This window comes from the organism of the source record quoted next, unplaced genomic scaffold, assembly GCF_019419815.1.
Source record: "Pyrus x bretschneideri cultivar Hongxiangsu unplaced genomic scaffold, Pyrus_bretschneideri_v1 Contig10, whole genome shotgun sequence".
Classification (NCBI taxonomy): domain Eukaryota; kingdom Viridiplantae; phylum Streptophyta; class Magnoliopsida; order Rosales; family Rosaceae; genus Pyrus; species Pyrus x bretschneideri.
In genome coordinates, this window is record NW_025999391.1 from 8,237,586 (window position 1) to 8,309,674 (window position 72,089).

General features: G+C 36.6%; 4 protein-coding genes and 2 pseudogenes across 6 annotated transcripts; 4 read left to right on the top strand and 2 right to left on the bottom strand.

The window, feature by feature from the left end:
• Nucleotides 1–9,011: 9,011 nt before the first annotated feature.
• Nucleotides 9,012–10,490, bottom strand: LOC125468384 (annotated as a pseudogene).
• Nucleotides 10,491–13,707: 3,217 nt separating this feature from the next.
• LOC103948738 (aminopeptidase M1) lies at nucleotides 13,708–19,209 on the top strand. Of its 3 annotated transcripts, none has more exons than XM_048568389.1 (19): nucleotides 13,708–14,035; nucleotides 14,383–14,528; nucleotides 14,620–14,722; nucleotides 14,972–15,161; nucleotides 15,249–15,342; nucleotides 15,499–15,649; nucleotides 15,923–16,027; nucleotides 16,105–16,221; nucleotides 16,371–16,484; nucleotides 16,634–16,813; nucleotides 16,950–17,268; nucleotides 17,379–17,500; nucleotides 17,576–17,673; nucleotides 17,797–17,974; nucleotides 18,061–18,175; nucleotides 18,276–18,343; nucleotides 18,457–18,534; nucleotides 18,647–18,724; nucleotides 18,883–19,209. In XM_048568389.1, the coding sequence occupies exons 1-19, from the start codon at nucleotides 13,769–13,771 to the stop codon at nucleotides 19,066–19,068; spliced, it is 2,709 nt and encodes a 902-aa protein (XP_048424346.1). In that variant the 5' UTR covers nucleotides 13,708–13,768; the 3' UTR covers nucleotides 19,069–19,209. The 3 variants fall into 3 exon arrangements, with proteins under 3 accessions (XP_048424346.1, XP_048424338.1, XP_009358070.2); XM_009359795.3 differs by having other exon boundaries at nucleotides 13,709–14,035; nucleotides 16,631–16,813; XM_048568381.1 differs by having other exon boundaries at nucleotides 14,972–15,342; nucleotides 16,631–16,813.
• A 4,667-nt stretch (nucleotides 19,210–23,876) lies between these two features.
• On the top strand, nucleotides 23,877–27,898 carry LOC103948737 (nodulation protein H-like). Its single transcript, XM_009359794.3, has 6 exons — nucleotides 23,877–24,233; nucleotides 24,934–25,169; nucleotides 25,254–25,512; nucleotides 26,848–27,027; nucleotides 27,129–27,284; nucleotides 27,438–27,898. The coding sequence occupies exons 1-6, from the start codon at nucleotides 24,207–24,209 to the stop codon at nucleotides 27,612–27,614; spliced, it is 1,035 nt and encodes a 344-aa protein (XP_009358069.2). The 5' UTR covers nucleotides 23,877–24,206; the 3' UTR covers nucleotides 27,615–27,898.
• Nucleotides 27,899–33,487: 5,589 nt separating this feature from the next.
• Nucleotides 33,488–38,163, top strand: LOC103948736 (polyadenylate-binding protein RBP47). Its single transcript, XM_009359793.3, has 6 exons — nucleotides 33,488–34,050; nucleotides 35,084–35,564; nucleotides 36,848–36,933; nucleotides 37,008–37,138; nucleotides 37,356–37,452; nucleotides 37,845–38,163. Exons 1-6 carry the CDS (start codon nucleotides 33,658–33,660, stop codon nucleotides 37,977–37,979), a joined length of 1,323 nt encoding a protein of 440 aa, XP_009358068.2. The 5' UTR covers nucleotides 33,488–33,657; the 3' UTR covers nucleotides 37,980–38,163.
• An 18,004-nt stretch (nucleotides 38,164–56,167) lies between these two features.
• LOC103948735 lies at nucleotides 56,168–57,748 on the top strand. The gene has a single exon (XM_009359792.3). It carries the CDS (start codon nucleotides 56,318–56,320, stop codon nucleotides 57,506–57,508), a length of 1,191 nt encoding a protein of 396 aa, XP_009358067.2. The 5' UTR covers nucleotides 56,168–56,317; the 3' UTR covers nucleotides 57,509–57,748.
• A 12,324-nt stretch (nucleotides 57,749–70,072) lies between these two features.
• LOC103939090 overlaps nucleotides 70,073–72,089 on the bottom strand; it is a 14,306-nt pseudogene continuing 12,289 nt past the window's right edge.

Sequence of the window (72,089 nt, forward strand, 5' to 3'; positions counted from 1 at the left end):
AGACTTCCAGACTCTGACATCTACAACAAACAGAAATAAACTCTATCACTACATGAAAGATCGAAACAAAAGGAAGTTCCTAGGGCATGAAGAAAAGCTCAACCAGTTCATCATGTTCTTAACCAAATACATGATCACTCAAACAATTCAACAAGAATGAAAGCATGCGATCTAATGGAGAAGACTACCAACCTGAAGATGGTGCAAAGCAATGCCGGAATCCGTCTCAACTAGAGAACACTCTATCTTCAAAAATTACTACAAAATGAGCAAATGAAGGCAAGGTAAAGAGTGGAAACTTATCCTTTCAACAGGACCAAAGAATTTCAAAATCCAAATTCAAATCATGAGAAAGCCCCACATGGAAAGTCTTCAAACTTCCACACAAGCTAGGGAGTTATCTTAAAAAAAAAAAAAAAGAGGGGGAGCACAGCAACTTCGTCAATGGAAGACAACTACAATTCTCAAAAGCTTCACACACTCTTGATCAAGATAGTGTGAAGCAAAACCAATTTATGGTGCCAACAAAAGCCTCAACAAATCAAGGGCAACTACAAATGTCAAAAGCCTCACACACTCTTGATCAAGACAGTGTGAAGCAAAACCAATTTATGGTGACCAACACAAAGCTTCACCTACAAAGCTTCAACCACAAAGCCTCGCCTACAAAGCTTCACCCACAAAGCCTCACCTACAAAGCTTCACCTACAAAGCTTCAACTACCAAGCTTCACCTACAAAGCTTCAACCACAAAGCTTCACCCACAAAAGCTTCACCCACAAAGCAACACCCACAAAGCTTCAACCACAAAGCTTCAACTACAAAGCTTCACCTACAAAGCTTCAACCACAAAGATTCACCTACAAAGCTTCATCCACAAAACTTCAACACTAAAACATTTGAAAGCTTCACACACTCTTGATCAATATAGTATGAAGCTAAATCAACTTTGGTGTTCTAAAATAGCTTCAATCATTCAAGCTATATACCCAACCAAAAACCTACAATCAATAAACCATACCTATTAAACTATTTTCCAAACACAAATCCTTGCTCCAAATAAACAAATTTTGTCCACAAAACCCAAGATTCTCTTGAATCTGTACAAAAACACGTGGGTAAAAATAAACATTTTTTGTTTTACACCCACAAGGTCCCAAGATTCTCTTTCTTATTTATTTATTTCTATATGTTTCCAAACATATTATAACAGAGTAAATAACAAGTCAAAGTTCCAAATTTAATGGTGAACAAAAGTACAAGAAATTCACCAGCAATGAAGGTGCTACAAAAACTGGAACCTCCCCCAAACTAGAAATCCAACCCAAGCGGCCTATTTCTCTCTCTCCCTCTTCCGTCTCCTTTCATCTATCAAATTTCTGCAACTTTTGCTTTTCCCCAGTGGAGCTGAATTTTGAACATCTTGTAGTTCTTCAGCAGATGAATAACTTTCAAGAAGGAACTGTTTCTATTTAAGCAAAGGAAATTAGAGTGTTGAAGCCCCAAACATGACAGTCGGATTCCTGCAGATTTCAAAGTTATTGTGATGTTTTGAAGATCTAGAAGTATTTAACCGTTAGTTCGTTCTGAATTTTTTATATGTTATGGAAGAGATGATGAGGAACAACTTCGATGAAGAAAGTATGCTGATCTGAGCAAGAAAAAATGGAGTTTCGAAACTCACAACAGGTCTGACGGATTGACAGACAAATGATGAACAATCACTCATCATACCTGAATTTCTGGATTTGTATTACTCCGATGGATCTCAAATTCGGATATGTTGTAGTTCACAATTAAGGAACAACTTCGATGAAGAAAGTATGTTGATCTGAGCAAGAGAAAATGGAGTTTCGAAACTCACAACAGGTCTGACGGTTGACAGATAAATGATGCACAGTCACTCATCATGCCTGGATTTCTGAATTTGTACTGCTCCGATGAATCTCAATTTTGGATATGTTGTAGTTCACAAGTTAAGGAACAACTTTCATGAAGATGGCTTTGCGATTTAACCTACAGAGGATGGTGTTATATTGAAGAGTTACAAAGGAGAACAATGGGAGCTGCGCAGAGAAGATAGACAGGCTGAGGAAGAAGCACATGACCTGCTGTGTAGTTAGGGCACAGAAAAACCTAGTCAAAGACTGGGCCTTCTACTTCGGGCCTGGTTACCATTTTCAAAAAAAAAAAGTTGTAAAGGGCTAGGGCTCTCTTTTTCCCTTGGGCTTAACAACCTTCAAAAAAAATATAAAGAAAGGGTTTTGAACTACCACTTAGAAAAGATAAGGGTGAGGTTTTCTTAATTTGGAAACTTAACTACTAGCAAGACACCTCTTTCATCAACTCTCTCGACCGGAGACTTGGGGGACTCCTACCATATGCTATTACACCTCGATACTCGGAAGTTTCACAACTTCTTAGTGACTTGGACATTTCAAGTCCCCAATTAAGAAGCTTTCCTCACTTGGGAAATTAAAGGAGCACTATTTCAATCTACAGGATCCATACACGAAGTTTCAACTTGCAAACTCCAACAAAAGAAAAAATTCAAAGAACTTAGTGAAGGATGCCTTAGTGTATTTAATACATGTTGAATGAAGTAAAGCTTATTTATTGGTATCTTCGATAAATTACAAATACGTGCATACACATGAATCAAAACAAACAAATAGGAAGGGGCCTTCACAAAGTTTGCTCATGAGAAATCTCAGCACTTGGCAATGCCCCAGAAATAGGAAGCATCTGAAGGTGATCATTTGGAGCCTCAGTACTAGGCAGAACCCCAGAAAGATGAGGCACCAGAGGTTGATCATTTGGAGCTTCAGTACGTGGTACAGCCCCAGAGGACGAAGGCAATAAATGCCTTTCGAACAAACTCATAAACCTCTGATGATCATTTAAAATCTAACCCTCGGATCATGTTCGTAGCATAGCTATATGCGAGCCTATGCAACTGTTTATTCTCGTGCTTAAGCTATTTGATCTCTTGTTTGAGACTTATCACTTCAGTTGCCAACGATTCAACTTGGCGGGTTCGAGCAAATAGGCGTTGGGCCATACTAGACACAAAACCTGCACACTGAACACTGAGAGCCAGAGAATCCTTAACGGCCAACTCATCAGACCGTTTGGAAAGTAGTCTGTTGTTTTTAGGAGTGAGAAGATTCTTGACCACCATCGCAGCGATCATGTCATTCTTCATCACAAAGTCCCCAATGGTAAGGGGACCAGTAGACGATAAGAAGGATGGGCGCCATATGTTATCTTGAGGAGACATGGCTACGTCTTCCACAGCATTTAAGTCCAAACGACGGTCAGACGGGCCAGACATTTTCAGAAATGATGAAAGAAAAATAGGTCCAATAAATCTCAGAAGTACGAAAATAAAGAAGGAATTCCTACAAGCAGTAACTCTATGAACGTACTTCTTGAACACAATTAGTGCCCTTATAAAAGAAAGGGTAACATGGCCGTTTGTTCAAAAATCGAAGAGGCATCATTCTCTGAATTTCGAGAAGCGGATTTTCCTGAGTAAAATTTATTAGCAATCTTCACACGTGACATCAGTTCCTCGGATACCAAGGATAACTTTGCCAAAGAACTCTAACAAAGTTAAGACACGTAAATTTTGAAGGTCCAGCTCCCCTACTATTACCCACAAGGGTAAAGAAACAGCACCACTGCTTGATAACTGGAAAATCCCTATATGTGTCAACCTCCATGCTCCGTGGCAAAGCAGACTTGCAAAAATGCCCAACATTTCCTCACATTCGAGAAAGCACTCCCAACAAGATTACTTGCTCATAAATCGAAAAGACACTGCTCTTCGAATCTCAAGAATTACATCCCCAACAAGATTGCTTGCTCAGAAATTGAAGAGGCACCGCTCTCCGAATCTCGAGAACCAGATCCCCAGCAGGATTGTTAGTTCCAGAAATCGAAGGTGCACTGCTCTCCGAACCTCGAGAGCCGGATTTTCTAGGATAAAAATTGTCGACACTTTTCACACGTAACATCAGCTTTCCAGGTAACGTGAACCACTTTGTCAAAGATCTCTGACAAAGTTAAAACACGTGAACCTTGCAGCTCTCATTACATTGTTATGACCGAGAAGGGTAAAGGAACAACATTACTACTTATTGTTGGAAGAATTCCTATATATGTCGACCTTCATCCTCAATAGCCAGGCAGACCTGCAAAAAATGCTTAACCCTTCCTCATATCTGAAAGGGCACTCCTAATATAGCCTCTCGAAATACTTTGTTTTCTTCCCCCTCGATAATATATCTGCCAACCAGCCACACTAGAGCAAGAGTATCTCATATCATCAGGGTCAAAAGCAAGAGTATCCCATATCATGCTTTTTCCCTGTCTTTTCATTTGCCCTTTCTTTTACATGCAAGACAAAGGGAAAGGAAGCAATCAGTCGGAACCTGAAATCAAACTTCTGATCTGGAACTGATTGCCCAGAACCCTTGCATGGTTGCTTGCCTAGCATTGCTCTCGAGTACTCATCCTCAACTGTTATTAAGGTCATGAATTCCTTCGACAAATACCTCAGAACAGTTAGTACGATATTGCCTCTTTACACTGAAGTCGCCAAGCATGGATGAGTCGCCGAGAAGTAATGCTCTGAAGGACCATTTAAATGCAAAGGTTGCACACCACTTCTGCTATACAAAAGTTTAAAGTAGAAGGTTCAACGATGTGCTGGAACAGATCAGTACAGCACGACGCCCTTCCTGTAAAACCGCACAATCCAGACGAAGGAGTCTAAGTCAAATTCAAGCTCAACATCGTTACTCTAATTGAAGAGATCAAGAAGCTTTAACAGCCTTTTGCTAGCACCGTCGCCGAAGAACAAAGCATCGCCATACCACATCTACTACTTTGTCAACAGCAGAAGTATCCCATATCATCAGGATCGAACCTACTCCAGATTTGACGGACTTGTTTTAACCCTCAAATTCTTGAGTCTGCTCGCTCATTTGGAGGAAATCGGAAAACCTTCCAACCCAGTTCAAGAATAAGCCTATTGAAAGTCAACAAGTACAATAACACGTGTTGATTCATCCGTTACTTCTTCAAAAAAAAAAGTATCTCATATCATCTCTTATCCATGTCCTTTTCTTTGTCCTTGTTGCGGTCTGCAAAACAAGGAGAATGAGAACAATCAGCCAAAACCCGAAATAAAACTTCCAATCTAAGACTGATTGCTTAGAACTTTGATTGCTTACTTTGTTTGTTACCTCTTTGGGCAAATCTCCTCGCTCAGAAACTTGGGGGACTCCTACTATAGGGTTTGTATCGCACTTGACCAAGCCCGAAACTACAAGTAAGCTTTAAATGAAAGTGATACATTACCTTGTGCGTCAACATCAGCTAAAGATATCATTCCTGGATGGAGGAAAAGTACTTCCAGAGAATAGGCCACATCTACCTATAGGGCAGAGGCAAATGCAAATGATATCACGCTTCAATACTTAGAAGTTTCATGATTACTTAATGGCTTGGATCTTACAAGTCCTCAACCAAGGAGCTTCCTGAAGGAAAAATTTTGTCCTAGCTAAGAACATGTAAGAACATTTGAATACATATGCAAACTAATAACACTTTAAAGTAGGCATGCATTCAAAAACAATTCATAAAACCCATGACTTTCAAAGCCTAGTATATGGTGAACCATAAGACTCTTTAACAATATTAAAGAGAATAAGAATTTAGAGATTATTTACCCTTGAAGCTCATCCTTGATTGCACAAGGGATTCACCCAAGTGGAGGGCCTTCAAGTCACCTCCTTGCTCCTTGGATCTTCCTTGTGATTTCCTCCCTTTTAGTGCTCCTTTTTCTTCTTTGAGGATTTGTTCTCCAAAACACCAAAGGTTTGGTGTCTCTAAGTCTCCCCACCAAAGATGTAGTGTGAAGATGAAATGGATGACTTAGGGAAGAAAAGATTGCTAGATGTTCCTCCCCTAAGTGGCTGGCCTCTATGTAGAAAATGAGAGAAAATGTTTCACCCAAATTCAATTAGAAAACCCTAATGAGAAACAAAGCTATAAAGATGACTTTATACTTCATCTCTTAGGTTAGTGGCAAACTTGCAATTAAGCAAAAGTTCCCACTACCCTTGATATGGCCGGCCTCCATTTGTTATTGGGCTTAATTTCCCATTTTGTTTTAGTTGTCATACAACTTAAACATAATGGGCCTTGTGGACCAAAACGTTTTTGTGCCCCGAAGCCCAAAACTAACTTAAACGCCCAATACGAACGTTTCGTATAATTAATTAACTATTTAATTAATCTTGACCATTCTTCAATTAAACCATTTAATTGCTTATCCATTTCATATAATTTCTTCACTTATATCCTTACTCGGTGTACGATCCATTAGGTTCCAATTAGCGAGGTAGTGGGCGATGTTACTCTTAACGATCGATTGTGAATTGAAACCACATTTCAATTCTCCCTTAAAATTAGTGTTTGCTAATCTTTAGGGCTTCCACAAACCATGGGTGACGCCTAGCAGCATGTCATGGTTACCCAAGCTAAGTAGAAGTGGTTGGAGAACCTATCCAGTTACAACTACAATGCAATACGGTCCTTCTCTAATACAATACTCTTAATCACATTGTTTAAGTGATAGTTTGTTTCATGTCTACTATCCAATGTGATACTTCTCTATATGATTCAATTGAATAAGATTTGGAACAAACTTCCTTAGTCATATTCATATGCTTTGGCCAAAGACTCTCGAATCATATCTTAGAGTATTCTCCTTCCACCATGGAAGGTTAGAGATCCCTTGTTGTGCATTCATATGCCTACATGACTAGATAGCTTGACCCCAACAATGTTGTGGACACTCCAATGGAATGTCGTTGACATAATCAAAGATCAAGGACCTAACCATTAGACATCAATGATGCCTCAGGTCAAATGACTACTTTGCATATTGCAACTATCGAGTTCTCACATGACATGTATGTTTGAACTCTCGTTTGATCGTTGTTCAGTGTACTCGATTACTCTTTCGAGCACCTATGTGTTTGCCTTAGTGTCCAACACCAAATGACTTGAGACTAGTTCATACTCACGCTTGAGTCGACATAACACATACTAACCTTAGCGGATTGTCAATGCCCAATTGGCAATCCTATGGCTAGGAACGTTTTAGGAATGAACATAAGAGAAAGGTCTCGTTAATTTAACTAACTTAAATCACTTGTCTCTTAGATCAAATACATTCCTTGGATTCCCTTATTGCTTAAACACAAGATACTATAAATAGTGATTAACAATAAGCTTTGCCCTCTATTAAACATATAAAAGTTTAACACAATAAGTATTCCAAAAAGCTATTACATCAAATGAGTGGCTTTGTGGGCATACTTCCAACACTTCCCTAATTCGGGAACTTAGGAGAGCACTGTTTGTACCATACTTGACCAATCCCGAAACTACTGAGCACCAATCAACAATATACCGTCAAAGACCCACAAGAGTTTCCCTCCAACCAGAAGGCCAATCACAACGTGACAAATGTCGATATTAGAGGCCAATCACAGCACAACTCGTGTCAAAATCAGAGGCCAATCATAGCATGACACGTGTTAATGTCAAAACAAAGCTAGAAACTCTCTTCTATAAAAATTAATCATTCTCCCACAATAATCCCTAATGGCATTTGTACTAAACTATTCACTAGAACTCACTAAATGAGAGCTTGAACTTATGTATTTGTGTAAACCCTTCACAATTAATGAGAACTCCTCTACTCTATAGATGTAGCCAATCTGGGTGAACCACGTACATCTTGTGTTTGTTTCCCTGTCCCTATCTCTTTACATACTTATCCACACTGGTGACCGGAGCAATTTAGTGAAGGTCAAAAACTTGACACTTTCTGTTGTACCAAAGTCCTCACTGATTTTGTGCATCAACATAAATAATTATACCCCTGCCATCACCATAACACGACATATTCTCCATCATCTTGCAACCTAAATTCTGATCAGACAAATTCCCAAGAAGAGGAAAACATATAGCTCCATCATCCTTGAACCAACACTTAACGATCCGCCACCAAAGCACGAAAAAAACTGATAGGGAAGCCGATGGGAAAACCACATGCATCCATGCCAACAAAGTCACACAAGTAAAAGGTGGTGGTGGTGTAAACACCCGAATCGGAGCTGTATGCACCTTCCGGCAAATCCACATCAAAACGTGTTTAAGAGATGTAGTTGCATATCAAGATTGGTGTGAAAACAAGGGGGGATGAAGCAATTTTAAGGGATGAGAAAAAAAAAAAAAAAAAAAAGAAACGAGAACATAATGGAAAGAAATAGGAGAAGTGGGAGAAATTAGTTGTCTGAAACATGGATGAAGGGGAGGAAGGATAGATAATTTGAAGATCAGGGTTTAGAATTGCAAGGTAAAACAACAACAGATGGGATGGAGGATCAAAATATAGCATGGGAAATATAAACAAAATAGATGAGAATTGAACTAGAGGTTGTCGCCGATGCTGATCACAGCTAGGGACGACAGCTGAACTAAAATCAGATTGGGAAAGCCCACACACAAACAATGCAAAAAGTTCTCATGGAGAGAAAAGAACTCTCACCAGAACGAGAGAAAATAAGGTTATGATTGCTTATCAATGAAAGTATAATTTCTCAGTATTCTTGTTTGTAAACAAATGGATCACTTAACATAACACTTGATAGGAAAAATAACAGAAGTATATGAAAGTGAGACAAAAAAATAAGTATAGTAAAGTGCGATTTTGGCAAAACTTAAGGATAGTAAAGTAAAAATTATCAAAAAAATAAAAATAAAAATAAAAATCTATAGCGTCCAAATTATGGATGTCGTTAATGAAAGACTACCAATGGCATGCAATTTTGGTGCCCTAAAAAATATCGGGAATTTTTCGTTGAAGTTCTCTTTAATAAAACTGAAACTTTGATGAAAATAATATATGCTTGTATATCTATAGTCTATAATACAATGGATAATTCTTATTATAACACATAAAAATTACAACATCTAACCGTTATTGTGTGATTAATTCAAGAAGCTGTCACCACAGCATCCAATATCTTCTCGATCGCTACGGCAGTGGCGGGTAGTTTAGTCCTGATTTACGAAAGAAACCACCTTTTTCACTAAGTCCACAAAATTGTCACAACTTGGGTTGAACAAATGAAACACGTGGTCCTCCCCTTCACTCTCCACAATCTCAACCACCCCACCATACCCACTCTTCTTCAACGCCTCGTAGTATGCCCAACCCCTGTCCCTTAAGAAATCCTTCTCAGCCACAAAAACCAACACCCTCCCGCACCCAATCTCTCCCAATTTCGGATCGTTGCCCGGCCTCACCCTCGGGTCATCCGACCCACCACATGTCGGATAAATAACCTCCAACAACTTATCGGGCTCGTCATCCATGAAGTAGGGGTGAAACAAAATCATCCCCACTATCCTTGCCCCGGTCAACCCATCGAGCCCGGCCTGGCGCACCACGTTGTGCGTCAGAGTGGCGCCAGCGCTGTCACCACCTATAAAAACACGGTCAAAGTCAACGTGATCGTTGAGCCAGGCCTCAGGCCCGTTACCAGAGGAATAGGCCGCGGCCCATTGGACTGCATCTTAGGAGTCTTCAAAAGCAACGGGGAGTGGGTGCTCCGGGGCACGCCTGTAGTGCAACGACAAAGCCACGACGTTGGCTTCGGAAGCCAGTAACCCGACGTGGTTGTGGTAGAGAGGAGAGTAGGGGGACTCGATGACGAAAGCACCGCCGTGGATGAAAATAAGGAGAGGGAGTTTGCGGGTCGGGTCGGGAAGCTTGGGGAGGAAGACACGGGCAGAGAGCCCGGATTGTGGCGAGAGGACGATGTCTTTGGATTGGACCCCGGTTGTTGGGTCGGTGGAGGGTGGGACGGTTTCGGTGCCCTTGAGTCTCTCGGTTCGGCCGTCGTTATAGATTCGGAAAACGGTCGGGAACTCGAATGATACTTCGCTGGAGGGTTTAGAGTCCATCGGAGTCGTCGGAGATATTTTGTTTTGGTTTTTTCTTTTGGGTAAACTATTTTGTTTTTTTTTTTTTTTTGGGTAAACTATTTTGTTTTGTCTTGTATTTGGGACCGGGTTTTCGGGGTTTTTATGGAAGACAATGAAGTGAATGCTTTGTGACTTGTTGCGTAAGATAATAAAATGGAACAATACGTGGTTGGTTGAGAAGGTCTACAAATGGCGTTTTGCCAGCATATGGATGCAAATTTCGAAGAAGGATTGTCGGTTGGATTTTTTTTTGGGATCTTAGAAATCTAGTGACTATGATTGTTCATCGTATATCGTGCGGTCATAAAATTTTTTAAAATTTAAAATTTAAAATTAAATATAAATAGTACATAACCAAAACTAACCGCACGATATATAATGAACGATCATGATCTGGTTCCTTTTCTGCGAATTTCAACAATTTGCTTCTGTCGACCAATGATTTTCTGCCACATACACAAAGACAACGTTAGCTAGAATGAGGATCCTCTCCTGATCCTCTTTGTGAGCATCTTGGAGATTCTTAAATCGTGTCCGTTCATCGTACATCATGCGGTCAGTTTTTATTAGATACTATTCATATTTAATTTTAAATAAAAGTATTTAAAATGATTTATGGTCGCACGAAATACAATGAACGGACACGATTTGAAGATTCCCAGTGAGGATCCTCACTACATTAGTTGTACCACCTTTCTGCTCTGTATGCATTGTTGTTCGAAAATTAAGAGGAGCATGTGAGAAGTAGAAATTGACAAGTTGAAAGCACTATCTTGTTTTCTATTGCATTTGCATGTAATGTTTCTAATATGTTGGGTTTGGCTTAAGATCAACTTGAACCCAAAGCTCCACCAAAAATGAAAGGCCAAGACCAATGAGTAAATATGGAGGATGGTGATTGACATTTTTTTATAAACAATTTTTTTTTTTTTTAAGTTTAGGCTAGAGTTGTGTTTGGTAAATGAAAAAAAAAAAAAAAAAGTGTTTTTTTTTTTTTATCAAAATCATAAATTCAAAAAAGTATAAAGCAGAAGCAGCTAAAGTTGTGCTTGGTAAATGAAAAAAAAAAAAACAAGTGTTATTTTTTATCAACATCATAAATTCAAAAAAGTATAAAGCAGAAGCAGCTCTGCTTTTGAAAACAACACTTTTTGCACATCACACCAATTCCAAACTAACCCTTAAACTCTGGAAATGTTGAAAGGGTGTATGAATGACTCTTTATTTTGGGTTTAGAAAGAAATTAATTGTGAAGTAAGCCCTTTCTTTCTAATCAAATCGTCTATACCAGACGAGGCCTAAAAGGTTGAGAATATAATTTGCTATTGCTGATGGTTTTTTGGAGCTTGTGGAAGGTGCGGAACGACTTGATATGGAGAGGAGTTTAGGGTGCATTGAGGTGGTGCTGCGAGCAGAGGAGTGGATGGTTTCTTTCCAGCAGTTTCATAAACAACCAAAGGTATCGCGGTCTCATGACCGACAAAAATTGAGTCAATCACCCTCGGAGTGGTTAAAGTGTAATTTCGATGGTGCTTGGTCAAAAAACTCGAGTGTGGAGCCAAAAATAATCAAGAAAATTATAGAGGCGACACGCGAATTTTTGGGTAAAAAAGACAAGATTACTCTCGAGGCACACCAAGATTTCTACCCGCAAGGAAGGAAGGAGAAGAAGGGGTTTTGAGCAGTGACTTGCATCCAAGGATTGTGCAATCTGCCATTGGATTGTTGGAGCGTCTTGGGTTTTTTCTATCCTTAGTTTTAGTTTCAATGTTTATTTTAGATTGTTTTTTAACTATGACAAACATGTGGAACTAATTTCTTTTTAGCTAGAGGTGAATTCGAAGCCATGGACATATGTTTTATATGAATTGATTTCCTCCAATTATTGTTTCGTCAAACATGAATGCGATTTACTTATCTATTTGATTGATAACTTATTCTTGTATGTTGATTAAGGAGGCCTACTTAGTTTGCATGCATGAATTTGATGCTAAAATATAAGGGAATTTCACCTAATTGTTATGAACTTATATTTATAAGTAGTGGAAGTCACTAGTCATGATTATGTTAAGTAAATCCATGGCAGGACTATCATATTTTTCATAGTTACGAATGCTTTGTCAATGCTTATGATTTTCATAGAACTTAATGATCTGTGATATGTATCTCTATCATGCAGTTCATATAGGGAACTTGATAAGAATAATTTGATTGCGTCGCTGAGTCCAATTCAATGAAATTAGGAAACTCTTAAGAATTAATTTGTGCAGTTCACAATTAATTTGGGGCATTGTCATTCATGGTTTATTGGAATAATAATTGAAAATCAATTTGTGTGCATATGTGTCATGTGTGGAGAATGACCCTCTAGCTAGCCTATCACCCATCAATTCACCCAAATTCGTATCAATTTACTTTGTTTCTGTAACTTGTTTGTTTTAGTTTAAATTCGTCAAACAAACCCGCCATTTAGTATTTTGAGTCTACTTAGTTTAATTTTTGTCCAAATCACTCCTTAGTTCTTGTTTTGAGTCAATTTGCTTGGTTTGTGCTGTTTGAGTTAGTTTAGCTTGTTTTGAGTTATTTGAGTCAGTTTAAGTTTAGTTTTCTGTTTTTGAGTCTAGTTTAGTGATTTAGAGTTTAATTTGTGTAGATTAGCAGTCCCTCCTAATCCCCGGCCTAGAACGATCTCAACTTTCACATACTACAACTATCAAAAAGAGGGTTTAATTTGTGTGCTATTTTATATCACATCAGGTTCTTCAGCCAAAGTCCCCCCCTAATTCATCATGGGCGTGTGAGACTCTTGGCCTTAACCTAAGATGTTATTTGTTTTGTAGGTGCAATTTTGTCCAATAAGAAGAAGACAAAAATTTGCATCCACATCGAGCATGGGTGGTGTTAGAGCCGTCATTCGGATCACAACGGAAATTTTTTTAGTTGGGCTCTCGGCTTCTGTTGATCACGCTACATCTCCTTTTCAGGTGGAATTCTTGGCAGCTGGAAGGGCTGTAATGTTCGTGTTGGAACTATTTCTAGATGGGAGGCCTTTTTGTTTTGAAGATTCTGCAATAGCTTTGGCAGCTATGCAACGTCGAGGTGTAGATACATCAAACATGGGGCCTCTAATTAATGACATCAATAATTTTCTAGGTTCCTTTCATCTAACAATGTTATTGCATGTTTGTCGGGATGCAAATCGGGTAGCAGATAGACTAACGCGTGCTGGACTTGGATGTGCGGCTGAGATGGTTTGGTGTGGATACCCACCAATTCTAGTCTAAGATGCTTTAACTGAGGATGTTTCTTAATTAATTTTTTATGATTGTATTGTTTGGAGGATGGTTATATTGTTAATTATGCGGGGCATTCTTTTTCTTTTGTCCAAATTGAAAATTTCGGCAAGGTTTTATCAAGGTTTATAATGCATTCCAACTTTCATATTGATGTACGTATTTCTCTTATTTTAATAAATATCGTATTTCTTTTCAAAAAAAAGAAAAAGAGGTAAAGATTACGTATTTCTCTTATTTTAATAAATATCATACTTCTTTTCAAAAAATAAATAAAATAAAATAAAGATTAGACTTTACCTCCTATTTTTGTATCTTTCTTTGATTTTTTTAAACATTGATTACACTTTCAATGCATTACCTTTGACGTTTAACTTGCGCGGACGACGTTAATCTCTCCTATGATCATTCTGCTTCTTACAGAACAGAGGAGCAACTATCGTGACACGAAGACCGAGATGGAGCAGTTCAAAGGCCATTCGCGGCTTCCGAAATTCGCCGTGCCAAAGCGATACTCCATACGGCTGAAACCCGACCTCATCGCTTGCAAATTCGCCGGCTCCGTCGCCATCGACCTCGATATCGTCTCCGATACTCGATTCATCGCCCTCAACGCTGCCGAGCTCGCCGTCGATGCCGCTTCCGTCTCTTTCACTCACTCTTCCAAGGTACTACCACTGATCATCGGTGCACTTATTATTTGCCTCAATTCAGACAATTTTTTTTATCGTTTTTAGCTTGGATGATTTGGTACTTGACACTCATCGATTTTTAAGGTGATTTTTCTCGGAAGCACTTATCCCATAAGTGATTAATCAATCCTTGATTAGTGATTTTGCTGCCTTGTTTGGTTGCTGCTTAATTAGAAACCTGTAGGAAAAGGAAAGATGGATTGGAAAATAGCTATCTCATTTAATTTAATTTGAAAGTCCTAATAAGTTTATCTGATTGTTTCAGCTGTACCAAAATAGTGTTAAAAGTAACTCATACAATGAGTAAATGACTGTTTGAGCAGGTCTTTAAGCCTTCAAAAGTTGAGATATTCAACGAAGACGGGGTTTTGGTTTTGGAGTTTGGAGAGACACTTCCGATTGGTTTGGGAGTTTTGGCTATTGGGTTTGAAGGTATTTTGAATGACAAGATTAAGGGATTTTTTAGAAGGTAAGGACGTTCTTTGAATTCCGGATTTGTTATACAGTCTGTATAGCTTCTTTTCATCTATTAATGTGCCTATTATACTTCAATGGTGCAGTACATATGAGCATAACAGTGAGAAGAAAAATATGGCAGCTACGCAGTTTGAACCAGTTGATGCCAGGCGGTGCTTTCCATGTTGGGATGAACCTGCTTGGAAGGTCTCTCACTTGCGTACACAGTAGAATAAAAATATTGATTTACATTTGTATATAGTTACTTTGTTAAATCGATTCTGGATACTAAACATGGCTTCTAACTGCAGCTTTGAGTTTAGGAGGAAACAGATATGTTGTTTATGTGATGGTAGTATGGATAAGAAATCAATCCTTTAGTTCTGGTTAAATTGTTTAACTTTGAGGGTCTGCTGCATTCACCCCATTTATTCTTACTGGAACTTTGATTGACAGGCTACATTCAAGATTATATTGGATGATGTTCCGTCCGAATTAGTAGCTCTTTCCAACATGCCGGTTTTAGAAGAAAAAGTGGATGGACATATGAAGACAGTTACATATCAAGAATCACCAATCATGTCTACATATTTGGTGGCCATAGTTGTTGGGTTGTTTGATTATATTGAAGATCATACTTCTGATGGTAAAATCATTGACAATCTCTTGTTGTGTGTGTATTTAGTGCAACCGCAACCCTTTCTTGATGGTGCCACATTTTATCTCGTTGTAGGGGTCATAGTGCGGGTATATTGTCAAGTTGGCAAGGCAGACCAAGGGAAGTTTGCTTTGGACCTTGCTGTCAGGACTCTTGAATTTTACAAAGAGTATGTTTATTGATCACAAAATTACTAATCATTCATATTCGAATTTGCAATTACACTTAATGCCTGTTATGGACTATATCTAGTTTCTTTCCCTCCCATTCCTACGATGTGTTGTTTAACACTCAATATGAAATCAATAACGAAAAAGTTTTACAGTTATTTTTCTATGCCGTACTCTTTGCCCAAATTGGATATGGTTGCAATTCCTGATTTTCATGGGGCCATGGAGAATTATGGTTTAGTTACGTACCAAGAATCAGCTTTGCTCTTTGATGAACAAAATTCTGCAGCTGCCAACAAGCAAATGGTAACTCTAACTTTCAGCATTTAGCTTGGTTCATATGATATGTAGTTATTTATTTATTGGACAGTTCTATTCACACACCTGGTTTTACCTCCCACACACCCTTGTTAATTTTTGGCCATCAATCTTCGTCAATTCATTTGATCCGAAGGCCGAAAGTTGAAAGGTGTGTGTGAGAAGTAAAAATGGGCCCGTTGATAGCCCTACCCTATTGATTTATTTAAAACCCAAATGAAATGTATATATGAATATACATTTCTTTTTTGCTTTTGAAAGGTTTCAACTGTTGTGACACATGAATTGGCACACCAGTGGTTTGGCAATCTTGTAACGATGGAATGGTGGACACACTTATGGCTGAACGAGGGATTTGCAACATGGGTATTACTTAACTTCATTTGTTGTACTTGTTATTTTACATGCTTTGGACTTTAATTAAGTATTTTAAACGTCATTAGGTGAGCTATTTAGTTACTGATAGCTTGTTCCCAGAGTGGAAAGTATGGACTCAGTTTGTTGATGAAAGTGCTGGGGGTCTTAAGCTGGATGGGCTTGAAGAATCTCACCCCATCGAGGTACTTTTACGTATGTCTTTCGTGCATGACAGGCTTTAAATAGTAGTATTCATCACCATACTTTCAGCACACTATTTAATGAAGGGTATAAGCATACATGTGTTCAGGTAACTGGTATATTATGTTTTAATCTTGGGTCTTTTGGCCAGGTAGAGATCAATCATGCTGCTGAGGTTGTTGAAATATTTGATTCAATAAGTTATAGAAAAGGAGCTTCTATTATTCGGATGCTACAAAGCTATCTTGGTGCGGAATACTTCCAGGTAGGTTCTTTGATTTTTTTTTTTTTTTTTTTTTTTTTTTTTTTTAGGTTTCATACAATACGAGAAAGGTTTTTGATGTGTGTCTCTATTCTTCAATTGAACTTTTGAACTTTGATTAATTGCATGTTATTTTTTAATGCATCCAGAAGTCACTTGCTTCATACATAAGAAAGCATGCTTCCTCAAATACAATCACAGAAGATTTATGGGCTGCCCTTGAGGAGATATCTGGTGAACCTGTGAACAAGCTAATGAATTCATGGACTCAGCAAATGGGTTACCCTGTTATTTCTGTCAAAGTGAAAGATCAGAAATTGCAATTTGACCAGGTTTCTTGTGTTGCCTCCTTGAAAATTTTGTTTGATTGTCAAAATTTTAAATTACATCTTGGAGCTCAGATGCATATTGTTAAGCCTTATTCTGTGGTACATGGAAAATTCTAATAAGTAAATTAATAAACGGCAGACACAATTCTACTTGAGTGGTTCCCAAGGTGATGGGCAATGGATTGTGCCGATAACATTATGCTGTGGCTCATATGATGTGCACAAGAGTTTCCTACTACGAAACAAGTCTGAAAGTCTCGACCTAAAAGAATTTCTGGGCTGCTCCCTAGCAGAGAATGTATGTAGAAGTGCAAGCAATAAAAACAATGCCTTGTACAGTTGGATCAAAGTCAACTTGGATCAGACTGGTTTTTACAGGGTGATATATTCAGATGAACTTTTAGCTGCACTTAGAAATGTTATAGAAAAGAAAGACTTGTCTGCAACTGACAGATACGGTAATCATCTTTTTATGCACACTCACACACACACACACACACAAACTTGCATCTCTATGATAGTGAAAAATGGAAATATTTAGTTTATATCATTTTGTTTCCTTCAACAGGAATCTTGGATGATTCGTTTGCCCTTTCTATGGCTCGCCAGCAGTCTTTTGCTTCATTGCTTACGTTGTTGGGTGCTTACAGAGAGGAACTTGACTATACAGTGCTGTCAAATTTGATTGCCGTAATGATCACCTATGCTCTGTGTTTAGGTTATTGTGGATGTGGTTTGAGTCTGACTCTGATCTTCACTTCTCAGATATGTTATAAGCTGGCAAGAATTGCGGCTGATGCTGTACCCGAGCTACTGAATCTCATAAAACAATCGTTTATTAGCCTTTTCCAGTACTCTGCAGAGTAAGCTTGTTCTTTTTTTTTTAACTACGCAAGTACCAAACTGTCCACTAAATTTGCTTCCTTTTTTTCTTTCTTTCTATTTATTTTGTTAACAGTTTATATGTATGTTGAATTTATCTACAGAAAGCTTGGTTGGGAGCCTAAACCTGGTGAGAGCCATTTAGATTCAATGCTAAGAGGAGAAATTTTAACTGCCCTTGCTGTGTTTGGACATGACCCAACAATTAATGAAGCAAGTAGACGTTTTCGTGAATTCTTAGATAACCGAAATACGCCAATCCTTCCTCCCGACATAAGAAAGGTTGTTTTGGATGTAAACCATTAATTAAACACTATATTCAAGCTTTTGACTTTCCTCTTGATGTTCATGATTAACTATTGTTTCAGGCAGTGTATGTGGCGGTAATGCAAAGAGTAAGCATGTCTAACAGATGGGGCTACGAATCTCTTCTTAGAGTTTACAGAGAGGCTGATCTAAGCGAGGAGAAAAACCGCATTTTAAGTAACTACTAATTCATTTGTACAATTAAGGATGCTGATCTAACATCTGAGATTGTTAATTTGTTATGTCATGGGAATAAGATATCTCTCTATGCCTGTAGAATCATTAGCATCTTGTCCAGATCCGAGCATAGTACTGGAAGTTCTCAACCTTTTATTGTCTTCTGAGGTATCCGATTTTACTTATGTCTTATATTTGCTGGTCGAAATTTTGTAATTATAAGTACATAATTATTAGAGCATCTCAAAGAAATTTCAAGCAATCGGCATCTATATTTATAGGTCCGCCTTCAGGATGCTGCCCGTGGGCTATCTTCTGTTAGTAGTGAAGGACGGGAAACAGCTTTGACGTGGTTGAAGGTAATTCTGAAGCACTAGTTTCTGAAGAGCACCTTATGAAATGTATTTCTATTCTTTCCCTACTTTTGTTAATACGATTCATTTTGCCTTTTGGATGATATCCAAAATACAGGATAACTGGGAGCACATCTCTAAGACCTGGGGTTCTGGATTTGTAATTGCCAGCTTTGTCAGTGCAGTTATTTCACCGGTTCGTTCTGGCCTTTCAGACCCTTTATTTATTTCTTTTTTTTTTTTGTGTAATTTTAATCTGTGATTACACAAGCAATATAAATTAGCTACATAATACCTTTCCATTCCTTCTTTTCTTATACCTTCATGCCCATTCGGCGTTACCTTCCTTTGCAGTTGGCTTCATTTGAAAAGGTTAAGGAAGTAGATGAGTTCTTTAAGGTTCATCCCACCCCCTCGATAACCAGAACCTTGAAGCAGAGCATGGAGCGTGTGCAGATTAACGCCAAGTGGGTTCAGAGTATTCAGGGTGAGACAGATCTTGCCGATGTTTTGAACGAGTTGGCATACAGGAAAGACTAGCTAGCCTTGTAATCATGCTGGAAGCATTCATGGAATGCAATTCTTTGCCTTCTGGTTCGTTGATAAGTTCATCTGTAAAATATGTAATGATTGAAAATACACACCAAATGATTTCCAAATCGAAACCCAAAACTTTGAATACATCGCAAGAGTGATCGAGGAGCATTCGAGTTAGTTTTACAAAATAGTACATCAATGACATTTGATTCTGAAGTTGAAAATACACACCAAATGTTTGGGACAGAAATGTGTGACACTAGAAGATGTCAATGAGCTACTTGGAAGTGTTGGTGACAAGTGACAAATTGGACAGTATCATTTAGGTGTTACCAGAAAAACTGTCCGCACTCTGCTGTGGGTTTTCAAACTATAATCGACAACAGCCATGAGCAGAGCCTTAGGATGTAAATCTTTGTATTTACCGACTCAAGTGCTCGAGCAGCAGTTACTGTTACAAAAATTAGTCCAACCTTCAGAACAATATAAGAAATCAGCACATTGCAGGTTATGAGAAAGCTAAGGTACCATCAATAGAAGGAGCTGATTCCTACGCTTGAAAAGCTTCACATGCTTTAGATATTTCTGTTATAACATCCCTCATATGCGGTTGCAGAATGTTTGATTCTTGACGATCGCAAAATGTATTGCAAACCTGCATCAAGTGTAATAAATTTATAACTACCTACCAAACCTTGGGTTTAAAATGAACAGTAAATTGTAGCATTGGTCCTTCAATTTTAATCAAATTGGAGCAATGGTCCCTTAACTAAAAATTAATTACCATTGGTCCTTCGACTCATTAAAATGTGTAGCTATAATCATTTTCGTCAACTTCAATATAAATTGTCAAAATAAGTTATGTTGGAACGACCATTGCTACAATTGTGATCCCTCATTGATAGGAGCATATTTATGCAACTTAGTTAGCTTGTCTTCTTACATTTATGTTGTTAGTTCCTAGTTATTTTAGTATTTTGAGCTATTTTCGTGTGTTTGTAGGTCCAATTGGCTAAAGTGGCAAGAAAGTGCAATTTGGAGCATTTTGGAGCAGTTTTGGGCTTGGAATGGTTAGCACATGCTTGGAGCAAGGTGGATGGACGAAATTGAAGACCAAAGAAGGCTAGGAATCTGCTAAAGAGATGGAAGAAATTAATTCAAGACTTGGAAGAAAAGGAATCAGCTACAAAGAAGGAAACATGAGTCAAACTTCCTTATTTTGACTTAGTCAATCCTAATCTTTCCTACTTAATTTCTAGCTGTTAAGGGGGGTTCCTAATTGATTTGGGACACTTAAATATGTTTTCTAGAAGCCTTAAACCCAGCCAAAGGGTCCTTGCCGCACAAACTCTCCCTTTCCCTTTCCTTGTCGTGCAAGGCAACACTTTTCCCCTTCCTGTTTCCTATTTTCTGTCCTTGCCGCAAGTTTCCTTCTCTTTTCCCCTTGGGATTCTGATTTGTTACCCTTTTCTTGGAGGATTTGGAGTCTTAAAACCTTCCCTAATTAATTAATTACTGCCTTGCCCTTTATCCCTTTATTTTTACATAATCTACCGCACAAAAGAGGACAATTCATCATTCACCTATTCAACCATCCCTCCACCACAATTCCACAACCTCCCTTCACCATTCAATCATCCATCACACAGCCGCACCATACATTCACCCATTCACCCTTGTGCCGGAGCAAAGAAGAAGGGGAGAAGACTCCTTGGACGTTTTGGCCATTCAAGTTGGATTGTTAGAGCGTTTCTAGGTGTATTCAATCTTTGTTTTCAATGTTTAAATTAAGTTTTCTTTGTTTTGCTGTGAAAATGAGAGGCTAAACTCATTTTAGCTAGAGGAGAATTCAAAACCATAATTATATTTGCAATATGAATTGATTACTTCCAGTTGTGATTTCATAAATCGTGAATGCAATTTGCTTAACTGTTGGGATTAAGAACTTATTCTTGTACGTTGATTAAGGGTGCACACTTAGTTTGCATGCATGAATTTGATGCTAGAATATAAGGGAGTTTCACATAATCGTTATGAACTTATATTCACAAGTAGTGAAGGTCACTGGTCACGATCGTGTTAAGTTGAATTCCTGACATGAGTATCATGATCTTGTCAATGCTTATGATTTTCACAATGCTTAATGATCTTTGATTGTATCTCTATTATGTTGTTCATGTAGGGAATTATTGAAGAATAATTTGGTTGCCAATGCGTTGTCCGTCCAATTCAATGACTTAAGGAAAATCTGAGGGTTAATTAGTGATGTCACGGTTAATCTGGGGTGTTGAGGTTCATGGTTTATTGGAAAAGCAACTGGAAATCAATTTGTATGCTAGTGTGTCATGTGTGGAGAAGGATCCTCTAGCTAGCTTATCACCCATTAATTCACCCAATTTTGTACTAAACTTAGTTTGTTTCTGCAATTTACTTGTTTTTACTTTAAATTCGTCAAAAACCCAATCCCCTTTACTTTGTTGTGTCAAATTAGTTAGAATATGTCCTAAAGTGTGTTTTTAAGTGTTTTGAGTCAAAACCAATTCAATTTTTGTCCAAAGTAAGTCCTAGAGTCTGTTTTGAGTCTTTTTGGTTGTTTTGTGCTGTTTTGAGTCTTTTTAGTTTGTTTTGAGTTCTTTGAGTCTAGTTAAGTGTTTTTAAGCCTAGTTTTGTGTTTTTAAGTCAATTTAGAATAGATTAGCAATCCCTCATAATCTCCGGTCTAGAACGATCTCTACTTACATCTTTACCACAATTGTCAATAAGAGGGTTTAATTTGTGTACTAGTTTATATCACATCACTCAGCTCATCAAAACGTATAGTTATGGTCCTTTTCGTCAACTTCGTCATAATTTTGTCAAAATAAGTTATGTTCGAATGACCATTACTACAATTAGGTTGAATGCAATTTGGCATGAGCTGAAGCTAAATTTTGATATGAAGCATATAATTACTGATAAAACTAAAATATATTTTGACATTTTATATTGGAGTAGCAAGGATAAAACTATGATGTTTATGCTGGTTGCTTAAATAAACAGAAGTAGTTGAAAGATGCTGGTTGCTTAAATAACCAAAAGTAGTTGAAAAATGTTAAAATATATTTTAACATTTTCAACGAAATTATTTCTTGATAATTTGCGAGGTACAGGTTATCCTTGGAATCCTTCTTATAAGAAATTCAATTGAGTTATAGGTGCACTCTACGTTGATGGAATTTCGTATGTATGTTCAAGGGGAACCTTAATGTCTTAGTGCCCTTATATCATTGAATTTTCTTTTCAAAATTACATCTCATTCAATCATGTTCCATTTTATTACTATTTGTATAACTTTGCCATCTTTTATGACGCCCCATGCTCATTCGATACTCTTATTTGAGTTTATATTGCTACGCAACACCTACACTTGTGTTTCGTGAACTTCTATTCTTTACATTTTTCCTTCAGGAGTATGTTAGAGGTATAGAAGGACGAGAAAAATTTCTCCAATTGAAATTCAATCGGATTCTATAAACTTCAAAATTATATCTATTCATAGACATAAAGGTTTCAATCATGTTTTGGTTCAAGCAATATCGTCTTTCATTATTGAATGGTCCGTAGAACGAGTCAAAAAGTCATGGAATTCTCTTTAGCAATGTACTTCTATTTCTAATGCTTCAGGCATAAGTTTTTGAATGAAGATAATGGTGGAAGCTTTTTTTAGCTTTATTTATGTCATTGTTGGATTCAATGGTTTCTCAGCTTCTGGATAGTCAAGTGGAGCTTCATGCTTTGTACCCACATAAATTAGTTTATGTAAGAAACTTCCATGTCAGCGAAATTGAACTTGTGACAGTCCGACAGTCCAGTGAATACAAGATTCTGTTTGGTGCTATGGGAAATAGAAACCTCCATAAGCATCAAAGTTGGAATGTTTAGGTTCCAAAACATGGTTTGGTTTAATTTGCATGAAAAACTTCAGGTTTTACATGGATGTATTGTTTTATGAAAATGTCAGGTTTCAAAGGCACTAATTCGAAACTTAGGTTTCGATTGATATGAACTTCCAATTTAAAAAAAAATGTACCTGCAAGAACACATGATACAATATACAACTAGCGTAGTGAATTTGAGTTGCTTTAGAGATCAATATGAGTAGCTCTGGGACTACAAAAAGATGTCAACGGTAAAATAAAAAAATAAAATATTGGATCGTAATTTATGGAAAGTGGATTGCGGGGAAAAAGTATATTTTTTTTGTCGGATTTATGAACAGCAGGTCACTAAATTAATCCAATAGACAGAGTCTAAACAAGGTTAGTTGTTGAAGTGTGGAAACAAGAAAACTAGTAGTTTAGGCCCATATTTGGGTTGGGTGGCTGCGAGCCAAGCATAGAGAAGCCCATATTTGACCTTGGCCCGAGAGGAAGAACACGTTAAAGAGAATTTTGCGAATAAATTGTCCTTTCATCATCTTTCAGTTGATAAAAAGAATTTTGTTAAGAGTAATGCTAAGAATATTAAATTTGCAAACTAAATAATATTCTATTAATAAGAAATAAACATGATAATCAAAAATTTGCAAAATTTGATTTATAAACATAATTTAAATTAAATTAAAATCTAAATGATATTTTTTACATTATCTTTGTTAATAGGTGGTTTAGATTAAATGGAAAAAAACCAAAACTTTTAATTAACTTGAATAATAATTGAAGACATTTTCCGGTCGGGAAACGGCACCAACGGGCAACTAAAAGGAAATCGTCAAACATTAATGTCGTTCTCTTTCCTTAATTAATGGGCCCAGAAGATCAAGCAAACGACGCCGTTTCCACCGTCTACTGCAGAAAAGTACCAACAGGTCGAGAAACGATTCGGTGAACAGAAAATCTCTGCAAAAATTCGAAAAGGCAAAAAAGAAACATACACACGAAAAAGCAGAGCAAGAGAGCGTGCAAGTGCAACGGGTCTCTGAGAGGCATCGAATCATAGTGTTCTTCACGAGAAAAAACTCCAACCCCATTAAAATCTACAGATTTTACTCTCTCTCCTCCTTTCCTTTTTTTGTTTGTGGGTTTTTGAATTAATGGCTGTTGTGGGTTTTTGAGAAAAGTAAAGCAGGAGGAGGAATGCTTGCCTTTTGAGCTCCCATTACAATGGCTGAGAATCCCTGTTCCTTCAAGGTTTGCTTTTTCCGGCTCCTCCTTTCAAATTTTAACTGGTTTTTTCTTTTTTCCCCTGGAACTTTAATTTTTTTGGGGTATTAGATTCTGTCCCTTTTGATTATTTTTAGGGGTTGCATGTGAATTTCCCGATCTGGGTGTTGAAATTTTTGACACTTTGTTATCCTTATTTATTGGTTGCTTTTGGTCTGTGTATTCAAGCTCAGGCAAACCCAAATTTCCTTTTTAAATAGGAAAAGGGGTCTTAATCACACTATTATTTTACTTAATCACTGAATTAATAGCTCAATAATGTCAATTTATGAATCCTGGGAATTTTTTTGGATCATTCCATTCATACCCATGTCGTTTGTTCATCAGATTGACTCAAAAGTTTGAAACTTTTTTAGGATTAATTACCCTTGTCATGTCTTTAGTTTTAGGATTAATCTTAATTACACTATTGTTGTTTTACTTAACGACCGTGATTTAACTGCTTAGTCATGTGAATTTATGAATCCTGGATTTTTTTGGATCATGGCAATGATACCCATGTCATTTGTTCGTCCTGCCGACTTTACTGTTTATAAACTTCTGGGTAGCTCGATGTCGATCAGATTGACTTGTAAAGTTTGGACCTTTATTAGGACTAATTACCCATGCCGTTTTTATAATTTATTATTCAACCTTCGTTTTGCATTGCCTAATGCATGGAGTGCAGGATATATTTTTAATAAAGGCGCCAAAGAAATCTCCATTGGTGCTGCGGATGATTGTCGTGCTGTTTGCAATGGTCTGTGGTGTCTATATTTGCTCAATTTGTTTAAAGCAAGTCAGCACCCGCACCAAGTCCGGATTTTCAAGTGTTCAGGTGATTCAAAGGCCTTGTCCACATCCTGATGTTGAGCCGGAGGAATTTCGTTATATGCACTACCCAAAGCCCAATACTTATAGCAGGTATGCTACTGATCTGTTGGAGTTTCAAGTTTGGGTTCCATTTGAAATGCAATGATTTAGATTTTATTTTTTTGTGGATAATAGGGCTGAGTGTGCGTGCAATCCTGTGCGATATTTCGCAATTTTGTCGATGCAGAGATCTGGGAGTGGGTGGTTTGAGACGCTATTGAATAATCATACTAACATAAGCTCAAATGGGGAGATTTTCTCTGTGAAAGTTAGGAGAAGTAATATTTCAACAATCGTTGAGACTTTGGACAAACTTTATAATCTAGATTGGTTGAGTAGTGCCTCAAAGAATGAATGCACCGCTGCAGTTGGCTTGAAGTGGATGCTTAATCAGGTCGGTGCTTTTTCATGCATTTTTTTTCAGTTTTTTATTTTTATTTTTTGTTTCTGTTAATTAGCTATTTGGTGGGTTTGTTGAGTGAGAGACAATGGCATTTCAGTTCAGTATGTTTCACTCATTTTCGACAGGAAGTTTTCAGCCTAGCTTGTTGTTTTTGACAGCCAGTTATTATTAGTAAAAGTAACACCAAGGACTCAATTGCCCTATCATCTACCTATTTCGTAAGTTATTACAGTTACAGATACTATAGTAAAATGTATAGCAAGTCCTTCCAGGAAGCTTGTGTTATAGTTTTGATATTAAATGCATATTCGTGGAGAGTGGTCAAGGGTATGTAGGATTGGATAGGGTAGTTTCTTTATGATCTTCTAGGGTCATCGATGATCGGGAAGTATGATGCTCTTAATGATGATCATGCACGTATTTCATGTGTATCTCACCGGTGGCTAGTAGGACGGGTTTAGAGATGGCTGAAATTAGACGGTGCAATTTTCTGGATAACTGGTAAGCTTGAAGTTTGCTTAAATGTGTACTCTCTACAAATTTTCTGCGCTGCTGCTAAGCTTGAACTTTATATGCTAAATGTGTAGCACTTCAGAGTTACGTTGCTTCCACGAAATTTATACGTCAGAAGAAGTTGATGTTAATGGTACTCAATGCTTCGTTTAGATTATGTATAGATGCATGAATGCTCAACACTTGTATTTTAGAGAGGTAGGCAGCCCTATTATCATCATAAACTGCCTGTCCTGACTGCAACCGATGTGCCTATTAGGAAGCCAGCCTTCAAGTAACCTAGTTTGGGTTATCAAAGGGATGATACAATTTAAATTAGCAAGAAGCTTACAGATTTCATGGCAACTGATGGATCTAGATATTGTTCATCACATTGTTCCATTTCATTGAGAGAAGCATGCCCTCCAAGTAATGACAATCTTTTGTTTGGAAGTGTAGGACCATCTCACTGTAACCGAAGAATTATTGTTAGCAAAGGTGGTTGAGCTGAGTAACATTTCAAGCTTGCTTGGTATGATAGTTACATGGATGCAAGTCTTGGTCGGAAAGAAATTTGATACGAACTGGGATTTGGGTTAAGTTACAATGTCCATTTTGTAATTTAATTTGGTCCATTGAAATGTCCATCCAAATTTGTTTGTCATTAGCAATTGGCCTGAAACTCATTATTTATCTTTACTTTTGTATTCGATTCCTTGTTCTAGGTAGAATTTGACGCGTAAGTTAGCTCATGAGATAATTTATTGTGTTTTTCTCTGCTTTTTTTTGTTTTATGCACGGACCAGCGAATTAATATTGCAACAATTTATGCAGGGCTTGATGCAGCATCATGAAGAAATAGTAGAGTACTTCAATACACGAGGTGTTTCTGCTATCTTTCTCTTTCGGAGAAACCTGTTACGGAGGATGATCTCTGTGCTTGCAAACTTGTATGACCGAGATAATAAGCTGCTGAATGGGACCCACAAGTCTCATGTTCATTCTCCTCACGAGGTCTGTCTCTCCCTCCTTCGTATGCATGCTTTCTACGTAAATGTCAATTGCTTGTTTCTTTATGACTTGACATACAGACTTATAACATGTTCTGGGTGCAGGCAGAGATACTTGCAAAATACAAGCCTATAATCAATGCAACTTTGCTGATACCCAACCTGAAGCAAGTAGAGGATACAAGTACTAAAGCTTTGGAATATTTGAAGAGCACCCGACATATTATCCTATTCTATGAGGATATCGTAAAAAACCGCACTGTAAGAGAACCATATGAACACTAAACTGATATTTCCTCTTGTTGTTTGCGATAAATTATTATGTGTGTGCCAGTATTTTTGTCAGCGCCCCGATAAAAGGGTAGAAAAGAAAGAATACCAACCTCTGAAAGTTTCAATTTTGTATGTTCGCAGAAATTGCTTGACGTTCAAGATTTTCTCAAGGTTCCAAAAAGGGATTTAAAGAGTCGCCAGGTGAAGATACACAAAGGTAACTTATCTAGTCAGATTGAGAATTGGGGTGATGTCCAAAAGACACTTGCGGGAACACAGTATGAAAGGTTCCTCAGTGTGGATTATCGAAGAAGGTAAACAGCAGTGAGGCGATGTATATACGCTTTATTCTTTTAACATTTTTGTTTTCATCTTTCGTCTTCAACCGCAGAAGCCAACAGGTTACGCCTCCCTGTTGAAATTTTGGGAAATTTTGGATGCAGCTTCTAAATTTTGGTTATAGCTTCTGTCAGTCGATTTTTGTTTCTTCTTTGCCACTCGCTTAATATTCAATTGATTCTTTATCCTCTCCTTGTTTACGAGAAATATTGTTGTTGTATTTGAGCTAAATCAATAGAAAAAGTTGCAGTTTCACCTTGCAATTGTTTTGTCTGTGTACTTCATTTTCTTTATGAAACCATATGGAAATCTTTGAAAATTTAAAAGTGCAGTTTGTAGTACAGATCGCCGGCCGCCTGAGTCAGTGAGTCGCCATGGAGGGAGCCTCACGCTGTGGTGGTTCTCTTGCAACTTTAAGGGGTGCCAAAACCAAATGGATACAATGTTTTAGCCTATTGGGGGCTCGGTTGATGAGAACTTGCATTCAACTGGGATTGCTAAAATGACAATATCTCAAGCTAATCACGTGACGTCATGTAAGAAAATTATAACACATGATGGATGGATGGCCTCACTTGGCAGTTTAGAATACTGTAGAATTGGCATTTCAGTTGTGCGTAAGTTTCTTAAAAGGGAGAAGAGTAAATTGCTCATATCTCGCTTTTGAACTTTCACCTAACTTTCAATTTACCCCCTAAACTTTTAAATTGGAAAATCAAGAACTAAAACTAATTTTTTTGGCTGATTTATCCTATCTTTAGTTTTTCATAAATTTCATCCAAATTAATTTTAACTCTTATCACATGCACACCACGTGACTCTTCTTTGAGAACAAAAACGTCAATTTGCTAAAATTTTAGACACAAAAGCTATAGAATTACACAGATTTGCACGGGTCGACATTTTAGAAATTTAAGGTTTTCAATTATTTTAAAGAACGAAGCGACCAAATTACCCTTATATGTTGTGCTTATGTTTTCATTTAACAAAAAATTGGTGGAATAAATGAAAAACTAACAACAAGGAAAATCGGCAAAATATTAGTGAAGTCCTTAATTTTTAATTAAAACAATTAGAGGGAAATCAAAAGCTAAGTTGAAATTTAGAGATGAAATCAGCAGTTTAGGGTAACTTGTGTTTGTTTTACAAATGTACTAGCCTTCATGAGCACGTGCAGAAGACATATTTTGAATCAAAGCGTGCTACGCGTGACTTACACGTTTTAAATGTATTTATATGCGTAAATTGACAAAAGGAAAGTCAAATATTTTAAGTAAATGAATAATTTTAGATCATGCTAGAAGAAACTCTTCATAAACCAATAAAAGCAGCTGAATTCACATAATAAAATCGGTTTTTATAGCATTTTCATTAAGAATAAAGAAAATAATATTTAATAAACAATTGATTGAATCATATTATTGCTAGTCTATTGTGAGGTTAAGCTCACTCTCCCTCTTAGTGTAGATAATATTATTTGTTCAAAAAAAAAAAAAAAACCAATCATTTGATAATTAATTTAATCATATTATTATCCGGGTGCGAAAGACCTTTTTTTATAACTGGCATTACACGTCTTTTAAGATGTTTTGAATGTGTTTAAAAATAGAGAAAATAATATTTAATAAATGACCTTGAATCACATAATGAGGCTAAACTCATCCCCTGACACACCCTGAATCTGAAAGTGGAGAGTGTTGGCCGTCACGTGAGGGTGACGTAGCCAAGTGCATAGTGCGGAAGCAAAAGAGTGAAAATACGAGGAAATAAAGTCAACATGATAATTTACAATAAAGAGATCAGTGAGTGCTAGTGACAAACACGGAGGGAAAAAGACAAAGTAAAAGTTCAAGTATCCTAGGTGCAGTCCAGAATAAACAAACACTACACAAGTGATAACTAGAAAATCCTAAATGGAGGGTGCTTTGTCAGAAATCCCTCGATGCCTCTATCTTCACCCACATCCTCATTGCCTAAAACCTGGAGGGACGCAAAACAGAAACGTGAGTGGGCAAAAACAAAGTTATTTTTCAAACCATTTCAATATCAAGTAATAACCCCCTCTCGGAAAACCTGTATACTTTCCAGAAAATATTATACATACTCGTATATCAAATCATGCTAAAAACGATAAAGCTCAAATATGCCATGTCAGAAATATGCCGTGCCAAAATATCTGATCAACAATATAAGCATCAAGCAGGTGAGATACACACAAATCATAATATGTTGATAATATCAACACGTTAGCCGAAGTCATCTAAAGTGACCTGTACGGCTGAAATTATAGCTCCTCAACCATTATCCTGCACACGAGTCGGAACCACCTATAGTGGTTTGTACGACAGGCTAGGTGTAAATAAATACGCTATAGTGCTACGATCATGTGAAAGTTGTGCGAAGTATCGCAAGTCACCTGCGAGTCGGAACCATCTAAAGTGGTCTGTACGACAGGCTGGCACTTGTCTTGGATCCAAGGGGAGCATACGATGGAGGAGGTGAATGATCACGTGAAGGCTAACCCCTACTCTAGCGGAACAAAATCACCGAGGTGCAGGACTATAAGCTATATCTCAATCTCATCAACACCACATCTATCACTAACAATATACTCACCTGACTTACATGTGCGTCCACGGCACCAAAGCATACATATATGCAACTACTAAATGCATAACTAAATATGCAAACACTATGCATGGCATTTAAAAAAAACATATAAACATTTAATTCCATTTTCTGGAAAAATTCTCAAGTATATAGGTATATACGGAAAACCAAAAGCCCACTCACTGATACGTAGAAGGATCGTAAGCCCCGAGCCTCAGGTGGCTGCGCTCGTCCTTCGAATAGTCCTCACCTACATGCGAAACAATTATAAAAACGTCAATTTAACGCACATAACCAACCTTAGATCATAACTTCTCATACATTGCTCAAATGGGGTGTTTGAATATACCAATGTGCTCTACTCAACCTCACAAACATCCCCATATTTTAAAAATAATTTTCTGACCTCCCACGCGCCACCACGCACCAGCCAAGGCATGGCCAAATGCACGGGCACGTGCCTGGCACGCGTGTGGAACCCTAACGGCGTTAGGGAATATTCCGTTAAAACCCTAACAGATGTTAACGGGCGTTACCTGATGCCATTAGAATATTCTGTTAACTTTAACGGAATATTCTCCTCCTTCTCTGATGAGCCTCGCCGGTCGTCGCCGTCCGCTGTCGTCTGCAGCTCGATTTCTCGCTGGAAAACTGGAAAAACTTCAAACCTTAATATCTTCTTCATTTCTCAACCAAATTCCATGAAATTGGTACCAAAATGAAGCTTACAAAGAGTAAAACAAAACCTTACCACTTTGAAAACCCAAAACCAACGAAATCTCGTCGAAAAACTCACTATATTCCGGCCAAACCTGCAACTCCTTGAAACAGGGCTTCCCGATGTCCAAAACACTTCAAAATTGTTTCCCCGAGCTTCGTGAGAAGGTTCTAAAGCTTCTTAGAACCTTAAAAACTTCTAAAAACCTCATGATCACATGTGCATGAACAGTGCACCAAAACTGGGTTCACGGGGTCTAGGGTTTTCGAAGGTCTCACGTCGATTTAAGGGTATGGATGAGCTCCTGAGCTCACAAGGAACACAAAGGTAAACTCCTTGACGTTGATCTGTGACAGTAGAAGGTAGTTTGAAGTTCGTCCGTACCTTTGCAAGGGAAATGGGAGAAAATGGAAGAAAATTTGAGAGAGAGAGAATAGAGAGAGGGTCCACGGGTGTGAGTGTGTGTGGGTGAGGTCCAGATGGCAGCCCACAAACAAAACCAAAACAAACCAAACACCCTATAACACGAAATACGTCCACGGGCAAAATCGTCATTTCACACTAACAGTACAAAAATTGGGACAGGCTGTCACATCCCCCATCCTCCTTAGTGTGTAGACAATACTGTTTGTAAAAAAAAAAAAAAGACAAAAAAAAAAACAACCATTTGACAACTTATTTAATCACATTATTATCCGCGTGCGAAAAATCTTTATTATAATCGGCATTACACACCTCTGAAGATGTTTTAAACGTGTTTAAAAATAGAGAAATTGAATCACATTATTGCTAGCCTATTGTACGGTACTAATTGAAAAAAAAAAAAAAAAAAAAAAAAAACTGTACCAAAAAATTAATTATTAAACAGCACTGTTAAAAAGACAAAAATGCCCCTATCATATTTGATGCATTATTTTGGGATGTTTTTGAACTTTTTTTTTTTGTCTTAAGGGTATTTTTGTCCAAATATTTTGTTAAAACTTGATGATACCAAAATCACTGTTTACCTTTTGTGTTGGTTTTATAAATTAGATTGTTTGTCTGGTGGGGTAGGACATCTTGGATCCTTGACCGGACGGTATAGGCTGGTCAAAGATATGCAATCCGGCACACGAAAGGAACGCGTACGACCGCGCTTTCATCCCTCTATGTCGGCTGCCCTATTGTTAACCGTTAGATGTAACTCGCTTCAATTGTGGGACCCAATTTGGGTTGCCTGTTTTTGCCAGATAAGGACAAAAATTCAAGTCACCTCCCCTACATTTTCCAAAATTCCACTTTTAAACCCCAAAGCTTGAATCTGCAAAAGGACCACAGTCCCATCTTTTTTGTTACAAAATCCACCCTTCTTCTCAAGGGACAGGCCATAAATTTATTTTCATATATGTTTTTAGCTATAAATAACTTCAAAAGTGGCTATGTACGCAGTTTGCATGTGGTTTTTCATGGCTATATTTGACAAAAATTAAAGAGAATTCCTCTAAAAAGGAAAGAGTAGGAATTTGGAATGGGATTTGAGGATCTTAATTTTTCTTTTGTTTGGCAAAATTTGTTTGGTTCAACCCTTTTGGGCTAATTAAGTAATAATTTCAATGTAGGATCATTAAGATCCACACATTTGACTATTTGGTTCACCGTTCACGATCATATAACTTAATTGGAGTTGAGCATTACTATTACAATACATGTATTGAATGAGTGCAATTTATTATACCAACCACACGAATTTCAAAAATTCAATTTATCTTATTACTTGTATTCTAATAGCAATGCTCGGCATTTAACAAATTAAGGATTGTGAACAAATCTATTCTCGGCAGAATCATGCCAATCCCTTTACATAATTTGGATAATATATCCAAGTCTATTCATTTTTAATTGAGGAAAAGAATTCGTATGGAACAACGTAAATAAAACAAATATTTGAGTTCAGTGTGTTACGATTTGATAGCAAATTTGGTCGTTAGCAAAACATTACCACCACGTTAAGTGTCACTTGGATGAATTTCATTTAATCTACCATCATTAGGTTCAATGGTTCATGCCAAGTCGTTGACTTACTGGAGGTCCTTAATTACCCTAAAGAAAAGGACAGATTAAGTGAAAATTTGATAACATGCAATCCAGCTCACCCAAGCATCACTTAGCATCCACTCATGAAAAGAGTTTTCAGCGTGTCCGATCTTTCAGTGCGCCCTAAACACCGCCAACACATTTAAAAATCTCTTCTCTCTCATTTTCTCATGTTTTTCTTTTTATTTTTTTCTCTATATAAAAAATTTAAACAAAATGCTGATACTTAATCTAAACGTTTAAATAAGAGGGGAAAGAATGTGAGAGATTAGGATGAGAGAAAATTCTACTCCGTCCAATTGAGGGTCCCACACGTCACGGACGGCAAACGTGATTTAACGGACGTAGCAGACGGGGTCTCATCTTAAAAAAGGAAAATACACGTACAAAAATAAAATAAACAAAAAATGTAAATGCGAAGCAATAACCCCTTTAAAACCCCATTCGTCACTTCAAACCCTCCCTCTTTGCTTCCGCGCAGCCCTCGCCTCCCCCTCTCTCTCTAGCTTCAAGCCTCCCTCTCTGCTCTCTCTCCTCAGATCTCACAGAACACACAGAACCAAGAATTCCAGAGAGAGAGGTGCAGAGAGAAGAGAAGATCACAAGCTCTGAACTTCATATATGGCCCAGCAATCCAACGGCGGCAGCGATCTGGGAACTCAGCAGCAGCAGCAGCAACAACAGCAGCACCACCAGCAGCAATGGATGCACCAGCAGCAATGGATGGCCATGCAGTACCCGGCGGCGGCGATGGCGATGATGCAGCAGCAGATGATGGTGTACCCGCAGCATTACATGCCTTACGGGGCGGCTCCTCATCATCCTCACCACAATCCGTACCAGCAGCAGCCTCAGGCTGTGGCGTATCAGCAGCAACAGCAGCCGCCGAAGCAGCAGCACTCGCCGTCACAAAAACAGGGGCCCAACGACGAGGTCAGGACCATCTGGGTTGGTGACCTTCATCATTGGATGGACGAGACTTACCTTCACGGATGCTTTGCGCACACTGGACAGGTTAGCTTTTAGCTTCGGTGGATTTCATGTACATAATTACAGCTCTATGATTGATTGGAGGTTGATGGTTTCTTTTGTGATTGTTTGTTGTGTGATTGTCGTATTGTTTTCTTTTATGATTGTATATTGTGGGATTGTCATAGTGTATCCTAGCTTATCTTTGCGGTTTTTCGGTAGTCGGAAATGGAACGCTGATTGAAAGAGTAAGATTAACACTAACCACCCACTTCGAAAATCGCTCTTGGTACATCAAGATGCGTATACCTAGATAGAAATGATGAAGGTTTTGAGTATGTTCAGTGGAGAGGTCTGCTTCTTTACTGGCTATGTTGGGTCAACTCTGTTTATTGTAGATTGGCGGCTGGTTCAGCTTATAATAGTATCCTACGACCAAACAGCGGTATATATGGTCTATGAATACTGTTGAATATGTGAGATTTCTAGCAACAGTTTCTTGTTGAATATAATGACCATAGCTTAACAAATTAAATGCAAAACCCTCCTTGAGTGACTATCGTGTTTATCCGATAGAGGGACTGAGGGAGCAATAGCAGTTGATCCACTCCCATTTTGTAGTAGTGTTATGGCAATGCCCATTCTACTGCAAACCATTCATGTGGTGTGAAAATCTTTTTCCATGTTTTGATTATTTTTGTCTGTACTTTAGGTAGTTTACATGTCTGCTGTCAACTATGGGGAAACCAAAATTTTCACTTTGAACTTCGGATATGTCAATTTTCAATTATTGCAGAGCCAAAATCCTTGTTTGAATGCTATTTTGGGCATCCGATCATCTGGTAGTTATATTTGATACGGATAAGTAAGCTTCTGTTTCCAGTCTGTCATCCTCCCCTGCTAAATTGGGGTCAAGTGAATGATAGTGATTATTGGGCACTTGGGATGTTTTTTAATTGTGTAGTTATCTCATGTTGCTTTTGCGGCCTCTTGTTTAGTATTGCCAAATATTTGACAAAATGCTGTTGTCAAGTACTTTGCCGCTAACAATGTGCTTTTGGTGTCACGAACTTTGCAGGTTTCCTCAATTAAGGTAATACGCAATAAGCAAACTGGTCAGTCAGAGGGATATGGATTTGTTGAGTTCTATTCACGTGAAGCAGCTGAGGAAGTTTTGCAGAACTATAACGGAACTGCAATGCCAAATACAGAGCAGCCTTTTCGTTTAAACTGGGCAACCTTCAGTGCCAGTGATAAACGAGCAGACACTAGTGCTGATCTATCTATCTTTGTAGGAGATTTGGCTACAGATGTCACTGACACTATGTTGCAGGAGACTTTTTCTAGTAGATATTCATCTGTTAAGGGAGCGAAAGTTGTTCTAGATGCAAATACCGGACGTTCAAAAGGTTATGGTTTTGTTAGGTTTGGTGATGAAAATGAGAGGTCAAGGGCTATTGCCGAAATGAATGGTGCGTATTGTTCGAGCAGGGCCATGCGCATCGGTGTTGCAACACCCAAAAAAGCACCTGCATATCAACAACAGTATGCTTCACAAGGTATGATATTTTTGCTTTATATTGTAATTTCTCAAGCTCCACAATTCCCTTTTTTTTTTCTTTCAATGTTCTGTACTTTTCTCTATGATCATTTAATGTGAGTTGTATCTATCTGCTCGTTTTGTGATGTAAGATGGTATGTTAGATGGTTTTAGATAAGAGTCGGAGAGTGGTTCAGAAAAAAAATCATAAATGAGTTCTTGGCAGCATCATTGCCTATTCTTGTCTATATTTGTTGTGCTTTTTAATTCTTTCTCCAGCGTCGTTTATTAGAGAGCTGCTCTAATTCTACTACAGCAATGGTAATACAAATCATCATCATTACATCAATTGTTGGAGGCATGGCGGTTCATGTGGCTTTGTGTTTTTAGTTTACCTGTTTAATGCTCAAGCCATGAGTGAATTTTAAAAGTTTTAGTTTTTTGGATTATTTGTTTTCTTTGCTTCCTATTTCGTGGTCTTATCTCTTCGGTTCTAGATTTTGTTTTGAGAGTTTTATAGGGTCGTTTCCTGCATGTTAAATTCTTTTCATAGATACCAAATCTATAATGTACGGGCTGTTGCTGATACTAACATCTTCAAAAGAAAGTTTCAATTACAATTAAACATTTTTAGGAATTTATTTTCCTATCAATTGATTTCAAACTTGGTTTCCACAAACACTAATGTTTGTTCTCCTCCCTGGAAACTTTCATTTCAAACTGCACAGGAATTTTTATTATTTTATGTTCTTCTATTACTATTTTATCCTTTTTCAGCATCTCTCTTAACTGCTTTGGTGAAACCACTAACAATTAGTCATTTAATTGCTGACATAAGGTATGTACGTACTGGTGGTTTCATATGCTGAGTACTTTTTCCTATCTTTGCAAATTGTCTTCACGAAGTTCGGTAATCTTTAGAAGTTTAGATGATATCCCGCCTGAAAGTTTCAAATCTTTAATTTAGTTGAGTTGTTATTCAAAGTGAGAAGTTAAGCTTATGCCATCTCACATGCGTTGTTAGTATTTTTCTTTGCTTCAGAAAGAGTAGGTTTCCACCAAGCTAGTTGGATTTTTACTTATAATGCCATTAGGTTTTAACCTGCTATGGCACTCTGTGCCAAACAAATCCACTGTTACACGTGCCCCCATCTGAAAGGAAATAAAAGATAAGAAGCCTGGATCCGCTCCTAGAATCAATCATAAGTTCTAACTTATTGTTGGAAAATGCAGCTTTCTACTTTAACATGTTGTGTATTTCGAGTGGGACTAAATGTGTTACCTTTTTTTCCCTTGACTTAGCATTGGTATTGGCTGGTGGTGGACATGCATCAAATGGTGCCGTCGCCCAAGGTTCCCAGTTTGACAGTGAGCCTAATAACACAACTGTAAGTTTGTGTCTTCTTTCTCGTTAAAAGTATCATTAACCTTATATAGCTCTTTAATCTATCACTTTTTGTAGATATTTGTTGGAGGGCTTGATTCTGAGGTCAATGATGAAGACCTCCGGCAGCCTTTTTCTCATTTTGGTGAAGTTGTCTCTGTGAAAATACCAGTTGGAAAAGCGTGTGGTTTTGTTCAGTTTGCTAATAGGTACTCTTCTTATTTAAGATATATGGGTCCTAATATCTTGTTATTTGGAAATAAAGCCGCAATGTCAATATCAATGTTAAAATGATTTATTAAACAATAAACTGTATCTAAGAAATACAATCAAAATTTTTAGAAGACTGAAGGAGGTAGGTAGTAGTCTTATTTCGTGGAACCATCAACCATGTAACGGACTACCTAATATTGTTTCGGTTTGCAGGAAGGATGCTGAGAACGCAATACAGATGCTGAATGGAACGGTTATTGGCAAGCAAACAGTTCGACTTTCTTGGGGTCGCAGTCAGGGGAACAAGCAGGTAATACTTGGTCATTTGTTTCATTCAATTGTCTGCTGGCTATCAGGCTATGTAACACTTAGAAATCTATCCTTGAATATCACCTATATTTCTCCTGGCATTTGTCTGGTTTGATCTTTATTGTGCTCTACAACATAGTACGGCAACACATAATCTCCCGTCCCCACCCCCTTCTCTTCTTGCACTCCAAAATGATCCCAATGTTAGCAACATTAGACTACCACAATTATGCCCCATCCTTTGGTAAAGTTCCACCATTTTCGCACTTTGTTGACCCCACCCCTATACCCTACAACCTAACCTCTCTTAGAGTTGATGAATTGTCCCTTGGGGTGATTCTCTCTCTCACCCGGTTGTAATTTTCTCATTGTTGACTACATGTGTTTTTGCAGTGGAGGTCGGATTCAAGTAACCAGTGGAATGGAGCACACTATGGAGGACAGGGCTATGGCGGGTATGGACATGCTGTGCCACAGGGTCAGGACCTGAGCATGCACACCGCAGCTGCAGTTAACGGGGCTTCTTAACATGGCTATCGCAGTTGCCAACAGCGTGTAAACTGAACTTACAAAAGTGGCTTTTTAGATATAGTTCATCAGTGCCTTTAATTGAAGTAGGGTTGATTTAGCAGCCCATTTAGCTAAATCTGTAATGTGAGGAATTTTTGATACCGGATTGAATTGATTATCTTGGAAGTCTGTGTGAGATGAATACTTGTGTCTAGAGTTTTGGGTATGCCTGACAATCTTCGAATCAACAGGAATTCTTTTGACCCGCAAAATATACGTATTTGAGAAGTAAACGTACTATCCGTAAATACGTTTATACTGATGTGAGATGGTATTTAGTGTTTAGTTTTTATACTTGTGCAAGTTTTTATCAGTTTGACAGCTTGAACTGGTAGAACACATGCTATGGTTGCGCAAAAAATGAGCAACTCCGGCGTTTTTGGTCTCGCCGCTCTAGCGTTTGAGATGACATCGAACGAGGTCTGGGTATCCCGTCCACCATCTTCTCTGGTCCGCATCCTCACTTGATGGATACCGCTGCTTCCCTGTCTTCGTCTCTTTGACAAGCTCACCTGGGATTTGGCCGTCAGTTTTCTTCTCTGGTTCTGTTTCTGGGTTTGCTTGGGGACAGGATTCTCTCTGTGCGGTCTCGTTTTTGCTTGCTTTTTGTTGCTATAGGAGGTGAGGTGGGAATCGAACCAAAGACCTCGTACAGTTAACTACTTGAGCTACAAGTTCTTTTTATCATGTCCGCTTTCTTTGTGACAAACTCGCGACGGACAATAGTTGTTCTTAGATCGGTTTTCCGTTTGCTGATGGTTTCGATAAATTCAATAAATACACAAGTGAAAAGGAAGTACAAAAGAATTAGTTAAGTCTGTTACTTTCGTACGAGTGTACATTTCAGATTGACAGTCTGACATCTTGAAACCCAGCGATTAAATGTTTCTTTGATTGTACTAATTGATCGTATGTGAACATTGGCAATGATTCAGGAACTAGAGCCAGCCTACTTGGATGCTTCTTTAGGCATTGTTGTGAGCTTATTTTTATCAATTGTCTTCTACAAATCTAGGATATTTTAATTCAGAATCACATCCAACAAAGTCAAAAAATACATTGTGACAATAGTTGTTCACTAGTACAACTTAGCCTGATGCTCTAAAATCTAAATTAAGCTTAATTTTCTGAACGAAGGTCAGAAACAAGTTTCCAATTTTCATTTAAAACTTTTGGAGTCGGATTAGATCACAATTTAGAAATTTAGAAATTTTCATATTATTAAGAATTTTTTAAAGTAGAGTGGAATTTTCAAAACATAAGCCGGAATTCATGTATTTACCAATTTTTTTAGATATTCTCGAACTTCTTCATTTATGCAATTTATTATTCTGTCTTAATATTTGGTATAACACATGTGTATGAATTCAGTTTATTTTGTTGTATAATAGTATGTTTATCATTTTTTATATGTAGGTGTATAATTAAATATAAAAACTATGAATAAAATACAACAAAAACTAACAATAAACATGAGACAAATACAAAACTTAATTACAAAGTTCATAATTCTAGTAAATAACCATAAGAAAAATCCAAATATTTCAAAACTTTTTTTTATTGAAATAGGTTCAAAACATTTTCAAAAAATTCGGATTGAAAATTCAAAATCTACAAACACATCCATCCTTTTTTTTTTTTTTTTTTTAGAAATATTCAAATTCAAAAATTATAACGACGAAATCAGAATTTCTAACCCAAGTTGCAGCCCTAGGCTAGGGTAAATACAACCCAAGCTATGTCACAAATCTCTTTTTTAATAAGCACACAGAGAGAAGACCTAAAGTCTTTATTTTTTTTGTGTCCACACTAAACTCTGTCCTGTGTGCGAATGCGAATATGAAAGAGTAGTCATTGACTATATATTATGCAGCTGAACTTACAAATAATTTTTTAATAAGTGGAGGTGCATGCAAATGGACACTTCCTATGCAGCATTGGCACCTAAATTTCTAGGGAAATTAATACACCTATAATACATTCAACTATTAGATATTGTCACATGTTTTAAAGGATTTTTTTTTTTTTTTTTTTTTGTCCTTTGCCAAATTGGATGACTTTTGATATATTACAATTTTATACCTGCTGTTATGTTCGTGCACTAATCATCAATGGTAGACTTATACCATGGAAATTAGTTAAATACGAGGAAAATTATGCAAATGCAAAGACTTAAGGGGTACTTATGGATAATATACTTTTTTTTTTTTTTTTTGTCAACAATAGATTTTGTTCGATTAGATGTTTGATCAGTCGATGAGATTCGAACTCACGCCGTTATGTAAGAGCTCAACATATTTTCACTACTGTAGTAAAGGGTCACTTATGGATAATGTACTTCAAAATGGTAGCCTAAAAAACTTGATTATCAAATTGCATAAACATCTATCCACATTTTTCTTGAGTTCACTAAAGAATACACTATATATTTATATATATATATATATATATTCAACTGAGCTATAGATACTTTGCATACATATAACAATTTAACTTGTATACTCTTAAACTATCAATTTGAATTAACCTAACAATTAGTATTACATGTTAATCTGTTTGGCAAGAGAATATTTCATAACAATCATTAGCAATAATTCTACTATGCTATGAAATTTTATATTATTTGTTATTCCATTGGTAGTCTGAACGATGGGTCCTCGACTACTGACGTGCTGGTTGATGATATTAAAGTACGTTTGAAGGGGTTTAATTCTATAATGTTCGTAGATCTACCAATATAACGTCTCATCGAATAACCACATTGGCTTTGATTTTCAATTTTACTTTTTATTGGTTTGAGGAACCTCTGGAGTTAATCCAAGAGATCCTATTAAAAGATTATCTTCTTTCATAATATTATGGATAAAACAACTACCGTTTCTCTTTAAAAAATCGCATATAACTTACAAAGTTTATTGGTTCAGTTTTGATAGCATGACAGTCCAACTTGTCGTTAATAATAATACTAATAATAATAAAATAATCTTCCTAAGAAAACAAAAAAGTGCCTGAACAAAAAGACTGGCCGCAAGTAACATGTCATTTGAGAGCGATTTTTCAAACATTATACAATGTGTGTGTCTGTATATGTGAATGTGTGCGAGAACTATTTTAATTAAAGAGTGTGATTAGTTTTATATTTTAAAACAAAAATCAGTTATGAAAAATGGGACACCAATGAGCAGTTTTTTATTTTAATATATTACACAATATTATTTGTCATTATATTGTAAATATTGCGGATTAAAAGTAAGGAGTAAAATAGGAAAAATGAAAGTATGATTGTCATTTGGAGAAAGAGGTTGACACGGCCTCTTTTCTTATAATTTTAAAATAAAAACCAGTTATGAAAAATAGGACGTTAATGGAGCAGTTTTCTTCTAACGGTGGCATGTTTTTTATTTTAATATATTACATAATATTGTTTTGTCATTATATTGTAAATATTGTGGATTACAAGTAAGGAGTAAAATAGCAAAATTAGAGGCATGATTGTCCTTTTGAGAAAGAGGTTGACAAGGCCTCTTTTCTTATAATTTTAAAACAAAACCAGTAATGAAAAATGGGACAATAGGCAGTTTTCTTCTAACGGTGGCATGTTTTTTTATTTTAATATATTACATAATACTGTTTTGTCAATTTTTTTTGGTTTTGGTTTTGAGAGCACTATTTTGTCATTATATTATAAATATTGTGGATTAAAAGTACGGAGTAAAATAGAAAAAATGAAGGCATGATTGTTATTTTGAGAAAGAGGTTGACAAGACGTCTCTTCTTATAATTTTAAAACAAAAACCAGTTATGAAAAATAGGACAATAATGGAGCAGTTTTTTTTTTTTTTTTTCTAATGGTGGCATGCTTTTTTATTTTATATATTACATACTGTTTAGTCGTTATATTGTAAATATTGTGTATTAAAAGTAGATTAGAGAAAGAGGTTTACAAGGCATCTTTCTTATAATTTTAAAACAAAAACCAGTTATGAAAAATAGGACAATAATGAGTAGTTTTCTTTTGACGGTAGCATGGTTTTTATTTTAATATATTACATAATATACTATTTTGTCATTATATTGTAAATATTGTGTAAAAGTAAAGAGTAAAATGAGAAAAATGGAGGCATGATTATCATTTTGAAGAAGAGGTTGACAAGGCCTCTTTTCTTAATAATAATAGTATAGTATAGATACTTATAACTTAAAGAAGAAGCGGTGGTATTGTGAACGTTATCATGTTTTTATTTATTTATTTATTAATCTTTGTCCTTTGATCTATTGACTACTACTACTGCTAGCCTCTTGCCATATTTGTACAAATTGGTCTTTTTCACAAAGTTTTTTTGATGGGTTATTATTAAAAAAAATGGTTTCGGAAATTAAGTTTTTTATAACATGTATTTTTATCAAAAAATTATTAGAAACAAAATGGAAGTCGATCATAAACCACTCACTAATGTTAGAGGTTTTTGTTTTTGTTATTTTTTCTAAAGTTTGAAATTTTAAGTTCATAATTTGGGGCACTTTGATTCAGGTCCAAAAAATTCAGCTGTTTTTGAATTGGGTCCAATTTTATTTCATTTTCTATTACACCTATTTTGCCCCTGGAATTTTTTTTTAATTCTTTAAATTTGAATTTTTAAAATTTGAATCTTCAAATACCTTTATCTACCCGTTTTTTATTTAAAAAGACATTATTACAAATCTTATAAGTTTATCAAAAATTAAAAGAAACATTGCTAGAGGTAGATAAAAAATTTGTGATGTAGGTAGAATCTATGATAGAGGTAGCCTATGAACAAAAACCTATTGTATAGATAGATAATACAAAATAATCTATGATACAGATAGACTATGAACAATACCTATTGTATAGGTAGATAACACAGTTAATTTGTGATATATAGGTAGATAAACACAATTAATCTTATATAGATTATCAACAAAATATGTAATATATAGGTAGATAAATACAATTCATGATACATGCACAGTATAATATAAAAAGATAAATAAATAAATAAAGGACAAGTGATATAGGTAGATAAAAACCAAAAAAAAATCATGAAGAAAAATGATATTGAGGGAGGAAACACTAGAGAAAATGCTAATTCGATAGAACTTCAAAGTTAAAAAAAAAAAAAAAAATATATATATATATATATATATATATATATATATATATATATATATAAAAAGGAGAATGAAGCCCAATATATATATATATATATATGAGACGAAGAACCCAAAACACAAGATTGACTAATACAATTATTATTTTTTTTTTAAAAAGAAACCAATCAAATGTATATTGATCATCCTTATGAAAGGAGGAGCAAAAGAATAATATTGTGGTAGAAGACTACTGGGAAAAATAACAGAGGAAGAGAAAGATATTGTGAGGGAGAAACAAGAAAAGAGAAATGAATGATTTGGGGAAGGAGAAGAAAAAAAAAGGAGATTTATATCCCTAATCCTATAATTAAGGATACGATTAACATTAATCACAAACTTAAAAAAAACAGTAATTACTTAATTGGTCAATTTAAGGGTAAATTTGGCAAGAGAATACAAATAAGCTTATGTGGACAATGAATCACTGGACCTAACCTAAAAATTAAATAAAATTGGACTATAACTAATAATGGCTCATAAAATTGGACTCATATTAAGTTTCCCCTAATTTAAAATGTGTTGAATTACTAATTTAACTGTAATTCTTGGAGTTCTCGAAAGACAACTTTTGGTATTTTGACTGTTTTATTTTGTAGTACTCATTTTATATGAGAGAAGACAAAAATTGACATTGTCATCTTTTTTTGTACCTTCTCAAGTTCCATAACAAGTTGTTAAAACGTGCATGCGTGTTGTGAAAATTGTGTTATTATTTAATAGAAAACTAGTTAAGTGATATATCATTATATATAACTATATTAGTAAATCAATGTGTACCTGCGAATAAAACCTAAAAGAAATTAGTCATGTTTATCAACTAATTCAAGATAAGCTAAAAGAATGTTTTCCAATATACCTTGGGGGTTTGTATTCTAATTGGACGGTTGACATCAATAAATAATTCCACCAATCCCATATCAAAACGTACATATGAAATGAATGACAAGATATCTAGCTTGTGAAAATTGTCTTGTGACACGTCTCATCACACAGGTAATACCACTTGCCAATTATCATATGCTTGAAGATAAATCACAAGATATCTACTGTATATGTAGCTAGATCTCAAATTCTCATAAAAAATAGAGTAAAACTAACGAAAAATTCAAAAAAAATTTAGTTTTAATTAAAAATGATAAATAAAGGTGTAGTGAATAGTGCTATGAAAAGGTAAACAAGTGACTTTTCATTCAAAGCGAACAGTATTCATAGTATTTCGTTAGAACTCTCAAAAAATAAAACAAAAAATAACTAGTTCTTAAATCTAACTACTTGCCATTTTCTATTTTTAATGTTGTAAAAGATTTTAAGTTTAAATCTTTCATTCTTCGCTAATAAAAAAATGATAGAAAAATGAGTGCTTTAATATCGTTTGTTCAACAAAAATAATTTATATGCCCTTGAATACATTGACATCCCAAGAATCTCTTTCTTAAAGCTCTCAAACATACTCTCACACTTCATAGTAGAACAAATTAACCCTAATGACTAATTAAAGACACAAATAATCACGTAAATGAACGGATAAAAAGCTTATTTCTTGTGTCTTTATTTTTTTTGACAAATGATAAGATAATTTACGATAAATTTATTTAAACTATACGGAAGGAGAACCGAACATGAGTGCATAAGAGGAATACACTGCTCTTGTCATCTCCACGATCAATAATTATGATTTTGCTTTTCAACACATTGTGTATTGGGGTTAAATCCCTCCCCTTCTTTTTAGTTTAGACTAAAATAGTAATATTAATAAAAAAGAGCTCTCTCCTTGTTTTTCCCAACCAAAACAAGCAAATTAGCACCACGGATTAAACCTTGTGTGCCACTAACTCCTCCAACACACTACATGCCAATATTATGATCTCAGCTTGAGAGCCATGTATGCGGCTGACCTCCTTAAAATCATTGTCATCCGTCAATTAACTAGGCAACATGCATTTTTTAACATTTCCAAAGACCTTCAAACATGATAATTAAAAACAAGAACGAGAGGCCAAGTAATCGGCCGCCCTTGCAAATCTGTTACATGCCTTAAAGAAGATAAGCTCATTTTCTTTGTAGGATAACGTACGTTGACTAAGTGTTCTCATCCTCTGGCCTGCCAAGACATAGATTTACTTTTTAAAATGATTCTTTTTTTCAATTAACTAGTATATACATGAAATTAGGCCACAGATATCTACTTTGACCATTACAAAAAATTATATAAAAAGGAACAAATTAAACACACACACACACACACACACTATTATTAAGAGAACCCTCCTTGTCAACTTTTTGCCACTTTGTTTTCTTATTTTGCCCTCACTTTTGATACACACTATTGACAAAAGGAGGGCAAAATAGTAATTTTGTACCTTTTGACAAAATGACAATTATATCCCTATTTTTTCTATTTTACCCTCTTTTTATACTTATTTTTCTAATTTTACCCTCACTTTTGATACACAATATTTACATAAGGAGGACAAAACAGTAATTATGTAATATTAAAAAAAATATGCACTTATTAAGAGAAATTGTTCACACACACAAAGTGTGTATATAATATATATTATAAAAACCAAATATTGAATCACATTGAAACAACTAGATTATGATCAATTATTATGTCACAATTTATCACTTCTTATATATACTAGCCTTCATGCACGTGCTCACGTGCATGCAGAAGGCATTTTTTGAATCACGACGTGCTACGCATAACTTACACGTTTTAAATGTATTTATATGTGTAAACTGACAAAGGAAAAGTCAAATATTTGAAGTAAATGAATAATCTTAGATCATGCTAGAATAAACCCCCTCATAAACTAATTAAAACAGCTGAATCCACATAATAAAATTGGTCTCTATAGAATTTACATTAAGAATAAAGAAAATAATATTTAAAAAACAACTTATTGAATCACATTATTGCTAACACATTGTGAGGCTAAGCCCACCCCTCCCCCATAGTGTAGATAATATCGTTTGTTAAAAAAATAACAATCATTTGACAACTAATTTAATCACATTATTATCACATGCGAAAGACCTTTTTTATAACCGGCATTACATGTAACATCCCACATCGTCCAGGGAAGTGATCCTTATATATATGTACCCATCCTTACCTAGCATGAGGCCTTTTGGGAGCTCACTAGCTTCTGGTTCCGTTGGAACTCCAAAGTTAAGCGAGTAGTGCGAGAGAGCACTCCCAGGATGGGTGACCCATCGGGAAGTTCTTGTTTGATTTTCCAAAAACAAAACCGTGAGGGCGTGGTTAGGGCCCAAAGTGGACAATATTGTGCTACGATGGAGTCGGGCCCGGGAAGTGGTCTCGCCTGGGCCGGGATGTGACATTACATGCCTCTTAAAATGTTTTGAACGTGTTTAAAAATAGAGCAAATAATATTTAATAAACAACTGATTGAATCATATTATTGCTAGCCCATTGTGAGACTAAGCCTATCCCCCTTCCCCTTTAATGTAGATAATATTGTTTGTAAAAAAAAAAAAAAAATCATTTGACAACTAATTTGATCACATTATTATCCGCGTGCGAATAACCTTTTATAACTGGCGTTATATGACATCGCGACCGAGATTAGGGCATGCTGGCCGTCACGTGGAAGTGACGTAACCATGTGCACAGTGCGAAAACTAATAAATAATAATAAAAGTACCAATAAATAAAACACAGCTAGACACAAAGTAAATAACATACATATGCAAGCGTAAGTGTGAAAAACAAAGTTCAGAGAACGAAAGACCTAGTGCAATCCGGGAGAAACAACCCTAATTAAACACACCCAAAGGTGGTCTTACACTGGTGATAATCTGTCAGATAAGCCAAGAAATCCTCTCGGGAGCCACCAAAAGTGCTAGCCAACTAGAACCTGGAGGGGCACAAAACAAAAAGCGTGAGTGGGCAAAAACAAAGCTTTTCAAAAATCATTTCATAAACAAAGTTCTAACCCCTTGCCGTAAAACCTGTATACTTCCCAGAAAAATAGAATATATATATATATATATATATAAAATAACCATGCTCAGAAATATGCCATGCTAAATGCCTCGAAATAAATTGCAAGTACTCAGGTAATGCCAAACAATGCCATGTAATCTGTCAGCCGGAGTCACCTAATGTGACCTGTATGGCTGAATTTAGAGCTCGAATCTCCAACTCACTAACTATCCCTGCACATGAGTCGGAACCACCTAAAGTGGTCTGTACGACAGGACTGGGTGTAATATAAGTACGCTCAAGTGCTACGATCACGTGAAAACTGAGCGAATAATCGCGGGTCACCTACGAGTCGGAACCACCTAAAGTGGTCTGTACGACAGATTGTGCACCTAACTTGGATCCAAGATGAGCGTGTGGTGCGGAAGGTGAACATCACGTGAAGGATTGTGCCCAACTTTGGGCGGGAGCACTAACACCGGGGGTGCAAGTTATGAGCTCTCTATGCATCTCAAACCACTACTGAACATAAACATAAACCATAACTTACCTGGCACTTACCTGTACGTCTGCAGCACCAAACAACGTAATGAAATGGCAAACATAATGCATGGCGTATAAACGTATAAACGTTTCATTTCACTTTCGGGGAAAAACATAAGTATATAGGTATATACGGAAAAAGAAAAAGCCCACTCACTGGTATGTAGAAAGGTCGTAACCCTCTTGCCTTGAGTGACCGCGCTTGTCCTCGGGATAGGTCTCACCTATATGCGAAACAACTATAAAAACGTTAATTTTAAAGCACATAACCAACATTACTAAATAACTTCTCATACAATGCTCAAATGGGGTGTATGAATACACCAACGTGATCTACTCAACCTCACGAACATCCCCATATTTTTAAAATAATTTTTCGACGCCGCACGCGCAGGCACGTGCCTGGCACACTGAGGGCGTCAGTTAATGCCATCAGAAATATTATATTAAATCTAACTGATTCCGTTAACGCCGTTAGGAATATTCCGTCATCTTCTCCGACCAAACTCCGGGGCCGGAAAACCGAGAAATTTTCTAAACTTGATATCTTACTCGTTTTTCATCCAAATTTCACAAAATGGGTACCAAAATGAAGCTTACAACAAGAGGAACAAATCCATACCACTTTCAAGCACTAAAACCACTGGAGTCTCGACGGGAAAACACCACCAACTCCGGCCAAACTTGCAACTCACAATCCCAATGTCCAAAACCTTCAAACGAACCACCTCGAGCCTCCTAAGAACCTAACCAAGCTTCCTACAAGCTTGAAATTCCCAAAAACACAAGAATTAACGTGTGCATGAATAGTGACCAAAATCAGGGATCCCGAGTTCGACATGAAAACGAAGGTATCCTTACCTGAAATGGGTATGGTTGAACTCCTAAGGACCTCACGAGCACAAATGTGTAATTTGTTTCTTCGATCTACCACGATTTCGACTTGATTTGGTGTTGTCCGTACATGGAGAAGAAGATAAGAAAGGGAGAGAGAGAGAGTCTCGGGACAGATAGGGTCAACAGGAGAGGGGGATGAGGATGATGATGGATGTGTGGCTGGGATGCAACCAACCAAGAACCCAAAACAACCACACAAACAACAAATATCCATTAGGTGCAAAACCGTCATTTCACCCCTACAGTACGAAAAGTCCGGGACGGGTTGTCACATTATATGCCTCTTAAGATGTTTTGAATGTGTTTTAAAATAGAGAAAATGAATCACATTATTGCTAGCGTATTGCGAGGTACTAATTAAAAAAATAGCACAAAAAAACAAATTAAAATGACGAAGACATTTTTTGAATCACGGAGTGCTATGTGACTTACTAGTTTTAAATATATTTATATGCGTAAATTGACAAAAGGAAAGTCAAATATTTGAAGTAAATGAATAATCTTAGATCATACTAGAAGAAACCCCTCATAAATCAATTAAAGCAGCTGAATTCACATAATAAAACCGGTCTTTATAGAATTTACATTAAGAATAAAGAAAATAATATTTAATAAACAATTGATTGAATCACATTATTGTTAGCCCATTATGAGGCTAAGTCCACCCCCTCTCTCTTAGTGTAGATAATATCGTTTGTTAAAAAAAAAAATAATAATCATTTGACAACTAATTTAATCACATTATTATTCGCATGCGAAAAACCTTTTTTTTTATAACCGGCATTACACGCCTGTTAAGATGTTTTGAACGTGTTTAAAAATAGAGAAAATAATATTTAATAAACAACTGATTGAATCACATTATTGCTAGCCTATTATGAGGCTAAGGCCACCCCGTCCCCCTTAATGCAGATAATATTATTTGTTAAAGAAAAAAAAAACAATCATTTGACAACTAATTTAATGTACTATAATCAGATTATTATCCGCGTACGAAAGACGTTTTTTTTTAACCGGCATTACATGTCTCTTAAGATGTTTTGAACGTGTTTCAAAATAAAGAAAATAATATTTAATAAACAACTGATTGAATCATATTATTGCTAGCCCATTGTGAGGCTAAGCCCACCCCCTCCTCCTTAGTGTAGATAACGTCGTTTGTTAAAAAAAAAAAAATCATTTGACACCTAATTTTATCACATTATTATCCGCGTGCAAAATACCTTTTTTATAACCGACATTACATGTATCTTAAGATATTTTGAACGTGTTTAAAAATAGAGAAAATAATATTTAATAAACAACTAATTGAATCACATTATTGCTAGACCATTGTGAGGCTAAGCCCACCACCTCCTCCTTAGTGTGGACAATATCATTTGTTAAAAAAAAACAATCATTTGACAACTAATTTAATCATATTATTATCCGTGTGCAAAAGACCTTTTTTATAACCTGCGTTACACGCCTCTTAAGATGTTTGAATGTGTTTAAAGTAGAGAAAATAATACTTAATAAACAATTGATTGAATCACATTATTGCTAGCCTATTGTAAGGCTAAGCCCACCACTCTCCCCCTTAGTATAGATAATATCGTTTGTTAAAAAAAAAAAAAACAATCATTTGACAACTAATTTAATCACATTAGTATCCGTGTGTGAATGACCTTTTTTTATAACCGCCATTACACGCCTCTTAAGATGTTTTAAACGTTTTTAAAAATAGAAAAATTGAATCAGATTATTGCTAACCTATTGTGAGGTACTATTTAAAAAAAAAAAAACCACAAAAAAATAATTATTAAAAAAATACAGTTAAAATGATGAAAATGCCGTTGCCTTATTTGATGCATTATTTTGGAATGCCTTTGAAGTTTTTTGTTTTGAGGGCATTTTGGTCCAAATATTTTTATTGAAGCTTGTTGACACCAATATCACTATTCACCTTTTCCATTGACTTTATATATAGATTCTTTTAAAGTTGTCGTTATGGTCAACGTTAATGTATGAGGCTTCTTTTCTTACAAAGAACTCAAACTTTTCTTACAACCCCACCTACGGGGGGGGAGCTAGGGTATGAGGACCAAAATATAAAACGAAAGTTTTGTATGAAACACACATTCTTCTTCAATTCATATCCTCAAATAACATGCATGCATGTGCTTAACAAACTCTCATATGTACGCTTTATATTATTTAGAGTCAATTGTCAATTTAGTTTTTGAATTATCACTTGAGTGAAAATCAGATCCATAAACTATTTTTTTTTCCAAAAAAGTCAGTCATTGAATTATATAAATCTGTCAATTATATTTCTAATATTAGATTCGAAACTACTATATTCAATTTTCAGTCAATTTAAGTCACGTTACTTACATGTGGTACACATTAGAGGGTAGATTGGTAATTTTCATATAAAATAGTGCATGGAGTTAACTTTGGAGGGTAAATTAGACGTTAGATTCACAACCTATATGAAATGCTAAGGGCTTATAGGTGGGAAAATGCCGGCATTACACTCTAAAATGTGTTAAGTGACTTAAGTTGACAAAAAATTAGATAAAATAGCTTTGAATATAATAATAGGGATGGAATTAGCAATTTTCTTTTTTTAATGAATTTAGGGACTTATTTTACCGAAAAAATAATTCAGGAACCTAATTTGCACTAAATTGGTAGTTTAAGAACTAAATCAGCACTTCACCCCATCTACGAGGTAGTTAGGATTTGAGGACCAAAATATAAACCAAAAGTTTTATATGAAATACACATTCTTCTCATATGTGACGACCCATCCCTTATTTTCCATGTAATTTTCTTCCTGAGTGTGTAAATTGACGTTTATACCTTTTTTGGCAAAGTGGAACCTGATATGGATGTAGTTATTCGACTTTTAATTTATTTTTCTCGATATCGTAATTAAATAGTACTCGTTACGAAAGCATGGGAACGAGTTAGACCCAAATCGGATTTGTAACGAAAAAGTTACGCTTGGTTAAAGTGCGTTAACAACGGGTAGAAGTGTACACATGTGTGGTAATTATTTAGTGTTGGAAACACTGTTTTAGATAGGGTGAGTTAGATTTTACAGATTTTATGCACATTTTATATTGTACAAAATCTGAACCCTTTGTCTTTAAAAATCAGTCTCATGACCTTTACTCACCCACCAATAAACTTTTCTCCTTTTTTCATCACCCAATCAGATACTCTCTTCTTTTTGTCCAATTAGAACACTTCTTTCTCTCTCTCTCTCTCTCTCTCTATCTTCTTCTTCTTCTCTCCCTCACCCGAGTCTCCCTTCTCTCTACAACAACCAAGACTCATCATCAAACCTCACAGATCGAACTTCAAACTACCACCATCGTATTCCTCTCATCACCACGACTCCATCCGTACGACCCAATCTTAGAATGGACGAGCTTTAAGCTTCCAACTCGGAGCAACTCGGAGCTCTGACTCGGGTGTACGTTCCTCCACGACTTTTCCGTTCGAGTTACACGGTTTTGGAAGGTTTGGAGACATCTAGGCAACTCCCCATGGCCACTAGCCTAGGTTAAAAGTGGAGCCAACGTGAGAACACATGGTTTGAGACAACAAAAATAGGAACAAGAGTTTCGAGGTTTTTTTTCAAGGATTTTTGTCCACTTTTTGGACTTTTGGAAGGTACAATCTTGTTCTCCTCTTCCTGAGGTTCATTTTCATATAAAGTACGTTGAAAATGGTTGAGAGATGAGAAAGATATGAAGTTTTAAAAAAAATTTCTAGAATTTGGCGAATTAAAATTTTTTTTTTTCCAAAATCCGGTGAACCAAACGATGGCGAACGACGGAGGACAACTAGAGAAGAAGGAGAATATTGCGTTAAAGTTAACGGAATATTCTGACGCCGTTAGGTAACGCTGTTATACTTAATGGAATATTCCCTAGGGTTTCCATCAGCGTGTGTGGCCATGACCTGGCAGCGCGTAAGGGCTCGTCCGGCCTTTAGGCGGTGCGTGGTTGACGCATACGGCTCCTTGACGTCGAGTAGAATGTTTTTGTATATTTAAACCCTCCGTTTAAGCAAACTATAGGGGATTTTCCTAACCTTTTAGTGTATGTCCTAATTAATTAATTAATTCATTAGTATAGTTGTTTTACACATAGTTGAGAATTACCCCGAGGAAGTACGAGGATAAGCAAGGCTAGGAGGCTATGAGCCAACCACGTGTCATTGAGTGGGCATTTGTTTTTATATATAATATATTAAGTTTTATAGTTTCCACAAGTGTTTTGATAATTTTACGCCTGTCATGCCATGTTTTATTTAATTTTAAAAATGCCATTATATTGTTGAGATTTATATATTGTCATGGCATGTTCATATACATTATCTTGCTCTTCATGCATGCTTGCACCGATGTAGTACTCACCTCGGGCCAGGGCCAAGCTTCACGTGATGTTCACGTCGCACTGCACGCTCACCTTTGATCCATTGTAGGTGTCAGTCTTGTTGTACATGTTGCAATAGACAACTCCGACTCATATGTGATGCGTCTAGCATCAGTCTTCCCGTGATTGTAGTACTAGAGCGTATATTATGATTACACCCCGTCATGTTCATGTCAGATTCCCTATGCATGAACTCGTGTGTTAGCATAGATTGATGTGCACTTGATTTTACTTATGCTACGATTGAGATATTATGATTGGCGTATTTCTGGATTTACTGTTGATTTACATTTGATTTCATACTTATACGTAGTATGATTTTTTAGAAACTATACATGTTTTACGACGAGGGGTTAGTATGTTCAGAAAATAAATGTGTTTATAAACCTTTGTTTTTGCCCACTCACCCTTATGTTTTTCGCCCCTCCAGGACTTAGATAGCTGAATTCTCTATGGTGTACAAGGAATCTCTGGTGGTTCTGACATATCCATAAATAAATGTAGGGGGCTTTTCTTGGTTGTGTATTAAGTACTTTAACTAGTTTCAACTGCACTTCTTTTGTCGTACTATCATCTATGCTCTGAACATTTGTGTTTTATGGGTTCTTCCCACTACTGCGCACTTTCTATATTAGTTTAAATAAATGTTAGTTTTGGCGTAAATTTATCCATATTTTTATGCTTCACTTTCCTTTTTGGTTACGTCACCTTCAGGTGTTGGCCATCATGCCTCGACTTCGGTTGGATGTGTCATTATTTATAATTTATAACTTTATTTTCAAAAAGTTCTTTGGCTGAGATATTAGAGCAAGTCCACCCTTAAAAAATGCGCTGGCACTCAGCCCATTTAATTCACTCAGTGAACAGTGATAGATCCCATGAACAGTTTAATTGGCCAAATGCATCTCCACCCCTAAAACTAAATTTCAAATTTTTTTTACCGTTGGAAATCCAACGGCTCAGAAAAATAGCCGTTGGAAATCCAATGGTCCTCATTGCGCCATATATCCACATAGAAGAACCTCGTAGTGCGCTTGCACAGTGGGCCCTACCTTTGCGATGTTGTTAACCACTCGCGACCACGTGTGCGTGTTTTCCACGTGCCAAGTGCAAAAAAAAAAAAATGGAAACGGCAAGTGACGTCACACTGGCGTTAACATGATGTCACATAAGCTAGGCCTTAACTCAACACATTTTGGGCCAGCCTATAAGACGGCTTAGGCTGGGTGCTGGCGTATTAGGCTGGACTGGAGCACTTTTTGTGGGTGCCGGACCATTTTGTGGACTGTGAGCCGGCCTACCCCTTTGGGGTGGACTTGCTCTTAGTCTACAATATTCAAAATATTGGATCAGGATCCTCTCTTGAGCAATGGGTAAGGATCCTCCTGACCAATCCCATCGGGCTGTTGAAATTTTATCCAATAAGTACAATTATTATAACTTTTAGAGGAGCCTCCTGTTTGGAGCTATTGGATAAAATTTCAATAGTCCAATGAGCTTGATCAGAAGATCCTCACCCTTTGCTCAGGGGAGGATCTTGATCCCAAAATATTGGTGAAATGACTATAATGTATCAAAATTATCACTACAACAAAAGACTTTTTAGTGAGGAAACTTTCAACAACAGATTCAGAATTAGCAAAACGACGAACACTTTTGATCGCTATAATGTTTATTTATTATATGGATAAATTACATTTTGCAGTCTTGAGTTTCAGTGCAATTGCAATCTCATACAACACCTTTAAAACATTTCAGTTTCATATATTTACTTAACATTTATTGCAATTTTATACACCTGTTAGTTAAGCCGTTAATTTGACTGTTAAATGATGATGTGGCAATTATAGGTCACATAGTTTTGCTGATGTGCCAGTCAACTGGTCAATAAATTATAAAATAAAGATTTAATTATTTAAATAAAGCCAAAATAAAATAAATAAATAAAACAAAAAGAAGATTGCTGGTCCTGGCTGGACTCGACACACTCGACGGCGAGACCATCCTGGCTCCCGTCCAAGGTCCGGTCCGACCTTATCCTCCTTCCACAACCCAACCCCGACTGACCCCTTGACTTCCCAGAGACACCATAAACCTCCACAGTGTTCTTCGAATCCGACATCAATCTTCAGGCTCCGTCTCTGGGTCGTCGTTGAATCTGACGAAGAAGAATGAGGGATTGTGATGTATAGAGTGGATGAAAGGGTGCTTGTATGTGGCGTGCGAGATGAGAGAGAGAGAGGATAGAGCAGAGGAAAGCCTGCGTGTTGGGCGTTGGGTTCATCCTGCTTTTCTACATATTTTGGGATTACGGAAGTGAGAATTTTAAGAGTGTGATTTGGGAAGCAGATGATATTTGCATCCGGGTTTTGCTGAAGAGTTTTCAACGGAGGTGCGAGTGAGAAATTGGGTGTGTGGGACTTGTTAAGAAATGTAAATTTCATGGTGCTAAATGCTAGAGGGATTGTGGGGTTTGGAACTAGGAGGGATTTGAAGGTGTTTCCGTGGACGATTATTGAGATGCAATGTGGAAAGATGGAGATGCAGAGGAAGAGAGAGAGAGAGAGAGAGAGAGAGAGAGAGAGGTAGCTGGAGAAAGAGGAAGGGGAGGTTTCGTTTTTAACTTTTTATTCAATTTTTTATTTTTTTAATATTTAATTATTTTGATTCACCACACCATCAAAATATGTTAGTTTATATTTATCATCTCACCACTTAATAGTTAAATTAACGGTTTTAGTAATAGATATATAAAATTGTAATAAAATAAGAAATAATGTATGAGATTAAAATGTTTTAAAAATATTGTATAAACTTCCAATAACATCCAAATCTGAGAAAACCCTTATTGTATTGTGTAAAGTGACACTTGCTTTTGAACAACCTTTTTTCTTTGATTTATTGACAAAAAAAATTTCTTTTCTTTTTCAAGTCTATGAAAAAAAGTTAGTTAAATCAACCCAAATAAAAATACCAAAACGAAAAACATGGTACTCAAAGAAACCAAAGAAAAACCAACCCCACACATGGAGATGGCCCAAAGAAAATTAGAACCATAAATAACACATGGGGAAGTAAATTTGTATATAAAGTTGGCGTCGAAGACCAATCTTCCCTCTAGAGACGGATGAAAATTCTAGTCATTTAGTCAATCTTTCCCCACCATCCTCTCCTTCCCCTCTCCTTCCTCTCTCCCTCTTTCCCCTCTTCCTTCCTAAACTCCTATATATCCGATCCTCCACTATTCTCCGACCTTATACACAACAAAGCTTAAGCTAATTAAGCTTAATACTCCAGACATGGAGATGCAAGTAGCTCTTCCAGTTCCTCCTGTGGACTTCAACTTCGACAGCAGCGCCTGCTCCTCCCCTTACATGACCGCTCCTTCAAGCCCCACCAGATTTGGCAACTACTTCTTCAGCGCACCCACCAGTCCCACCCGTGCCTCCACCTTTTACAGCCACTTCAATGACCTCTCCATGGACAACAACCCTAGACTCTCAGCCTCCACAGTCCCTTTTAAGTGGGAAGAAAAACCCGGAATTCCGAAATCAAGAGCTAGCTTTAGTAACGATCAGAATCATCATCATGAGGAGGATTTTGAGTTCGACTTTAGTGGTCAGTTGGAGAAAGCTTCTTTGCCGGCGGACGAGCTCTTCGATGGCGGCAAGATCAAGCCTCTAAAGCCGCCGCCTCGCTTACAAGTTGGGAGGAATGGAGGAGTACATGATCAAGGTCCCTCTAGTCCTTCACCGAGGTCACCGTCGCCAAGAGCGTCAAGACTATCCCAAGGAAGGAAACTAGTCCAAGAAGTTCTATCCCCGCGGCATCACAGAAAGAATCATCGTACTGATGACCCTTTCGCGGCTGCGATGGATGAGACACGAAAGGATGAGTATGAAAATCAAGAGGAAAGACGCGGGAGGGAAAGATCTGCCTCCACTCATAAAAAGGGAAGCAGATCTTTGTCTCCCTTGAGGGTGTCAGATATCATGTTCGAGATCCAAGAAGACAACGCGATTTCTTCAACAGCAGTCAACTCTAACAAGGCCTCTACTTCTTCAGCATACTCTTCGTTTTTATCAGCGATCTCGTTCTCATCGAAAGGAAACAGAAAATGGAAATTGAAAGATTTATTGTTGTTTCGGAGTGCATCAGAAGGCCGAGCCACAGCGGGCAAAGACCATTTGAGGAAGTATGCCATGTTGTCGCCCAAGACGAAGAGTAGTAGTAGCGTCGCGGAGGACGTGAAGAACTCGAGTTTCCGGTCCACTGACAGCGTGGGGTCGGTGAGCTCGAGGAGGAGAGGACCGGTTTCGGCGCACGAGTTGCATTACACCGCGAACCGGGCGGTTACGGAGGAGATGAGGAGGAAGACCTTCTTGCCTTACAAGCATGGGCTCTTGGGGTGCTTGGGGTTCAACCCTGGTTTGCACGAGATTTCCAGAGGTGCTTTTGGGTCTTTGACACGTGGTGGAGGGTGCAGATAATAACTCGACCGGCCGTAGATATTTTTTGTATTTACAATTTCTTTGTTGTGGAATATAGATGTTTGAATTTTACTCACAAGGTTGATCAACTTGATCTTGGTTTTTTTGATTGTTCGATTATGGTGGTGTCTCTATCACTAAAACGGAATCCAAATTGTATGAAACATGCATATATACACAAACAACCAACGTTTTGCGTTTGGCTGAGGAACAATTTATCAAAGTAAAATTTGATCACTACTACCATATTCAATTTTAGGTCAGATTTCTTTTTCTTGTACTTTTCTTTTTTGTATTTAGAATTTTCATCCTCTATCAGCTTAATTATGTCGATTACATTGAGTTTATTCATAACAATATCTTTATGTTGTAGAAAATTTATGTTATGAGAAACCGTTGGAATATTGGCATCCTTATACCTGCAAAAACAAAAAAACAAAAAACAAAAATAGTGACATCCTTCATCCCTGAGGTGTTCCGATTCAGGAAAGAGAATCTGTAACGTTATTGAATATCATTGTCTACTTTGAATTAAAGTAAAGAAAAAGAAAGCTAAAGACTTCTTCAACGTCCGCTTTATCTCATTTTTCATGCCCTTTTACATTTGAATAAAGAATGACAATGTACGCAATCACATTATTTCCCTCTATCCAAAAAGATGAGAGAAAAAAAACATGCATTTCCTAATATCACCGTAGTAATTCCCTATACGAATATTCCTAGCTCAATGTGTAGAAAAAAATTATAACGAACAATATTTAATAGTAGAGGTCCTAGCTGGAGGATAATAATGGATTTTGTCACACCTTACTACTAGAGAAATTTTGATGTTAGTAACTTTGGCAAATGATATACATCACCATTATTGTGCTAATTATCTTAAAGCTTTTATCAAAAAATTAATAAACATAAAGAAGATAGAGGATGAAGAAGGACTGACCGAGGTAATTGGATTTTCTCCTTTGTTTTTTTTGTTTTTGTTTTTTCCTCTTTTCTCGTCTTCTCACATTTTGTTCTTTTATCTTATAAAAAAATAAAATAAAATATTAAGATGATTTAGTCGTAACCGTTCAAATAGAAAGAAAGAAAAAAAATCCTCCTCCTTCGACTCAGGACCACACCCCAGACAGACGCATGAGAATCGAAGAAAAAGATTTACGCCTACAATTATTAGGTCGGTTGTGTAATCATTATAGCAGTAATGTTTTGCAGTGTAAAGTTATCTAATTGGGTTTCTGCCACCATTAATCAAGCAAAAGTTGAAGAATCATTCAATATTTTTTACAAAACCCACCTTTTCTTTCTTTATTGTGTCAATTTTGCAACCATAAGTTCGTAAATCCCTACACAACCTGCAATGATGCATAGTAGGGTTCCCATTTAGTATCTTAGGCCCATGCATCATGTGCTTTGCCTAAGAAATGGAACAAAAGTAATTCGGTGTCAATAGTGTGCTACTGTACCTTCAAGTTTTAAGCAATGAGAAAAACGTAACATGCATGAAATATCGATATTGTAGTTTGGAAAAATGGTAGGTGGTTGATGCTGAAATTTGAGAATTATATTTTGGATTGAAACTTGTGGCTGACATATGTATTTCAAGATTATATGTGGAGATGTCAATTCGGCTCTTTAGGTTAACTTAATTAATAATATCATTGATACCAGCTTTCATCTTCTTGTCAACATTAGTACAGACAACCTATGACACGCAAAGCCAAATGCAAGTTAGTGTGTGTCTACAAGGAAGAACATGGTGTTAGATGTCATGCCAATCAGAGCTATAATATAGATATTGAGTACCATTATTTTGAGAATCTTTCTGATTAAATTGGAAGTCGATTATTTGATAATATGATGGGAGTCTCCAGTACTCCTTATCTGTAATAACTCGTTGATTTAGTGTTTGGGGTGATCCACCCTCTTATGTTACCAAACAATATTGTATTTCATCAAACAGAATTTTAATTAAGTTACATGTACCTTGGAAAGGTTGTAATTGTACTAGCCTAACTCATCTTATATATCTTAAAATTTGCGAGTACTATAAATAAATTTAATATCGTATTAAACACGGATGATTATTTGCTTTACCGACACCCAGTTTCAACTTTCTTAAAAGTTTTAATTAAGCTCACATCTCATAACTTGTTGAATAAATAAAATGCAGTATCGAAAAGAAATCTTGAGCTCAAATATTATAAGCTACGAACGTACATTTAAGAAAACCTCACGCATAATTAGGGCAGGACAGACCATGATGCGATGCAAGTGACTAGTGATGCAACTCCACAACATTCTTCCACAAATGGCCCCTTTAAAAACCACTATTTTTCTTTCTGGATCTTAATCAAGCATTAGGTTCAGCTTATGTACTTCATTCAACCGACCTTCGATCAATTAGAAAAATTGGCTCGCCGCTCGCAACCTTTCAGTTACTCAGTTCATTCTTCATTATTCTAGTAGGACGATAACGGATTAAATAGTTAGTTGTTAGAAGTGAGATGTATCAGAAAAGAGATCGAACTCGTATTAAGATGTATAGATACAATTGCTTTACGCTACCGTTGTAATGCCATCTGCCTGCGAGAGTCCATCCTTTACTATTTTAGATATAAAAAATCAAGATCAGGGTAAAACTAATATGCTACTATGAATCAATGTATGGAATTCTCATATATATAATATACAAGTAACATTATACTATAAACTTCTATAAACCAAATAACAGAATTCAAACTCTAAACTTATGTAAACCAAATAAGAGAATTCAAACTTAAGTGTAGAGAAAAAAGTATATTGCTTTAATCAATTCACCCTACTAATATGTAATCATATGGAATGAATTTTCAGTTTATACTCTGCAAACTATGTCTTTTCTTCGCCTGTATAAATATATAAAGAAAATTGTAACCGTGGTCCTTCAACTTTAACTCAATTGGAGCAATGGTCTCTTAACTTCTCAAAATGTACAACAATGGTCTCCTAACTCCTCAAAATGTACAACAATTTTCTTTTTCTTCAATTTAGTTAGAACTTCCGTCAAAATGAGTCATGTTGGAAGAATCATTGCTACAATTGGGTTAAAATTGAGGGACCATTACTCTAACTGAGTTAGAGTGAGGGACTATTTCCATCAAAATGAGTCATGTTGGAAGAATCATTGCTACAATTGGGTTAAAATTGAGGGACCATTACTCTAACTGAGTTAAAGTGAGGGACTATTTCCATCAAAATGAGTCATGTTGGAAGAATCATTTAGTTTTTCATATTTTCCTTTTGATTCAGCCTCACGTGCCATGCACTTGACTCATTTTTTTGAAAGTTTTAATTAAGTTGACGAAAATGACCATAACTGCATATTTTTATGAGTTAAAGGATCAATAGTTATGAATTTTAGTTCCATAACTACATATTTTTATGAGTTAAAAGACTAATAGTTATGAATTTTAGTTAAAGTACCATAACTCAATTAAATTATAGTTAAAAAATCATTACTACATTTTCTCAAATATCTAACAAGTCAAAGAGGATAAAGATCATAAAATTGGACGGGATTATGTTAAGAACAACAATTCATGCATTTTACGACGAGCCTATATTATTGTTTAACTTTTTATATAATGTGCGCGTGACCGACTGTCTATATCGTTTTCATTACACGTAGCAGGACTTTGCTTTTTACAGATTCCCATTGTTGCTGGAAAAAGAAGGGCAACCAGCAATGCATGCATAACCTAGCTTTATTGAGAGAATGTGTCTATTATGGATAATGGAGACCCATATAAATCCGACAATTAGGGTTACTTTTTTCCCCTTTTAACTTTGGAGGTTGTTGAATGTTGAGAGTGAAAAAAGTGAAATAATTAAAGATAGTGAAATAATTAAAAAAAAAAAAAAGTGAAGAAAGAGAGGAGCATGGGCTTGATACAATTATATGGAATGATTCTTAATTAAGAGTGTCAATAGACCAACTCAATTTCCTTATTTTCCCACCCACGTTATAATCTCATCTACTATTAAAGTTTAAAATTTTGAAATCATATTTTTCCACCCACTATAATTCCTAAAATAACCTTCACCACAGTTCCATTGTTCTGCTTTCACCGCCAAGAGGACAAAATAGATGATGGGATGGAACTTAACCTAATTAAACAAAAAATTTGAAAAAAATTTCTATATCCAAATTCCAAATATTTCTGATAAATTCCGAATGCACTACAACGAGATGCCTTGAAAATTGGATGGAACCTAATCCGATAAAACAAACCCCAAATTTGCAATCATCATGATCGTAATCCAATATTAGACGATATCATTTGCATAGAATAATATGCAGAGTAATCAAACCCTAATCATGTAAATTCAAGCTCATTTGAATTGATTTTGAGGAAAAAATGGCCACCACAGTCGGGATTTCAAATTCAAAGAATAAAGGAATTTCAATTTGGAGAGTGCAAAATTTCAATTCCTTTGCATTTCAGTTCCTTTGTAGAAGATAGCAAGAATTTATGAGGGCAAGTGCGAATGAACTCCGAAGAAAAATTCCAGATTCAAAGAGAGAGAGATTCACGTCGTTGGTCAAATGCCATAAAAAAACAATTCTATGACGCCTAAAATGTGCCATCATGTGCATGGTGTTTATTAGGGATGAAGAGAGAGAACTTATTTACTAAAATGATAAACAAGGGACGAGAGAGACGGTGGCGGTCGGTGGAGAAGCCGTAGCAGTTGATGTAGAAGGCGAGAAGAAATAAACCGAAGAGAGAAGCAAGAGGGAGAGAGAAACGGAATAGGGATTGAAAAGTCTTTTTCTAGAAAATTAAACATATTATTATTTTATTAATATGTGGGTGAGAAAATAGGACAATAAGGTGGGGTTAGTAGCACTCTTAATTATATATATATATATATAGATATATATGAGAAGGCCCTAAATAATGATACTGAGCTAAAGGTACCAACTATATATACATATATATATATATATATTGTCCATCCATCATTTTTTTCATATAGGTAAGTGAAATTATGATGTTTTTTGGATAGTTTGAATAAACTGAAGCGGTTGCGCTTGAGGAGAACGTGGGAGGAGGTGGGCGGTTGTTTACATACACAAAGTGTGTGCTCTCTACTAGTGTGTGTGTATATATATATATATGTGAACAATTATCTCAGTCTTTTATTGCATATATTGTTTGCGTGTGCTTTTATAATTAAAGATTAAGCTTGGAATAAGAGTGCATTTTTGCTCACTATCATTTAGTGTGGTATATGTTCACCACCCTATTTATCACCGTTAGATGAGTTTGAATTTTAAGATTTGTACTTATCCACTACACGAATCTCGAAATTCAAATTTAATTAACGGTGACCACACTAAATGGTGGTGAGCAAAAATACTCCCTTAAAATAATGCAGGTTTTTTGCGGATTCTTGAACTTTTTCTTCGTAGAAAGTAGAATATCATATTCAAAGGCAAAGAGAGAGTGAGCATGCATGGTTGTGTTTGAAAAGCATTTGGAATAAAGGGTCAAATATTGAAAAGGTTCAAAAGAGTCAAAAGTAACTTTGTGAATGAAGAAGAGAAAAAGAAAGATACTTCTCACACACTTCGCTTACTATTATGATATAACGATATTCCTCTTTACTTATAAGTAAGAAATTTTAGGTTCGATTATCGTCAAAGATGAATTTAAACCACAATATTGTTTGCCTATTATGAGGCTAAACCCTATCTACTAGGAATTCGAATCGAGCTGTGCTGGTTGACACTTGGAAGATGACGAAGCCATAAAGTATAATGATGTGGACAATGTGAATAAATTTAGCCCTAAAAGTGCCTAAGGACCAAAGTGCACTGCGAGCGGGAACGAGCCCGTTTCACACGCAACGTCAGAGCATAAGTAAAGTACAGTAAGTATGGGTAAGGATCATACCCTTAGATGTCACATCCCGACCCGGGGCGGATCACTTCCCGGGCCCGCTCCACCACCGTAGCACAATATTGTCCGCTTTGGGCTTACCATTTCCTCACGGTTTTTGTTTTTGGGAACTCACGAGCAACTTCCCAGTGGGTCACCCATCATGGGATTGCTCTAGCCCCCTTCTCGCTTAACTTCGGAGTTCCTACGGAACTCGAAGCCAGTGAGCTCCCAAAAGGCCTCGTGCTAGGTAGGGATGGGAATATACATTTAAGGATCACTCCCCTGGGCGATGTGGGATGTCACAATCCACCCCCCTTAAGGGCCCAACGTCCTCGTCGGCACACTCGCAACCAGGGTTAGGCTCTGATACCAAATGTCACATCTCGGCCCGGGACGGATCACTTCCCGGGCCCGTCCACCACCATAACACGATATTGTCCGCTTTGGGCTTACCATTCCCTCATGGTTTTTGTTTTTGGGAACTCACGAGCAACTTCCCAGTGGGTCACCCATCATGGGATTGCTCTAGCCCCCTTCTCGCTTAACTTCGGAGTTCCTACGGAACTTGAAGCCAGTGAGCTCCCAAAAGGCCTCGTGCTAGGTAGGGATGAGAATATACATTTAAGGATCACTCCCCTGGGCGATGTGGGATGTCACATTAGAGGTAGCCACCTATACTGAGATTCGCCACAAATCCTCGTCAATATGGACTTTTAGCAGCTAAAACCTGGAAAGGCGCAAAAATAAGGGTGAATGGGCCTGAAAATAAAGTTTTTAATAAAAACCTTTTGAAAACGTTATAACCCCTCGCCATAAAAACCGTATAATTTCCCAAAAAATAATAATACATATGTATATAGAAATCATGCTCGAGAGTAGTGAAAACCAAGTATATGCCATGTCAAGTATCTTAGCAATGAAATAAGTAAGCCAGGTGAAATAAATCAATGTAAAATGATATGTCAATCGGAGTCACCTAATGTGACCTGTACGGTTCTAAACCTGCACATAAGTCGGAACCACCTAATGTGGTCTGTAAAAAAGGCTAGGTGTAAATAAGTACGCTCAAGTGCTACAATCACGTGAAGGTTGTGCGAAGTATCGCAATTCACCTATGAGTTGGAACCACCTAATGTGGTATGTACGACAGGATGGCACATGCCTTGGATCCAAGGTGAGCGTACGGTGTGGGAGGTGAACGATCACGTGAAGGCTGTCCCTAACCTCGGGCGGAGCACTAACACCGGGGTGCAGGATAATAAGTACCAAATGCATCCAGGCATAACCATGTACATCACAACCACTAATATCATAATGTACTCATTTGTAGCTTACCTGGGCTCCGCAGCATCATGCAACATTATACATGACTACACCAATGCATATACTAAAATATAATGCAAGTATGACATGGCATTTCAATCACATTTCATTTAAAACAATTTCTGGGAAAAACGTAAAGTATACATACGTATATATAGAAAACCAAAAGCCCACTCATCTGGAGTCCGCACTACAATTCCATAGCATAAATATCAAGGCGTCACAAACGATTGCCGCCTAGAACAATTATCAAATCATGTCTTAGAATTCTTATCAATAGAACATATAACTTACATGTCCTAATTGGGAAGATTCGTACATTGGATTCCCGATCCATAAGTTTCTAATATCCTCAAATATTACGTGTTATAACATATCAAAGTTTGGTGACGATCCAACGGTCGGATTGTCGATTCATATAATTATCAAGTAACGCACCTTAACTAGATTCACAATACTCAAATCACATCATATGGATATAAAAAATGAAATCAGGATATCAATTTAGTGTAAAATAGTATCGGTGGCCCATTGGCCACGCGCCACCACTGGTGGCGGTTGGCCGCCTCATCTCGTTTCAACCATTTCTAAAAATTCTCAAACTTCACAAAAATGAAGATTTCAGTAAGTGGAGTAACCTTCATACCTGTGACTAAGGCCAATTTGGCCGGGAAAAGCTCCAATTCCACTAAAACCCGTCGGAAACCCTTTAAAGGGTGCTTCTTGATTCGCCATCTCCGGTACTTCGCCGCCCCTACAACTGATTGGGCTTTGTTCTAGGCCTCATGGGAAGTCTATTGATGGTTATGGTTGATTGAGGTACCTTCGGATTTGGTGGATCGCCACCCCCTAAGCCGTCGCACCCACCGGTGCAAAACCCCTCAATTCCAAACCTAATCCTCTCAAATTTGATGTAGAAATGGTAAAGGAATGGTCAATATGAGGATTGGGAGTGGTAGATTGGCCCAATCCATCGGAAAAATGATGAATTTCACCGGAGAAACCTACGGGTCACAACCTGGTTCACGGGTCACACGGGTCAAGGGTGATTCCGTGCTTCTCGTTTCTCTCCCTTCCCCTTCTTTCTTCTGCTTCCTATTGGTTCTCCTCACATCACTCCTCTTCTAATTTGTCTCACCTCTCCCTCCTTTCTCTCCTTATATTCCATTTGCACCAACCATCCTTTGTTCCTTTTAATCTGGGTCACACAAGTGGCATCCCAGATTTTGCTCCAAAAATCTGGAATTTTCTAGATATTAACAAATTTCCTAAAATGCCCCCAACTTTAAACATTAATAACTCCAAATTGCGTTTTGTTTGTGCCCATTCGTCCGTAGCAATGAGTCTTACAAGGATACGCTAAGAAAATGAATCTTACGTGACACGACACGGCATTCAACAAAAGTCAACACTTTACCTTGAAGGGCATTTTCGTAAATTCACATTTAAAATTATAAAAATCGTAATAATTGGGGACGGGTTGTTACAAAACCCACCTCCTTATGGTGGTGCGTTACAAAAAAATATAAATAAAAATATTTTTTAAAAAACTAAATGCAAATGTGAACAAGTAAATGCCAGAAAATAAGGCTCACTAATGGATGTTTAAGATTGGTTCTATTACTATTTATGAAGTAAATGTAAACTCAACTTTTTAATAGCTAGGTCTTGAAAACAATGGTTATATGTTAACGTAGGAAAATGGATCAACGTCTGAACATCAACTTGCAAATCCCGTCGGAAACTTGCAAGGACGAACACTCGAAAGATATGACCGGGCCAGGACGGTTTGGTATCGACAAAGTTTCTTAGATACTAAAATAAGAAAATGCAGGACAAAAGATGATTTTGAGAGAATTTTGACAGTTGATGAGTTTATACTTGTGTCTGAGTTTTGGCCTGTTTTATTAATTTGTACCAAGCACAATTTGATTCATAACCTACATATATACGCTAGGGTTTAAGGACCTACATAGGCTTGGAGTTTTCTCTTCTTTTGTTGCAAAATTTATATTACGTTGATGTAACTGAAGAGAAACTACATTCTTGTACTGCATGTTGTGACAAGTGATATATACATATAACGTCAATTAATAATTTTATATTATATACCACTTCACGTGAAACTCAAGTGTAGAAGAACAGATCCCTCACATTATGCTAAACATGAATTTACAAACACAATCAGCCAACATCTGACCAAGCGTTGTCATTTAATCTTTGTTAATTTATCACCATTCGAGCGTTTTTTTTTTTTTTTTTTTGGTCAAACATTCGAGCTTTATCTTTTTAATATTTCTGCTCTATTTCTAACCATAAAAGCTGCTGACCTATGAGGACTACTACTTTTCGTTTTCTTATCACAAACGATGAATGTACTTTCATTTTACATTAAGAGAAGAGGAGAGTTTGAACTAGTTACGTTGTGAGTTGAAAGAGGAAAGCCCTAATCCAGCAAACTGATCATTACCAACGCGGTTTTCTTGCTAGTAACACAATACAACAACCACTATTTTGAAGCCTACCACCCACCAACCATCATGAAAGAAAGAAAGAGACAGGAAAGTTATTAGCACCAATATAATTAATTGAAGGAGCATTCAACACCCAAGGGCCTTTCAATATTATCTACACTAAAGGGGTGGAGGAGTGGGCTAAGCGTTACAATAGACTAGCAATAATATGATTCAACTTCGCATTTGACAAGAATTGAACCTAATACCTCATTAAGAAAGAACCCATATTCCTCTTAACCAGACTGTTGGATTTATTCCAATGTAAATCACCCTTAAATGGTCTACAACATATAATAGGAATGTAATATTGGAGATTAATTAATGTAGATATTGTGATTTGATTTCCTAAAGATATCAATCTTATATTAGGTGTCTTGTAATACAAGTAAGATTGATGGAGTCCTTCATTTTATGTGATTATGATAACTAACTGATAGGCTAAAAAAGTGGGATTTGGGATTCCTATATGGATGGAACCTTAATGCCTTAGCCAATATAAATACTAAGGTCCCTGCAAACCCTAGATACACAACAAACGCTTCCCATAAAGTAGTTGTATCCGGCTAGGTGCTTTGTAGAAGACTTTGGTGTTGCCGCATCCCTCATCTTCTCCATTTGATCTCCAATGGCTATCCTTTCATGATCAGGTCAGCTAACTCCTTCGTTTGTGTTTTAATTATATAACCACATAAAGTTTACATAGACCACTCCACCCTCTGATATGTCAGAGAGCTCAGTTAACAATGAAAGACCAACCATCTCCCCAGACGACACCGAGTAATACAAGAAATATCAAATTCAAACACGAAGATCCTCATCAAAAGAATCAAAGAAAAAAAAAAAGAATATACCAAATCTATCCTTACCCTTAGACAATGATTACTTAATAGTTGAAGCAAATACTTCAGAAATAGGTAGGGGATCTGTTCTATATTTTTTGTCTATTTTATCATAAGACTGTTTTATTAAATTAATTCTACTAACGTTTTCGTTATCTACAACTCTTATCATCTGTTCTTGATATTGACTCTATAATTTACTAACACTAAACCATTCTCCACTTTTATATAAGTTTTTTGGATTTAGTATTTAGTGAAAAAAAAAGAACATTATACCAGTAAACGTCATGTTAACTTACAAATATAGATAACTCAATTTTGATGGGATAGATGTTATAGGGGTTTATGAAGGAAAAACAAGACAAAAAGTATTTCTTAGAAATGAAATAAATATCAGAGAAAAATGTTGTGCGATTGAACTGATCAATGTGATTGGTTTTACAGTCCCAGCTGCTGTCAATTTTGTCTGTATGTAAGAGTTATGCAGAGACAAGTTGATGCCCTAGGATGGGAAAATTTTGTCGTAGCGATAACTGGTCGTATACAATTACGATTTTGTTTATAAGAATCCTTGTATAAAGATAAGTTGATGTTCTAAAATGAAAAAAAAAAATTATATAATTATCACAAATTGTATATAATTATGTATACATTACACACGTTAAAACGGAGCAGGGCCTCTTGACTCTTCAGCGAATGCAAACCAACATTTGATCTGACACAGTGTGAACAAGAAACACTCATGTTGTTAGAAAATCCAACAATTAGACGTGCACTATCAATGGACCGCATAGCGATTTCAGAATTCAGAACACTCATTTCACTCCAAAGTCTTTGTATTCTGGCCGAAATCTAAGACCATTCTGCAAGTAGTCACAACGTCTACCAAGTCAATGATCTGATTGGACACAGAAATATATATATATATATATAACAAACGCCACGTGCAAGAGACAAACTGGTAGTTGTAATTAACTAAAATTCCCCTCTTATATTGGTTTTATATATATAAGGGTTGAATTCCCTTGCTAGATAACTAAAATAAAGCAGTCATTTCAATTTACTGTGTTTCGGATTTAACATTCTACATTTTTAATAATAAAAAATATGATGGAGTACAATTTTGCTTCGTTTTCTATGCACTGAGTTTGTCTAAAGCAAGCATATGATTGAGAAATATGTGCAATGCACCTCCCCAAGCAAGTTTACTATTAACATTTTAAGTATGTACGTTTCGGATGTGAGAGGAGGCTGGTGGATCGACAGTGAATTGATTTTGATCTACGTTCTATTCTATGTTCAACCAAATGAAAGGAATTGTCTAGGTTCACGCCTCCACCTTACATCATTCATAATAACGACAATGAAAGAATATATATTAGTCACTTACGTCGTTGATTAAAAATCTCAACTCGTCGTCTAGGTTATGGACTTGAAATTACAACCCATCACACCTGAGTTGCATCTCAAGTAACATTGAGTTAAAGGGAAACTTGTTTAATTGAGTTCAAATTCTCTTAGCAAATCTGAGCTTAGCCAAATTGATTAAAATAGTATGCTTCCCCTAAGCACCAGCGTTCGAATCCCCCTATAGTCTAAATGAATGTGGTGTAGAGTATTTACTTATATCCAACGGAAGAAAAACACTTGTGGAAATTTCCAATTAGAATTAGTCGAGCTAAATAATGCTAATACATCCTGTTATAATGTTATTTATCCCATATTTTGATGATAGTGTAATATTCTCTTGTCAAGTCTCGTTAGTAAAATATCAATCTTGAACATATGTTCAATGATTCAGATTGAAACTCTGACAACATAGCATGCCATGCTAAACGACATAACATTTCCCATTCCAAGAGACACTTGAAAAAATTGAAAAGATATATGACTTGGGAGCTGGAGTTGAAAAACAGTAAAACCCGAAAGATCTGAAATGGGTGCTCTATGAACCAATCATAAACTCGAAATTCATGCTTTAGTGCATAAAAACTAGTAAACATACTTTGCATCCATTTATCATGCTTGAAGTTACAATACTAATTTCCGTACTCTCTAACAAATGTTCCATATCCGAAATTTCATACAAGCACTGGAACAAAAACTATCGTTTTATAACACACACCTCCAAACCATCTCACCTCGTAAATTATACGGACTTATGACAATGATATGAGATTACTTTCACCCTAATTGTCCAGCAGTTGCACATCGAAGAAGGCCGAGACCCCATTATTTTGAAGAACCTAACAATTCACATCTTTCATGGCATAACCCTCCAATCAATAAGGTCGCGACAGATTGTACAGATTAAAATACAAGGCACGGCTACTCACCCAATTGGCAATGCCACCAAGAATCTCTTAGCAATTGAAATTTAACGCGAGATGTCATGTTAGCAGCCGTTGCAAATATGCATCATTGCATTAAAATATTCTTCATGAATTCTGCAAAATAATTCCAGTAACACGCATCAGCATAATGAGATATATCAATTGAAGTCCAACTAGTTTGCCTTTCTTAAAACAATAGTCGGAAGAACAACAATTCCACATTTTATTTAGAAAGGGCGGCGATTTTAATACTCACATTTTATTTATTTGCACTCCTCCCTCTTATTTTTTTCTTCGGTAATTGAGTAAACGAAAGGAGAATCAAAACATAAAGCAAAGGGAGGACTGCAAAAAGACCAAATGGGAGTGTGAAAGTCGCAACTCTTCTAGAAAATCCACACCCCCAACATGTGTATCAGTGGCTCTAGGCTCCAAATCGAACAATATCAGTACCCTTATACCGGAAAAATAGCTGCAGTTCGGATTATGAATTGCGAGCCCAACCGGAAAAATAGCTGCAGTTCGGATTATGAATTGCGAGCCCAAGTATTTGTAAGACTCATCCCTTTCTACATCCAATTGTAATAACACCTGGGCTCTTTCGCATTCCTCGCTATTAGAACTATAAGGGTGCGTTTGTTGCACCGGACTATCTTAGACTGGACTAGGTTCAAAGACCAAGTTGGACTGGCTTAGACTAGACTAAGCTGGACTATCTTAGTGAAGCATTTGGTGCAATGTCGGACTAAAAAGCAGGACAACGAAAACAGACTGTCATTACTGAAACCCCAAATTTTAAAAATCCAAAACAGCATGTGGGTAGGACTTGGAATTTTGACAACTTTGGCATCCTAAATTCCCAAGTTCCATCTTATCTTTATCCCTTTTCAACCTTTTGAATAGAAAATAAAGTTTTTATTTCAATAGGAATTAGATTTTATGGAATAATGAATGCCAAAGAACGATATGTAATTGTGCATGACATAAAATCCAAATACATCTTCATAGCAGATAAGCTTGGAATGTGCAAAATTACAGTAACAATAGTATTTAAAATACTTAATAACAAATAAAAAAATGGGATCCTTCCAAATGAGATAAAGAAGTACAGATTAAACAAGATGGGGCATGTTTCATTGGGTCAGGGAGAACTTAGGCAGGATCTCCTGGGCTTTAGAGAAAAAAAATCATGGAAAAAATGCATATCAATATTCCAACATTTTCTGTACTCTGATCAGACTGCCAATCACCCATTACACTTTTACATCATCCTGCCCGCATTTTCAAATGCATTTTAAGCCCTAAAGTTTTCAAGAGAGAACAAGTATATGATTATTCAGCATGCATGGATGAAGCATTTGTCTGTACTCAAGGGACATCAAGTTTGTGTCTGTAATATTTTTTATATAGGAGTTTGTGCATACATGTATTGTGCAGGCATATGGGTGCAGCAATAAAAGAAAACTAGTAAAAAGAAAACTGAAAAAAGAAATAGATGAGAATGAAACCTTCTTTTCACAAACCAAGTTTTGTTTTCTGAATCTGTAACTCCAATTGAATAAACTGCAACAACAATAGAGAACCAATCAGAATACTTGTGTCGATCATGACAAAACCAAAAAAACAAAAAAAAAAAAAAAAAA

Excerpts from the sequence above, each read along its gene's own strand:
- LOC103948736 (XM_009359793.3), top strand. The coding sequence starts at position 33,658 with ATGGCCCAGCAATCCAACGGCGGCAGCGATCTGGGAACTCAGCAGCAG. Across the intron at positions 34,051-35,083 it reads GCTTTGCGCACACTGGACAG|GTTTCCTCAATTAAGGTAAT; the intron begins GTTAGCTTTTAG and ends CGAACTTTGCAG. Across the intron at positions 37,453-37,844 it reads GCAGTCAGGGGAACAAGCAG|TGGAGGTCGGATTCAAGTAA; the intron begins GTAATACTTGGT and ends GTGTTTTTGCAG.
- LOC103948737 (XM_009359794.3), top strand. The coding sequence starts at position 24,207 with ATGGCTGAGAATCCCTGTTCCTTCAAG. Across the intron at positions 25,170-25,253 it reads AAGCCCAATACTTATAGCAG|GGCTGAGTGTGCGTGCAATC; the intron begins GTATGCTACTGA and ends TGTGGATAATAG. Across the intron at positions 25,513-26,847 it reads TGAAGTGGATGCTTAATCAG|GGCTTGATGCAGCATCATGA; the intron begins GTCGGTGCTTTT and ends CAATTTATGCAG.
- LOC103948738 (XM_048568381.1), top strand. The coding sequence starts at position 13,769 with ATGATCATTCTGCTTCTTACAGAACAGAGGAGCAACTATCGTGACACG. Across the intron at positions 14,723-14,971 it reads GGGATGAACCTGCTTGGAAG|GCTACATTCAAGATTATATT; the intron begins GTCTCTCACTTG and ends TTTGATTGACAG. Across the intron at positions 16,222-16,370 it reads AAGAATCTCACCCCATCGAG|GTAGAGATCAATCATGCTGC; the intron begins GTACTTTTACGT and ends TCTTTTGGCCAG.
- LOC103948735 (XM_009359792.3), top strand. The coding sequence starts at position 56,318 with ATGGAGATGCAAGTAGCTCTTCCAGTTCCTCCTGTGGACTTCAACTTC.